At 40.4% G+C, this 72,089-nt stretch overlaps 2 protein-coding genes and 1 pseudogene across 5 annotated transcripts; all 3 read left to right on the top strand.

Annotated features, from left to right (window-relative positions):
* Nucleotides 1–31,038: 31,038 nt before the first annotated feature.
* Nucleotides 31,039–38,977, top strand: LOC311054380 (annotated as a pseudogene). Its single transcript has 12 exons — nt 31,039–31,164; nt 31,345–31,692; nt 33,607–33,807; nt 34,062–34,221; nt 34,324–34,558; nt 35,083–35,223; nt 35,378–35,488; nt 35,783–35,942; nt 36,045–36,279; nt 37,905–38,045; nt 38,193–38,303; nt 38,858–38,977. The product of its transcript is annotated as an uncharacterized misc_RNA (transcript).
* A 6,708-nt stretch (nt 38,978–45,685) lies between these two features.
* LOC311054373 (G2/mitotic-specific cyclin-B2-like) lies at nt 45,686–49,330 on the top strand (the record flags this gene model as incomplete). Its single annotated transcript, XM_084070281.1, has 9 exons — nt 45,686–45,739; nt 46,108–46,218; nt 46,396–46,737; nt 46,853–47,053; nt 47,314–47,472; nt 47,575–47,820; nt 48,345–48,485; nt 48,640–48,750; nt 49,235–49,330. 9 exons carry the CDS (start codon nt 45,686–45,688, stop codon nt 49,328–49,330), a joined length of 1,461 nt encoding a protein of 486 aa, XP_083926407.1.
* Nucleotides 49,331–52,402: 3,072 nt separating this feature from the next.
* On the top strand, nt 52,403–70,001 carry sqor (sulfide quinone oxidoreductase). Of its 3 annotated transcripts, none has more exons than XM_084081985.1 (11): nt 52,403–52,610; nt 54,462–54,654; nt 57,244–57,414; nt 58,310–58,363; nt 59,808–60,002; nt 61,185–61,394; nt 61,923–62,106; nt 63,817–63,884; nt 65,003–65,181; nt 66,695–66,752; nt 68,618–70,001. In XM_084081985.1, the coding sequence occupies exons 2-10, from the start codon at nt 54,463–54,465 to the stop codon at nt 66,750–66,752; spliced, it is 1,311 nt and encodes a 436-aa protein (XP_083938111.1). In that variant the 5' UTR covers nt 52,403–52,610; nt 54,462; the 3' UTR covers nt 68,618–70,001. The 3 variants fall into 3 exon arrangements, with proteins under 3 accessions (XP_083938111.1, XP_083938110.1, XP_083938109.1); XM_084081984.1 differs by lacking the exon at nt 68,618–70,001 and adding an exon at nt 67,577–68,573; XM_084081983.1 differs by lacking the exon at nt 68,618–70,001 and having other exon boundaries at nt 66,695–67,047.
* The last annotated feature ends 2,088 nt before the right edge of the window (nt 70,002–72,089 follow it).

The following is a 72,089-nucleotide window of genomic DNA, read 5'->3' as shown; positions in this document are numbered from 1 at the left end:
TGCTGTCTCTGGGGCCTTCATCACTGTAGGAGGAAGAGGAAGGGGTGGAGTTGTAGGGTTAATTAAAACGGTCCAAATAACAACAACTGGAACCCAAAAACATGAGGCTTTACACTAAAACGATGGCTAACTGACACTGTATTGCGTGTTTACAAAACTAACTAAATACATATATATCCTTAGTTAGTTTTAGTCCAATATTCTTCTTCTTAAAACATTGCGAAAATAGGCAATCCACAAGCTCACAATGTGGCACAATGCGACGCCTTGTGAGCTTGTAGATCTGCTATTTTCACTATTTTTCGAAGCTTTTTGAATCTGACTGACTAGTACCCCATATATTGTAGACAAAACCTAAACTAACACTCAAACTAATAAAAATGCAACTAAAACTAAGCCTTTTGAAAAACTAAAAACTAAACTATCAAATCAGCTTTAAAAAAGAAAAAACATGAAGTCAAAATGAAATAAAAATAAAAACGAATGAATATTTTAAAACTTACGTTGTGGCAAAGCTGTTTGTGGAACAGATGTTGGTCCTGTCAGGTGAGGACGTAGGCTAGATGGTACAGAAGCTCCACTTCCATCAGCATGGCCTTGTATCCCAGGATGAACTTCCCATTGTTCCCCACCGGACTCACTGGAAAACAACACATTACATTACTGTTACTACCTGCTCTCAGGTGCTTGATGGGTAATGTAGTTTAGTCTACTTTAGTCTAACTCACCACAAACACCACCTTGTTTATCAACTGGACACAACACATTACCTCAGGAGTTCTCAAACTGCATTACGTTACACATTAGTTTGCTCCCAGGTGCTTGATGGGTAATGTAGTTTAGTATAGGGGTGGAACGTCTTCACTTTCTACGCAGGATGAGAAGAGCCCAACTCCCCCTCCCATCCTCACTACATCCTACAGGGGCACTATAGAGAACATCCTCAATAATATATATATATAATAATAACAGAAGTAACAGCACTACTACTAGTATAGTTACCTTGTCCAGAGTTGTATGGGTAGAAGAAGGCGATGATAAGGTTGGTGAACACAGCCAGGTTGAAGATGGAAACCCACGGGGCAATTAGAGGGACGGAGAACCAATACAATACTGCCGTACCTGGATCTCACACACACACACACACACACACACACACACACACACACACACACACACACACAATGGTGAATGTTAGTAACTGCAATATTTACGGCCCACTTTTGAGTACGGTTACATACGTACAATTTTATACATTCAACAATATTAGATTTAAGATTTAAGTTTGACAAATTTGGAAATGTGACCATTTTACTTAGTTTAAATATATATTTCAAGCCAAAACTTTTGAATGCAAGCCTTTTACTTGTAACAGAGTCATTTTATATATTGTGGTATTACTACTTTTACTTAACTGCTACTACCTTACAGGTGTTGTTGTGGCTGGTGTCTCCTTGGACGTCCTCTGGGGTGCTTTGGTTTCTTGTGATGATTTCTGTAACATGTTTGTTTTAAGGGACGAGGTTGTTAACCTCATTCCCAACCCCCAATATGGAGGACTAGGGATTGTCCTTAGTCTGACCCCTACCCTTTGAGCTGTCTGGCACGGTTGGACATGCCAGGAGAGCTCTCTGGGTCACTGGGATAACACAAGCTCCTCCACCAACGTCAAGGTGACAATCCATGGGAGGAGACCCAATTTAGTCATTGCCAATTCCCAAACTGTCCCCAAGTGTCCTGCAGTTCCTGTTGCTGCTATAAACTGCTGATGTGCATCAAGGTTATTAAAGTTAACTAAAGATAAATAAAAACTAGGGTAAAAAATACAACTAATTGAAACTGTATATCCTTACAAGACTAATTAAAACTAACAAGAAAATATCCTTACTTTTAGTCTTTGTAAATATTTCATACATAGACTAGTAATGTACCAGTTTTAACTGTGAATACATCTTTTAAAATGGTATGTTTTTATTACACAATACCTATGACCTTTCTGATTCTCACCCCCTAAAATAAAGAACTAAACCTAACACAATTAATAAAAACTAAACTACGCATTTTCAAAAACTAAACTTAACAAGCAACGCCACTTTAAAAACAAACTAAAACTGAAAACATGAAGTCAAAACTAAATACAGAACCAAAACAACCTTGATGAGCATCAGCAGATTCTGCAGTGCAGCAAAAAGAATATGATCACTTGATCCATCGCTAGATTCCCACCTGCAAACACTGTAGCCAATAGTGTTTGTTGGAGCGGCCAGCCACGCTGGATGCACTGCTGCTGCTGGGTGTTGAACCCAGCTACCTGCGTGGTGTGAGAGTGTTTTACCTCTACCACACCCAGACGCTCCATAATAGATAGATAAGATAAATTAGACAGACAAATTAGACAGACAGACAAACAATGTGTGTGTGTGTGTGTGTGTGTGTGTGTGTGTGTGTGTGTGTGTGTGTGTGTGTGTGTGTGTGTGTGTGTGTGTGTGTGTGTGTGTGTGTGTGTGTGTGTGTGTGTGTGTGTGTGTGTGTGTGTGTGTGTCAATAGATAGACAACAATTTAGGCATTTAGCAGACACTCTTAACCCAGAGCAATTTACAGTAAGCAAGGACAACACAGTAATACATCAATTGCAGATACATAGATAGATAGATAGATAGATAGATAGATATAGAACAATTTAGGCATTTGGTTATAAGGTAATACATCAAATGCAGATAGATGACAGACAGACAGACACACAGATACAGTATATATATTATTTTTTTGTTTAGTTTTTAGTTTTTTTTGTTGTTGTTATTTTTGGATTTTATCATAAGAAATGTATTAAATATACAAACCTTGGACCTACCTTTACTTTTTGGATACGATGTTGTGGAAAAGGTGATCTTCACTGCATTTGGACAGACTCTCACCTCTCTTGCCGGTTGGGTCTCATGCAGCTGGTCAGCCATTTCCACAGCACGTTTCCAGAGCGTTTGGGACCTGGAGGGTTGGACTGCAGCGAGCTGAGCGAGGCCTGAGGCTGCTGTGTCGTTCTCTCCTGGATAATAGAATTATATAAACTTTATTTATATAGCCCTTTTCAAAAACAGGTTTACATAGTGCTTAACAATACAAATACAATACATACATACACAGGAAATATAAAGGCAATTCAATGCTGGAAAATGTAAAAACAAAAACTCACCTGGATCACCTCCCTGATGTTCTTAATCCACTCCTGTTTGGCCTTCATACTGGATGCCTTAAGAACAGTCTTCTTGTGAGAGGTGGGGGTCCTTCCTGCCCACAGAGCAAACGTACAGGGGTCCCCTTCAGTAAGCTCTGTCACCCCCATAAGCTCTGTCACTTTATTCACATACCGGTACTTGGTTCTGCCAGCTGAGTCTCTGATCTCCTTGCTGAAGACCAGTGAGTTCTCAAACAGGAACAGGTGGTGGTTGCGACCCTTCCGGATGAGAGTCTTGGGGTTCCACACTTGGAAACTGTCATGAAGGATCAGGTCCCCCTGGACATCCAGATTCTCATCAAAACCCTCCAACATGGCGACGTTCATGGCATCATTGGCTTTCTTGGGCACACTGAGCATCACCTCCAAACCAGCCTTAATGTCTCCTCCCTCTCCCTCCTGACAGCAAGACAGTAAGTCCTTGAGCAGTAGCTGGTACTTGGTGATTCTCTGCACAGGCTTGATGAGGTAGAACTCGATGGAATTAGCCGGGCCCAGGCCATGTTTCTGCCGGATGTCATCAAAGAAGGTTTGATGTTCCAATATGAGGTGACTGGAGTCAGCTTTGTTCTTACAGTAGTCCACATACATGTGGAACTCCTCGGCCCACATGGCGAAGCAGTGTCCCACATCCTCTGGCAGCTCGCAGTCGATCAACTCATTCAGGAAAATATTGCTGTGAAAGTCATATATCTCCTGGATGTTACCAAAGACGACGTGCTGTTTGTTGAGGATGCCTGCAGGTATCTCCTCATCAACTCCACTGGCCATCTCCCACTGGTAGGCCTCCAGACATTCGTGTAGATCTCTAACGTAGGCTTTCTCTGTCTCTAACAGCTCACCCATGATGAACTTCATCTTCCGGGCCGCCTTCCTCTTCTTCTCGTTGACCTCCTTGTCGTCGCGCAGCTTGATTTTCTGGTCATCGGTCAGAAGAGGTTGGCAGGGAAGCAGTTCTCTGGGGAGCAGCGACAGTCTCTTGGGAAGGACATGTTTCAGCTCTTCGATGTAGGTGGAGACCGCGTCCTCTGACTGGGTGTGATCGGCGTCCACCTTGCAGAACTTCTCCATCATGGAATCCCTGTGTCGGTCGGAAGGCTTCTGGTAACGGACAACGTCCTCAGATATCAGCCGGGCACAAGTGTTGTAGTTGTTAACCATCATGATCACAATAATCAACAACTGATCAACTGTGGCTGTGAGCGGCGATTTATACCTGAGAGACTTTACGTTTAAAATCCAAATATCGAATTAAAACATCAGACGTAGTCTGTTGACCAATGGCTGCGCGAGTTGAGTAAACAACTTCTGAAGGACACGCCCACACCTCGTCCAACGTGCTGAACCCCGAGCGAGGAGCGACGTTGCCATGTCCGCTTATTATAAGCAACTTTGGGCTTGTTCTGTGAAGTTGCTTGTAAATATTGGCGTGTTGCGGTTTTTTGGGCTTGTTTCTAAAGTGTAGTTGCTTATTTGGGCTTGTTTATTAAATGTTGTTGCTGTAAACCAGCGGTTCTCAAAATATTTTCATGTCAAGGACCCCCAGATTAATATGTAATATGTATCATATCTACGGAGTGGACCCCCCATCTAAAATATGTTTTGCCAGGGACGCTACCAGATTTGTGTTAAAATATTTTTTAAAATATAATCAAAATGTTTTGCTTTTTTATTTTTTAGATTCGTTTGAAAATATTAGATCTAACAAGCTCATGTGGGTCTACAGTAGTTGCTTTTTTTGGGCTTATTTTCATAGAACTGGTTGCTTATTTCTCACGCAAAATCTGGCAACGCTGACCCTGGCCTGAGCCACGTTCAAACAACAACAACACGCATCATCATCGTCGTATCAAATAAGGTACAGTCAGGTATAAATAATGCTATTACTGTATTCTGATGGACCTCTGTGTAACATGTCCTCTCTAGGATATAGTGATCAGCCTAAATCAACCTTTATTCATGCAGGCCAACACGTTAGCTTTAGCTAAGCTAAGTTAACATGAAACCAAGCAGGCAACTACTTTGTCCCAGTGGTGTAAAGTAACTAAGTACATTTACTCAAGTTCTGTACTTATTATTAAACATACATTAACAACTTAAGCTCTGTATATATTTTTTTGCCGATCTACAAGCTCGCAAGGCTTTGTGAGCTTGTAGATCTGCTATTTTCAAAAGATTTTTAAACATTTTATACATTTGAAAACGTGTGAAATGGGACATTCTGCACAATGAGTACTTTCTGCTTTTGCTACTTTAAGTACATTTTGATACCAATACCTTTGTACTTTCACTGAAGTAAAAATGGTGCATGTCTTCGTTCACGAATGTGCTTGTGCGTGCACCATCATGGCATCATGAACATGCCTGTTCATCTAAGGGTTTGAAAATATGTCAGTTGGAGGTCATGTCAGATTTGTTAGATTTGACACCGTTTTCTATATAAAGATGTTTGTCAAATGTGTGTAAGGTCAAAGCTATAGGCCACTAAATATAGTATATAATAATACAAGAACAGCCAGTGAGTACAAAATACACAACATTGCATCATGTGTGCACATTTGTAACATATTTGTCATCATAATGTATTTGTAATCCCTTATTAATCCCTGTGTCAATTATGTTTTTATCACCAGTCTATCAAAAGGTCAAATTTCAAATGTAACTGTCACAGACAGACAGACAGACAGACAGACAGAGAGACAGAGAGACAGAGAGACAGAGACAGAGACATGAGAGAGAGAGAGAGCATCGCTGTCCATGGTGCTTATAACTGGGTGTATGCAGCAAAATATGAAGTTTTTTTCTTTTGCCTGGCATCCCAAGGTTCTTCAATTTATTTCAAAATGTGGTCAAATTTCAAAAATGTTCTTGTAGATCTGAAATATAATTACTAGCTTGACGGTGTCATATTACCTATGACACCATAGGTAATAAAAGCTTACTATAGTGACTCTGATTGTATGTGACTTGATTAGATACTGGAGGTGAGAATAGACACAACTGTGATTTGCACAAGAGTTTTGCAAGAGGTGTCTCCCTAGGTTAACACGTTTAGCAAGTTTAAGTCAGTTATTGGTTCTAAATGTCAGTTTTGATATATTTTTTGTAAATTGCCCAGCCCTGGTGTACAAACATAATGTTTACATGATTTAATGATGTAAGGAACAGGTTTTATGCCCAGTATTGTAGCAGTGTACAGTATGCAAGTTAACATTATTTCATGATGTATGGAACAGGTTTTACGCGTATTATAGTGGTGTACAGTAGTATGTTAAACAGTGTGTGTGTGTGTGTGTGTGTGTGTGTGTGTGTGTGTGTGTGTGTGTGTGTGTGTGTGTGTGTGTGTGTTTGCGCACGCACGCACGCACGCACGCACGCACGCACGCTTTTTCCTCAGTCCAACCTGATGTCAGTGGTAAAGAGAGCAGTGCAGGATACACGGGGAGAGTGAGTGTCTGTCTGTCTGTCTGTCTGTCTGTCTGCTAGTCTGCTAGCAGCTCTCCCGATGTTGTTCTCACCCAAAGGTGTGTGTGTGTGTTTGTGTGTGTGTGTGTGTGTGTGTGTGTGTGTGTGTGTGTGTGTGTGTGTGTGTGTGTGTGTGTGTGTGTGTGTGTGTGTCTCTCTGAAACAGAGTCTGTCCCTCTTGGAACTGGAACAACAGCTGAGCTGGATCAGAGCGCTGGTAGAGGGAGGCCAAGGACCCCCTGGAGGGACCGGGTAGGGACTCCTGGTACATGATTGCTGACGAAGAGACAACACTGTCTGATCAGGTCACAAGAATTATTCATATATGCTGTACTTGGTTGTATAAAGCAGAAAGTGACAGAAAAACTACTTATTAAAGGTAATTTCAGAAGAGGAGCGATACTCCGCCTACGTACTTGTGTTGTAGATCTGTAGACGGGTTGTGGAGCTTTTAGTTAGGCAGTTTTTTCTACTTTGTAAAGATTTTGAAAGTGGTTAAGTGTGTGTGTGTGTGTGTGTGTGTGTGTGTGTGTGTGTGTGTGTGTGTGTGTGTGTGTGTGTGTGTGACAGAACAGGACGTTATGACCATCAAACTGCTCAGTGAGACCAGAGACATGCTGGACAGGCAAACACCACACCAAAGACACAGTGTATGTGTCTCCAGTCCAGACTTCAGCACTGTTCTCAACACCTGTCTGAACCGAAGATTCTCTCGTCTTCTTGACAACCTGGCCGAATTCTTCCGCCCGCCTCCCGATGACTTTGCCCTCAGCTCTGCTTCTGATAGGTCAGCTCCCCAATTGGCATGTCTGTGGACCAACCATGAGTCTTTTCACAACAGATATTCTGTCCAAGTAGTACTAGTAGCCATCAATGGCTCTACTGTAATATTTAGTTGCTATATTTGTATAATGTGATACAGTACACTGTACACATATATTTGTAAATAAATTAAGAAAAATTGTCTTTCATCATTCTGAATGTGCGGACTGAATACAGTTTTCATCATAAATACTTTGTGGCTAAATCTTAGAACAAACCAAGCCGACTGTAAACAGCGGGGGTTCCAAGCATTGGGGTGGTCTGCTTGGTGTGTGCGTATTTCTGGATGTAGTCTTTTGTGCCTTAAGGGTCGTTCACCATTGTCTTTGTTGTAGTTGTGGTGTGGACTGGGACTCTGTCTTCCACTTGAGTTAGAACGATTTAAAAAAACAATGGGCCTCATTCAGCAACGGCACTTAAGAGGAAATTTCTTCTTAAACCCACTTAAGAAGTTTTTAAGAAGGTTTTGGTATACTCCAATGTTTTCTTAGCTGTGCTCTGTTCTTAGGTAAGAACAGAATCTACGCACACTTTCTTAAGAGGATTTTTTTTCTTAGTCCCATTTAAGAGGTTTTTAAGAAGATTTTGGTATACTCCAATGTTTTCTTAGCTATGATCTGTTCTCAGGTAAGAACAGAATCTACACACACTGATGAGCACTCTTAGGCTGGCCTTTGAGTTCTTAAGTGTGACATATTTGTGCAAAAATAATTAATTCTCGAAGTTTCTTCAATTCTACAGTTGTATAATATAGGATTTAAATTACAATAATATTTTTTATCATATCTTTAGAGCGGTGGTTCTCAAAGTGTGGTCTGGGGACCCCCAGGGGTCCTTCAGGGAGTTTCAGGGGGTCCACAGCAAACGAAGAACAGTTTAATCACTTTAACCCTATTTTATACTTTGTTTAAAAATAGCCGATCTACAAGCTCACAACACGTCCCATTACTGGCCATTTTGAGCTTGTAGATGGGCTATTTTCGAGACATTTTGATAAATATTGAAACATTTTCCCTAGCAGAAAATATTTTCAGGTGGGGGTCTGCAGCCAAATGCATGTCTATTTGGGGGTCCTTGAGACGGGTCTGAAATTACAATCTAACCCAAACGGACCCGGTTGAGTTGAAGCCCAAGCCCCATACCTACCCCATAACCCCCCACCCAACCCACCCTCATTGCCCCCCCCATACCCCCACCCCCATATCCCCGACATTCGCCACACCCCCATTTTACAGTCCCCTTCCTACCTGAAAGCCCCCCTATACCCACCCGTCATACCCATCCCCATCCCCCCCACATAGCCCCCTACACCCCTCCTTGCACCACCATATCACCCACCACACCCCTATTTCCACCCCATTACATACCAAGCAGCCACTACCTTAAAGACCCTCCATATCCACCCACCAGCTTTCAGTAATAAAATGTTTTATATCCACTACTAACGCTACTCCTGAACATGAAATATGGATAACATGGTAATTTATCCATAATAAAATACATTCATATAATTTAATTAAATTAAATAATTTGCTGTTCACTTCAGAAGTACCTCCACAGAACTATTTATTTATTTATTTTTATGTTTGGAGTCTGGTGTTCAACCATCTTTAGACTTTAGTTTAGGTATTCTTTACTTCATTCTCTCAACTTTATTTCTGTGTGATTTCCTGTGATGTCTGTGAGCAGCAATCACACACAGGTGTGACTGCAGGCAGGGCCTTGCAGTCATGCCTTATATGGGGATTGGTGGGGCGGCTACCTATGGTAATTTGGATTAACTGGCACACCCCTTCAAGTTACGAGGACTGGGATTCCTCATCATAAGAACATAAGTTACGAACAATTCTGCCATTTAAGAACGCTTCATGAATTTGACTCGACTTCTCTTAGGAATTCACTTAGGAAGAAATGTAAGAGGAAACATTAGGAACTTTCTGTCGAGGGCGGAATAGTTTGTGAAGGTTGTTGAAGTTGTAATATGGATGTATTCTATTAGGCCTATAATAACATGGTTATTATTATATCTGCTATGGGGTGATTGTTCATTGTTATTGTACTTCTACTGGTTTCCAATTCCTTCCACTGGTCATTACAATAGTGTCTTGTAGTAACTGGACAAAGTGGATTTGTTTTACTTTTAGAATTGTTAAAGCAGCAATACGTAACTTCCCTCTTCTACCCCAGATAGATTTGAACCCGGTTTCCTGTGCAGGTGCTGACATTTTTTACCATTGAGCTAATAAAGCTCAATGGTGAAGCTCAGGTCCCCTGAGATGCTTGCTCAGGGGATAAATTGAATCTTGACCATCAGGTCAAAATTCAGATCCCGTGTCTAGGTGAGACATGACCTTTGACACAATCTAAATATCTCAATAGAAGAACAGGGAGACAAAATACAACCACCCTGATTGTCATATTGTATTAACATACTCTACCATAGAGATTGGACAAAACAATATATTTCATTCATAGATAAAAATAGTTACAAATGAGGGTTTCAAGGATGTTATGATAATAATGTATTACATTTGTATAGCGCTTTTCTAAGTACCCAAAGACGCTTTACAAGGAGAAAACTACAACAAATTCATATGTATTTGTAAAAAACACTAAAAAGGCTAAGACTATGCAGTAAAATCTCATATCAGTCTGCCTTCACAGACCTGAGGGAGGGGGAGGGGACATGACGTTGGAGGAGGTAGGGAGGAGGAGCCAGATTGTTCAGGGCCTTATAACACTGTTTCCCAAACAGTGGGTTGGGACCCATGTTTAGGTCACAGGCCAATTGTTATGGTCACAAGTGAATATCCCCCCACTTTTTTAGTTTCATAAACGAATTAAAGAAACATTCTAAAGATTTGAAAAAGTTTCAACAAAAAAAAAAATCATCAATTAAAAACAATTCTAACATGTTTCAAAGTATTTAATAAATACAAAAATCAAATAATTTCCATAAAAAAAAGAAAGAAAAACAAATCGTTTAAGAACTAGTGAAAATAGCAGATGTGCAAGCTCACAATGTGGCGCGAAGCGGGCAAATGTCTTCTCTTTTGGGTCTTGAGCTAAACAGTTTGAGAAGCACTGTCTTATAGGTTGTGAGAAGTACAGTACTTTGAAGTGGATTCTTTGTTTGACAGGACTGGTGTAATAATATGGTCTCTGGAACGGGTACTGGTGAGCAGGCAGGCAGCTGAGTTCTGGACATATTGGACTTTATTGAGGACCAGGACAATGCTTAGCAGAACACTTTTCACACTCGCAATGTAGACCATACTGTAATGATATGGAGCTATTTATGGAATTTTGTGTGGCCCACCTATTTATATTCAGGCAGTGGTGGAAAAAGTACTCACATGTCTCAACGTGTCGCGATGCGCTTGTGAGCTTGTAGATCGGCTATTTTCAAATAGCCTAGGTATAAAATAGGGCTAAAGTGGTTAATGTATGTTTTATAATGTAATAATTTATATCTGCAAAGTAATTAGTAACTAAAGTTTTCAAATAATTGTAGTGGAGTAAAAGTACTATATTTGCCTCTGAGATGTAATGCAGTAGAAGTAAAAGTATAGGCAATTGGAAATACTCCAGTAAAGTGAAAGTACCTCAAAATTGTACTTTCACTTACTTAGTTACTTAGTTATTCAGGCCCACCCAGAATTGTATCTCTGTCTAGGCCACTGCTGCAGAGCTCCAGACCCAGATGCTGGACAGCAGGGTGTGGAGCGCAGCCATTGAGGAGTCCTGAGTTGGTGTTGGCTAGACCACACTCTGGCATCACATCACAGTCTAAAGTACATGATTTGTCTTTGAAACGTAGTGGAGTATTGAAGTATTCAGCAATACAAATACTCAAGTAAAGTACGGTACTCGAGTAAATATACTTCATTACTGTCCACGACTGCCAGGCAGTATCACATGACATCACATGTTGTGAAGTGTATTAAACACATACAGATGATGTGTATGTTTATACAGATGAGAGTGAATCACCAACAAACATACAGGTCACATGTTACATATCGTTGTTGTCGGGCAGAAACCTCATATCTCCATGTTTACACTTTTTAGTTTTCTTAAATGAATGCCCTACTTAGTCATACTACAGTGTGAAACAAAAATAGCAGAGCTACTGTACAAGCTCACAACGCGTCACAACGTGATGTGTTGTGAGCTTGTAGATCTGCTATTCTTGCCATTTGTGAAAAAAGTGAAATCAAAGTGTTTAAGTGTGTCTGTGGGTTTTATAAATATTGAACCAATGAAAAGTATAACAAGAGCTTGTGACAAAATAACTACATGGATCCATTAGAACACAGAATATTTTTGTGGAATTCTACTCAAAGACAAACATTGGTTCAAATGTTATACTTTTTAAAAATCCTGGGTCCTGGGTAATTGCAAAGTTTTACAGTCCAATTAGACATCATGTTCCAGTTAATTACTGACTCAAATGTTTGTGTCTCATCTGTAACTATACATTTACACCCCTCCCCCCCCACAATATTTATATAATTCACATTTCTCTATTCCATCCCAATACATTTACATACATTTTTGTTTTGATAGTGTAAATTAGATCAGAATCTTCCCCTTACTACTCTGTACCTCATAGTGTTTGGCCAAATTATGGACACTACCTCATAATACTGTACCTTGTGATATTTATGGATACACACAGATGACATCTGTATTTTCTCCTGTCAATTGTATTGTATGAAAGTTGCTGTTTTTGTACCTTCGGTGATAGTTGGTGGTGTTTTTTTCCCTCATTTAAGACTTGATCAGTGAAATTCATATCACTGAAACATATTTTCATCCCCAGTAGATATTAATAATTTAACCTGTAACACCATGTATGTGTGATGAGGCCTTTTTTGATCCCTTGAGTATAGATACGGCTTTAAGAAATACTGCTGTGGTTGTTTGTTAATTTGAAATGCAGTGGAACTGCTGAATTAAAAAGATACAATGAGTTTTGTCCGTTTCCTGTTTTTTTTATAGACCAGATCCAAAACATGTTTGTGTATAGTGTTAAAATCACAGTTAACATGTTAATAATAAACTATATTTACACAGTTAACATGTTCATAACAATCAATATTTATTATTTACAGAATTACATAAAAGAGTATATTTACAATAAATTATAATTGGATTGAAAAATACATATGTTAATAAATTCCCTTTGAACCACATCATTTACAAAACACCGTCAAAACATAAAAAGCATGGGTAAATAAAACAGGTATCTGAGCAAAAAAACATCAAGGGTCATCACATCCAAGAAGAGAGCAGATGAGCTCCAGGTACTGCACCCTGGCACTCAGCTGCTTCTTCTCTGCCTCCAGCTGCTCAACACGATCCTTGAGTGAAGCCATAAAGTCCTTCTTTTGCCTTGATATTTTGGCATGTTCCTTGTTCTTTTGTAACCGCAGTTCCCTCTTGCATGAGGCGTCCATGGCAGGCTGTCGGGACCTGCGCGTGGTGGACTTTTGAGAGCTTGCGCTGGGGTTGCACTGTCCATAGGCAGACATGTCTGCTGTGGCAAAAGGTTCGGCTGGCAGGGTTATCTGGTTGTTGGGTGGCATCACATGCAGTAGCTGCATGCCACCAACAGTGTTGACATCAAGAGTGATGTAAGTGGGTGGAAGCCTAGGTTGGATGGTCTGGTAAACAGGAACAGATGTTGGTCCTGATGATGGAAGGACGTTCCATGACTGCTGAGACTGTGCTGTCTCTGGGGCCTTCATCACTGTAGGAGGAAGAGGAAGGGGTGGAGTTGTAGGGTTAATTAAAACGGTCCAAATAACAACAACTGGAACCCAAAAACATGAGGCTTTACACTAAAACGATGGCTAACTGACACTGTATTGCGTGTTTACAAAACTAACTAAATACATATATATCCTTAGTTAGTTTTAGTCCAATATTCTTCTTCTTAAAACATTGCGAAAATAGGCAATCCACAAGCTCACAATGTGGCACAATGCGACGCCTTGTGAGCTTGTAGATCTGCTATTTTCACTATTTTTCGAAGCTTTTTGAATCTGACTGACTAGTACCCCATATATTGTAGACAAAACCTAAACTAACACTCAAACTAATAAAAATGCAACTAAAACTAAGCCTTTTGAAAAACTAAAAACTAAACTATCAAATCAGATTTAAAAAAGAAAAAACATGAAGTCAAAATGAAATAAAAATAAAAACGAATGAATATTTTAAAACTTACGTTGTGGCAAAGCTGTTTGTGGAACAGATGTTGGTCCTGTCAGGTGAGGACGTAGGCTAGATGGTACAGAAGCTCCACTTCCATCAGCATGGCCTTGTATCCCAGGATGAACTTCCCATTGTTCCCCACCGGACTCACTGGAAAACAACACATTACATTACTGTTACTACCTGCTCTCAGGTGCTTGATGGGTAATGTAGTTTAGTCTACAAACTCACCACAAACACCACCTTGTTTATCAACTGGACACAACACATTACCTCAGGAGTTCTCAAACTGCATTACGTTACACATTAGTTTGCTCCCAGGTGCTTGATGGGTAATGTAGTTTAGTATAGGGGTGAAACGTCTTCACTTTCTACGCAGGATGAGAAGAGCCCAACTCCCCCTCCCATCCTCACTACATCCTACAGGGGCACTATAGAGAACATCCTCAATAATATATATATATAATAATAACAGAAGTAACAGCACTACTACTAGTATAGTTACCTTGTCCAGAGTTGTATGGGTAGAAGAAGGCGATGATAAGGTTGGTGAACACAGCCAGGTTGAAGATGGAAACCCACGGGGCAATTAGAGGGACGGAGAACCAATACAATACTGCCGTACCTGGATCTCACACACACACACACACACACACACACACACACACACACACACACACACACAATGGTGAATGTTAGTAACTGCAATATTTACGGCCCACTTTTGAGTACGGTTACATACGTACAATTTTATACATTCAACAATATTAGATTTAAGATTTAAGTTTGACAAATTTGGAAATGTGACCATTTTACTTAGTTTAAATATATATTTCAAGCCAAAACTTTTGAATGCAAGCCTTTTACTTGTAACAGAGTCATTTTATATATTGTGGTATTACTACTTTTACTTAACTGCTACTACCTTACAGGTGTTGTTGTGGCTGGTGTCTCCTTGGACGTCCTCTGGGGTGCTTTGGTTTCTTGTGATGATTTCTGTAACATGTTTGTTTTAAGGGACGAGGTTGTTAACCTCATTCCCAACCCCCAATATGGAGGACTAGGGATTGTCCTTAGTCTGACCCCTACCCTTTGAGCTGTCTGGCACGGTTGGACATGCCAGGAGAGCTCTCTGGGTCACTGGGATAACACAAGCTCCTCCACCAACGTCAAGGTGACAATCCATGGGAGGAGACCCAATTTAGTCATTGCCAATTCCCAAACTGTCCCCAAGTGCCCTGCAGTCCCTGTTGCTGCTATAAACTGCTGATGTGCATCAAGGTTATTAAAGTTAACTAAAGATAAATAAAAACTAGGGTAAAAAATACAACTAATTGAAACTGTATATCCTTACAAGACTAATTAAAACTAACAAGAAAATATCCTTACTTTTAGTCTTTGTAAATATTTCATACATAGACTAGTAATGTACCAGTTTTAACTGTGAATACATCTTTTAAAATGGTATGTTTTTATTACACAATACCTATGACCTTTCTGATTCTCACCCCCTAATATAAAGAACTAAACCTAACACAATTAATAAAAACTAAACTACGCATTTTCAAAAACTAAACTTAACAAGCAACGCCACTTTAAAAACAAACTAAAACTGAAAACATGAAGTCAAAACTAAATACAGAACCAAAACAACCTTGATGAGCATCAGCAGATTCTGCAGTGCAGCAAAAAGAATATGATCACTTGATCCATCGCTAGATTCCCACCTGCAAACACTGTAGCCAATAGTGTTTGTTGGAGCGGCCAGCCACGCTGGATGCACTGCTGCTGCTGGGTGTTGAACCCAGCTACCTGCGTGGTGTGAGAGTGTTTTACCTCTACCACACCCAGACGCTCCATAATAGATAGATAAGATAAATTAGACAGACAAATTAGACAGACAGACAAACAATGTGTGTGTGTGTGTGTGTGTGTGTGTGTGTGTGTGTGTGTGTGTGTGTGTGTGTGTGTGTGTGTGTGTGTGTGTGTGTGTGTGTGTGTGTGAGCAATTTACAGTAAGCAAGGACAACACAGTAATACATCAATTGCAGATACATACATACATAGATAGATAGATAGATAGATAGATAGATAGATATAGATCAATTTAGGCATTTGGTTATAAGGTAATACATCAAATGCAGATAGATGACAGACAGACAGACACACAGATACAGTATACATATTATTTTTTTGTTTAGTTTTTAGTTTTTTTTGTTGTTGTTATTTTTGGATTTTATCATAAGAAATGTATTAAATATACAAACCTTGGACCTACCTTTACTTTTTGGATACGATGTTGTGGAAAAGGTGATCTTCACTGCATTTGGACAGACTCTCACCTCTGTTGCCGGTTGGGTCTCATGCAGCTGGTCAGCCATTTCCACAGCACGTTTCCAGAGCGTTTGGGACCTGGAGGGTTGGACTGCAGCGAGCTGAGCGAGGCCTGAGGCTGCTGTGTCGTTCTCTCCTGGATAATAGAATTATATAAACTTTATTTATATAGCCCTTTTCAAAAACAGGTTTACATAGTGCTTAACAATACAAATACAATACATACACAGGAAATATAAAGGCAATTCAATGCTGGAAAATGTAAAAACAAAAACTCACCTGGATCACCTCCCTGATGTTCTTAATCCACTCCTGTTTGGCCTTCATACTGGATGCCTTAAGAACAGTCTTCTTGTGAGAGGTGGGGGTCCTTCCTGCCCACAGAGCAAACGTACAGGGGTCCCCTTCAGTAAGCTCTGTCACCCCCATAAGCTCTGTCACTTTATTCACATACCGGTACTTGGTTCTGCCAGCTGAGTCTCTGATCTCCTTGCTGAAGACCAGTGAGTTCTCAAACAGGAACAGGTGGTGGTTGCGACCCTTCCGGATGAGAGTCTTGGGGTTCCACACTTGGAAACTGTCATGAAGGATCAGGTCCCCCTGGACATCCAGATTCTCCTCAAAACCCTCCAACATGGCGACGTTCATGGCATCATTGGCTTTCTTGGGCACACTGAGCATCACCTCCAAACCAGCCTTAATGTCTCCTCCCTCTCCCTCCTGACAGCAAGACAGTAAGTCCTTGAGCAGTAGCTGGTACTTGGTGATTCTCTGCACAGGCTTGATGAGGTAGAACTCGATGGAATTAGCCGGGCCCAGGCCATGTTTCTGCCGGATGTCATCAAAGAAGGTTTGATGTTCCAATATGAGGTGACTGGAGTCAGCTTTGTTCTTACAGTAGTCCACATACATGTGGAACTCCTCGGCCCACATGGCGAAGCAGTGTCCCACATCCTCTGGCAGCTCGCAGTCGATCAACTCATTCAGGAAAATATTGCTGTGAAAGTCATATATCTCCTGGATGTTACCAAAGACGACGTGCTGTTTGTTGAGGATGCCTGCAGGTATCTCCTCATCAACTCCACTGGCCATCTCCCACTGGTAGGTCTCCAGACACTCGTGTAGATCTCTAACGTAGGCTTTCTCTGTCTCTAACAGCTCACCCATGATGAACTTCATCTTCCGGGCCGCCTTCCTCTTCTTCTCGTTGACCTCCTTGTCGTCGCGCAGCTTGATTTTCTGGTCATCGGTCAGAAGAGGTTGGCAGGGAAGCAGTTCTCTGGGGAGCAGTGACAGTCTCTTGTGAAGGACATGTTTCAGCTCTTCGATGTAGGTGGAGACCGCGTCCTCTGACTGGGTGTGATCGGCGTCCACCTTGCAGAACTTCTCCATCATGGAATCCCTGTGTCGGTCGGAAGGCTTCTGGTAACGGACAACGTCCTCAGATATCAGCCGGGCACAATTAAGTGTTGTAGTTGTTAACCATCATGATCACAATAATCAACAACTGATCAACTGTGGCTGTGAGCGGCGATTTATACCTGAGAGACTTTACGTTTAAAATCCAAATATCGAATTAAAACATCAGACGTAGTCTGTTGACCAATGGCTGCGCGAGTTGAGTAAACAACTTCTGAAGGACACGCCCACACCTCGTCCAACGTGCTGAACCCCGAGCGAGGAGCGACGTTGCCATGTCCGCTTATTATAAGCAACTTTGGGCTTGTTCTGTGAAGTTGCTTGTAAATATTGGCGTGTTGCGGTTTTTTGGGCTTGTTTCTAAAGTGTAGTTGCTTATTTGGGCTTGTTTATTAAATGTTGTTGCTGTAGTTAAAAACATCCAATACTATTAGCATTAGCATGTTAGCTAGTCATGGATCACACGACGCTCGTCCCTCACGGTGGTCATGGCTGAACTTCAACCTGGTGTTTGCACGTTCTCCATTTACCTCCCATACATCTACATAAACGTTCAGATTTCAAATATGAAGTGCTTACCTCATGGGCACGTATGTTACAATTGTACTCGGGCCCTCAAGAGTACTCGCATCTTCCGTATTGTTCAATAAAAAGCATTTGAATCCAATCGGTGGCCATTCTTTTCATATGCTTTCAACTGCGCGACCCTATCGGTTGAAAGGTGTATTGCACTCTGATACATTATAACTCTATGAGAAAATGGCCACCGATCGGATTAACATGTTTCTTATTGAACAATACGGAAGATACGGGTACTTATACCCACCCGAAGTGAATTTAAACATTCATGGCCATGGGGTAAGCACTTTATATTTGAAATCTGAACGTTTATGTAGATGTACGGGCCGTAAACGGAGAAAGAGCAAAAAACAGGTTGAAGTTTCGTCATGACTGTCATGTTTCAGGGCTACATGTTAGCATGTCTTACCTGAGAAGCTGTTGATCCAGAAGTAACATGCTCTCTGTCTGGAAAAACTAACGGTACGGCTGTACTTTTCAACAGTCGTCTGTCTCTTTGGAAGATACTTGTAGTCTGTCTTCAGAAAATGACCACTTTGCACACATAAGTTTGGTACGCTTGTTGAGGCCGCAGCTATCATTATATGATTTATGTTTTTAATTCTAACTTTTTTAATCATAAAGTTGTCAAAAACTCGTTTATACGCAAATACAATAGCCTAATATAGGTATATTTAATACAACATACATTCTTGTTTGTATTTTATTTTTGAAGTTTAAACCTACTGTATTGTGCGTATAACATTGTTAAATAAAGTTATAACCTCTAACATGCCACGGTTTCGTTGTGTGCGGGAAAGTTGCTGATCTACAAGCTCACGACATGACTCTGACATAGTGCTTTGTGAGCTTGTAGATCGGCTATTTTCCCACACGCAAACGCACGCACCTTCAAATGACGCAACGTGCATCCCTTCAACCAATGAGCGGCGTGCATTCGGCGGGCAGCCGGCCAATCAGAGGAGTCACGTGCGGTCTGTGGGCGTTGAGGTAGGTAGCCGCTGAGAGAGAGATTCAGTCAGTGTTTGAAGCTTCAACGGACGACATCTGGCTCACTACTGCATGCGGTAGATTACTGAAGACTACAGACATCAGATTTATTGACAGTTTCTTAAAGAATTGAACGGTTTTATCGTATCGTCTGTGGAGTTTTGCATTATGGTGAGTACAGTAATTATGAAAAATAACTAGAGTTAAGCTTGTTATTCTCCCGTTACTAGGCTAAACGTTAACGTTTGGTGTTGTTGTCGCTCGCCGAACTGATCTTCCAAGCTTATAACCGACGCTTTGTCAGTTTGAAGATCTGTTCTCTGCTGGTCGACAATCGACGTGCATTGAGTTTCAGTCTTTTGTTTTGTGGTGTTTCTGGCTTATTTAACGTTATTTGGTTGTGTCTGTGCTGTTTTGGTTGCTGTTTGGTTATGTTTGCTGGTTCAACGGCTTTAAAACGTTGGTTGTTGAGAGAATTTTGAATGTTGTGAACGTTGGTGAAGTGTGTTTTGATTCTTTTGAACCATCTAAACGTAAAGTATAGTTTGATCGTTGCTTTTTAACTAAATTCAGAATTGAACGGTTTGATCGTATCTTCGGTGGAGTTCAGCGTTATGGTGAGTAAAATAATTGTGAAAAATAACTAGAGTTAAGCTTGTTATTCTCCCGTTAGGCTAAACGTTGACGTTATGGTGTTGGTGTCGCTCGCCGAACTGATCTTCCAAGCTTATAACGGACGCTTTGTCAGCTTGAATGTCTGTTTTGGTTGCTGTTTGGTGATGTTTGCTGGTTCAACGGCTTTTACACAGTTGGTTGTTGAGTGAATTTTGAATGTTGTGAACGTTGGTGAATTGTGTTATGAACCTTCTAAACGTAATACAGTTTGAACGTTGCTTTTTAACTAAACACGTTGTTTTTAGTGTCTGTTCTGGTCGGCAAGCGACATGAATTGAGATTGAGTCTTTTGGGTGTTAATATGTGGCTTAATTTATGTTTTATTTGATCCAGTTTTGGTTGTGCATTGGTCTTTGGTGAATCTTTTAAACCTCAAGTGTATTTTTAACATTGTTCTTTTTGTAACGGTTTTTGTTTCTGTTTTTGAATGTTACAGTTTCAACAGTGGATGAACGTGCAGAACCCTGCATACATGGGGAAGACCAACGGTGCTCCAAAGAGAGCTGCTCTTGGAGACCTTTCCAACTTTGCCAACAAGGCTACCAAGGTAATATTTAAACCCCTGATTCTCAACCTTTACAATTTCACAGTCCCCAATTTGATACTTTTTTTCAGATCCCTACACTGAAATCCTTTTGTTAATTTAAACTGACTGTTAATTTAAACAATTACGTTGTTTACATTTATATACCTCTAATGTAAGGTTCCCTTTGTACACTCTCAGTTCAAGACAGTACAACAGGACAAGGCCCTGCATGGTGTCTACACAAGAATCCTACAGAGGATCGCTGATGTACCATGGGTGAACGTGGACCACATCAGAAATGTGGACCTCTGCAGAGGCCTCCCGAGAGTAGCAGACAAGTTCAGGGAGAGAACGGTGGCTGGGCATTGTGGCAGGCACGTGAAGCTGATGGCCAACAAACTGACACAAGGCACAGCTAGGAGGGGAGAGAGGCGCACCACCTATGTAGACACACTGCAGCGTAACAGCAGAGCTAGCAGCACTGCAGAGCTCCTGATGGGGGACAGGAAGGTGTGGAGAGCGTCCATCCTGGAATCCCGAGTAAGTTTTTGCTAGTCTGCACTGTAGCATATGTACAAGAAACAAATTACCTACAGTTTAACTTCAAAGAAGAATGTGTTTTGAATGTATTTTTTTATTCTTTTATCCTTCTCAGAGGACTGGAGTTGCCAGAGTTCAGGTACCTCCTCAAGTGTCTCCCTCCACTGGCCCAGAACAAGCTGCAGATGTTTCCATGAAGGAGGCCTTCCCTGACCCGCTCCTCACAGTAGAGGACATTGACGCAGGAGACTCACAGATGTCCCTCCTATGTTCTGAATATGTCAAAGACATATATGCACATCTAATGGATCTAGAGGTATGTGATGCCAGAGGCGTGTTTTCTTTACTACATGATGTGACTAGGGTTGTCATACAATCATCACTTTTTACTTGACGATGATGCATTGTGAGCTTGTAGACCTATAGTATTTACACTTTTTTTTTTAACATGAAAGATATTATGGTGATAATGTAAAATAATTGCAATCATGCGATTATGTAATAATTGTGACAGGCCTAGATGTGACCTGGTGTCTTGCAGCAATGTAATGAAGTCTTTTGTTTTGTACAGGTAAAGCAGGCTGTGCGACCCGGGTTCTTGAAGGGCTACGACGTAACGGCACAGAATCGAGCTAAGCTAATCGACTGGCTGATCCAGGTTCATTTAAGTTTCCACCTGCGGCAGGAGACACTCTATCTCACAGTTGCCATCTTGGATCGTTTTCTGCAAGTAAGGGCAACTTACAAATTATTTTACCATTTGATCTGCTCTTGTCTTTCTTTCTTTTCTTTTCCTTTTCCTTTTTTAATGAGCTGTTGTGATGTATTACAGGTTCGGTCAGTTTCACCAAAGAAGCTCCAGCTTGTTGGTGTCACTGCCATGCTGGTGGCCTCAAAGTACGAGGAGATGAGACAAATCGGTGCCCCAGGGATCCAGGACTTTGCCGACATCACAGACAACGCCTTCACAATCACTCAGATTAAACAGATGGAGCGTGTAATGCTGAGGTACCTCAACTATGAGCTGGGGTTCCCGCTGCCCTTGCACTTCCTCAGGAGAGCATCCAAGGCTGCAAACGTGAGTCACTGTTCATATGGTTCACTAACATACAAGGTGTAGTGATCAGACTTGACCCTCTGCACCAAGGCTTTGTCCAGACTGCAGGCAAAATCTGATCTTTAGGACTGACTGTCATCACTGTTATTTGCAAGTGGTTAGTTTGGATTTGTGTAGAAAATAGCAGATCTACATGTCACAGTTTGACATGTAAGCTTGTGGATCGTCTATTTCCCACGAGCTCCAAGGTCGTTTGCAGTGTCAGTGTTCAGACCGAAACAAACATTTAGAAAACATATTTGAATGATATTTCAATCCACCTAGGAATGTGGTTCAAATCTGATTAGATTTCCATGAGGTTTTATGCTGTTCAGACTTGATAAAACAACTCTGATTTCCAATCAGGTTAGGACAATTATCAGAGTTGGGCTGACGGTGTGAACGTAGTCTAAATGAACATAGGTGATGACTGGTCAAATGTGTAGCAGAGTATTTTGAATTGTATATGCAAGCATGATTTTTAATAGTGTTGTTTGTTTGTTTGTTCTAGTGTACTGTGGAGAGACACATGCTGGCCATGTATCTCATGGAGTTGACACTCCTTGACTACGACATGGTTCACTACCGGCCCTCTGAGATTGCTGCTGCTTCACTGTGCCTCTCTCAGCTGCTGCAGGGTGGCCTGCCATGGGTGAGTTCTATAGAATCAATGTATATGTTGGCTTATTATTAGTACAGATGACTAGCTTGACATTTTGTCTTTGATTCTAGTTTTTTTTCTTCCTACAGAGCAGTGTTGCACCACATATGATGATCCTAACGATTGTTTTTCATGTGTTGCAGACTCCTACAGAGCAGCACTACACCAGGTATGACGAGGCTCACCTGAAGCCCATAATGCAGCACATGGCAAAGAATGTCGTTGCTGTCAATGAGGGGAAAACAAAGTTCCAGGTGAGTTGGCAAACAAAGGCATTTGGAAGTTGATGGAGTAAGATGTGGATGTTTGAATAGATGAATACTAATGCTAAGATTCCCTCTCCACTAGGGTTGGCGTTAGGATAAATGTAGGTTAGCATGTTATTTAGACAGATGCTAGGTTCATGTGTTTATCTGGCGTCCTATAGTTTCAATGTACAGATTATTTACGTTTTTAGACTGATGCTAGGTTCTTAGTTTTCCTATGCTCCTAAATTGCTAAGACACTACACTGTCTCTCTGCATGTGATGTGTTGTACAGTGTGTTTACCTGGCTTAATTGTAAGTTGTAGTATAGTATAATGGAGTATACTATAATAAAGGAATAATAGGGATGTTTGCATAGATGAATAGTGAAGTACTAATATAAATGTTCCCTCTCCATTAGGGTTAGTATAATGTAGTATAATATAATGAAGTGAGATGGGGATGTTTAAATAGATTAATACTAATGCTAGTTTTCCCTCTCCACTAGGCTGTCAAGACAAAGTTTTCCGAGATCACGCTGAATGTCGCTCAACTCTCTGAGCAGCAGTCCTCCATAGTAAAGAGCCTGGCTGCTCCCCTGGCTGCTCCCCCCTGAATTCTAACCTGGCGTAGCTAGACTATATCACTGCGTGGATATGAGTCTGGTGCTTCCATGAGGACGGTTTGTTTCCCAAGGGGCGGGATCAAAACAATGTCCCTCGACGCAATTGGTTAGACCTACAACCAACTACCAATTACAGTCGCCCATATTCGAATACTGGGCCCTGATTGGTGCCCCACGTCTTCTGGAACAGGAAATGGATTCTCTATGGAGCGGTGCCATTTTTTTTGCACTCGCAGATTCGTCTGGTCCCAGGCTACCTGAATTCAGCTAACAGTCTTTGACACTAACATACTATTCAGTAATTCTGTTGACTGTTGTGTATGTATGTACAGTATGTTTAGGAGCCAGGGAATAGTGTGTGTGTGTGTGTGTGTGTGTGTGTGTGTGTGTGTGTGTGTGTGTGTGTGTGTGTGTGTGTGTGTGTGTGTGTGTGTGAAAACCAAGAAAGTGTGTAAATATGTTTGTATATATCCATGTAAATAACTATGAATTATGTAAATATCATTAATATAATAAAAATGATCAGTTTGAACCATGAGAATTGTTGGTCTGACTCTTGAATTGGAGTTCTAATCTCCTTTCAGTAGTATGGTAATGTTTATTATGTTGAATTAAAAGAAAGTTATGGCACTAGGTGTAATTCTCACGCCCATGAAACCTCCACCTGGTTTACTATGTACTTTTTCATTTGTCTAAGAAAATAATTGAATAGACAAGTGGTTCCTATTGGTGTGCCTTGGGATTGTGTGACAGACACGCATTATTTCAAATATACAGTATAATATACAACTATACCATTTCTTTTGGGTATATAGTATTTTGTGCACACCATTTACCAAATACAGAGGCAAATGATATGATATACTCACTAAGAATATTTTCACCACTTTAAACCTGGTGTCCTTATTAAGGCATTTCTTTATATGCTCTAAGCTATATATTTTTTCCCAGACAAAAAACAAGCTCATATTGTGCCATACTGAGCTTGTAGATCGGCTATTTTCGCTATGAATACAGGTGTGCCTTGACTTTGACCTGTCTGTTGGTGTTGGGCACAAAAGGTGTGAAAAGCTGTGGAATAGACAGCAGTGGGGAACCAAATATGTGGTATACTGTCTATATACCACCGTACTGTATAGTAGTAGGCTACACTGGTTCTCAACGTTGGGTTCTGAGCCCACCAGGGGTCCAATAAATGAACCCTTACCAAATGCATAAATGGAAAGTATAGACTGGGGTCCCAGAGATGACAAATTGTATCAATGGGGGTCTGTGGCCTAATGCATATCAAACTGGAGATCCTTGAAATGGAAAAAGGTTTAAGAATCAGTGGTATAGAATATCTGCCATAATCTGCAAGAAACCCCATTGGTTTTAGTGCAAAGTTTGAAGGCAAGACACCAGACTGCTCCTCAGGGGAATTTAGGTGTTCACTGTCTTAATGACCACATTTCACAAGTTTTCAAATGTATAAAATGTATACAAATCTTTTGAAAATAGCAGATCTACAAGCTCACAATGCTTGTAGATCAGCTATTTTTTTTGTTTTGTTTTTACATTTTCTCCTCTAAACGTATATGTCACATAATGACCAGAAAGAGTCTTTTCTCTTCTTATTCGACATAAAAAAAAAAAACAATTGTGATTCAAAAATAAACACACGTTAACCGATTTGTTACGTTACGCGATGACGTCACCACCACTACGCTAGCGTTGACCAATCAGCGAGCAGCGAGAGCTCGTGTGGAACGCCCATAGGTGGAACGTACAACGTTCTTTGTCAGATGTGTCTGAGACTTTAAGAGAACCAGTCGCATCTACCCAGAGCTTAACAGCTACCTTACCTGTTATATTATAACACCCACCAACCAACCGACGGAACCACCAACCAGAAGCACCTCTACAGATAGTTTTTTCTACTTTTTTCAACCAGCTTTTTCCTCTACAACTGGTGAGTTTGATTTATTTTCATAATGCTCTGGCCGGGGGTTAGAGGGGAACTGTCATTTTAATGCTATTTCATTGATTATGTTTGATTGTAGCGTGTTCTGCCGTTGAAATGGCAGATCTCAGCCTGTCGCGATGCGACGGGTTGTTAGCTTGTATGCTATCTCATTCTCAACGGCTGCTGCTGTCATTTTAACTAACGCAACGCCAGATACATCGCCACGCGTTGTGAGCTTGTAGATCTGCTATTTTAACGGCCGTTGCTGTCATGTTAACGAACTAAACTAAATAACCGTGGTAACCGAAGTTTACCGTTAACACTCGTGCTGTCGTCATTGCACGATAGTTGTCTTGTCAAGATAACAGCTAGCTTGTTTCTAGCTGTGTAACGTCTCCTCTCTTATGTATGTTGTGTTGTTGCTCTTGGGATTAAGGTGGAAATGTCATTTGAATTGGTTTTGAAATCAAACGAGGGATTGGCGCTGTCGTTCAAAAGACATCAATCACTGAATGGATTTGTGGGGCCGTTGTAGCTCTGGTCGTTAGAACAGTGGGTTTTCAACTTTTTTCATGTCAAGGACCCCCAAATGACACTTAATAGCCCGCGGACGCCGCTCAAAAACACGGGCGAAAGGGATTTGGGGCGAAAGGTCTGGTTACCTACTCAAGTAGTGTACTTAAGTACAGTTTTGAGGTGTTTTTTTTACTTTACTGGAGTATTTCCAACGTTCTGTACTTTTATTTCTTCTCCACTACACCTCAGAGGCAAATATTGTAATTTTTACTCCACTACAGTTATTTGAAAACTGTAGTTACTTTGTAGATTTATATTATTACAAAACGTACAGTAACCACTTCAGCCCTATTGAAAATAGCCGATCTACAAGCTCACAATGCGAGTACTTTTACTTTTGCTACTTTAAGGACAATTTGATGCCAATACTTTTGTACTTTTACTCAAGTATATTTTGAATAACGGACTTTTACTTGTAACAGAGTATTTCTACATTGCAGTATTGATACTTTTACTTAAGTAAAAATGTGAGTACTTTTCCCACCACTGCCTGTGTATTCAATTCACAGGAGGAGAGCAGTTATAGGCTCCCTCCACACAATGATATTTAATTCAGTGGTGGAAGAAGCAAGCCTACTCGGATGATTTTATTTAGTCAAGTAAAAGTAGTAATCTCACAATGCAGAAATAAAATCACTTGAAGTAGCATACCAAAGTAACAGTACTCATTATGAATGGCATTTCACAATTGTTGGGGATTTGGTCCCAATATGTCAAAAATAGCAGATCTACAAGCTCACAATGTGTCGCATTGCAAGCTTGTAGATTTGTATTTTTGAATAGATGCAGTAACAAATAGGGCTTAATTGGTTAATGTATGTTTTGCAATGATCTAAATCGACACTGTAACTTGTAACTCATGTTTTTAATGAGATGTACAACAATTCCAAAAAATGGAAATAGTATTTAAAATTTTACTTCCATATTACTATAGTAGCCAGCCTCAAATGTGTACTTAATTAGGCTAAAGTCAGTTAGTATCTATGTAAAAGTTTAGTTACTTTCCACCACTAACATAATAAACTGACATCTCTTTTTTCTTTTGTTTCTCTCTCCCTTTCACAGCTGTCTCAGCTCTCAACTCTCTCTCTCTCTCCCCCTCTCAGCTTTCTCTCTCTCGCTCGCTCCCTCTCTCTATTTCTCTCCCCCCCCTCTCTCTCTCCACAGAGCAAGATGGAGCTGTACGTCATCAAGATGATCAACAAGTCGCCTTCCTCTGGACGTGCAAGTAAGTCATTTTTTTAATGCAATTTGATTTGGAATTTAAGGAACATTTCCGTTAAGAAGAACGATAATAGTAAACTAATGTTGTGTTTTCCATTGCAGAGCGTGGCAGAAGGGCGAACGGGTTGATCAACGTTCGCGTTGACAACCTTAGGGACCGCCCCCTGTCCGATGACGACATGGAGGTCATCGCAGAGTGCATCCCAGAGCTGTACACCCGCATCGACCAGACGAGGGACCTTTCCTCACTCACACTGGTCGACAAGGAGCTGCTCAGACCTCCAAAGGACTTCGGGAGGTACTTCACAGCGGTGCCTCGTGACATCTACACATTCAGTGGCTTCAGCAAAGCCTGGGGATGGCCCGCTCCATCCCCACCCCCCGTGAAGACACCGACGGTGATGTCCACTGAGGATACTGTTCTCTACCAGGTGTTCTCCGGGTCCCTGGTGACTCCGCCCCACCCCACCACAATAACATCACCCTTCAATGGGTGGAGGCACGCCCGCAACCAGTACGACCTCGTGGAGGTCTCTGGTCAGCAGCTGCCCAGAGTCATCTCCTGTGTGGAGACGACATGGGAGAAGGGGGGACGGGTGCTCCATCGCCAGTTCAGGGTGTCCGTCTACAGGACAGACGGACAGATGATGCTGTCCGTGTTCTGCAGCTTCCCCGGAGATGAGGCACGGAGGCGTATCGTCTTCAGCGAAGACGGGGCGCCTTCTCCTTGCACCCGGCGGAAGAGGGAGGCTGATGTCGATGAGGCCATCGTCAGAAGCCCCCCTCGAAGCAAGCCACGTCTAAGACTGTAACGCAGACAGACGTGGGATTGTTTAAACACCCATTCAAAGCCGGAGGGAAAACCACTTAGTGGAGGCGCATGGGGCACCTGGAACCCCTGAAAGGGGCTGCTGGCACCACCTGAAGGAGAGGAGGGGCAGGAGGAGCCGGGACTGGAGGATTAGATGCTGGTAGAGAACAGTAGCCTCAGTGGACATCACCGCGCCGGGACTGGAGTAGATGCTGGTGGAAACGGTATGTGTAGATGTGACTGGGACACCACTCGAAGGAAAGGCGCAGTTTGTGTGAGTAGGTGAGTATACAATTATTACATAATCGCAATTATTTGAGATAATCGCAGTTGTTTTTTGCATAATCGTAATGATCATTTCCATGTTAAAAATGTTCATATGTTTTCAAAAAATGACAAAAATAGTGGAAATAGCAGATCTACAAGCTCAAAACGCATCGCCTCCCGACGAGTTTTGAGCTTGTACATCAGCTATTTCCACTATTAATGTTTTATTTTATGTGTTATGTTGTCATATCTGCCCTGTTCAACTTTTGTTTACGGAGGCTAAAAGCCAACCAGAAATTACATTTGTATTCATAATTTTCCAACAATGTTCAACGACAGAAACACAATTATCGTTAATCGCAATTATTTGATTGACAATTAATCGTCAAGTAAAATGTCATAATCGTGACAGCTCTGTTTGTGAGTTGATTTGGTGTCGATATTATTCTTCACAAGGTGAGTGATCTGTGAAATCTGCAGGGTTAGAGGATGTCAGTGTGTTGTGATAGGATCAGGTTGGTTGATGCCAGGGTGTGTCCTTGCCTTTGGGGCACACTGTTGCTCCAATTGTATGTTGTTTCTTATAATGTTGTGATATTGATGGGTCGTTTGTTAAGTTGAGGTTAAATTAAGCACTGGTTGTTGACTTTTTAGTTTTTATTCTGTTGGCTGATGACTTGATAGGGTTTTGACTTTTAATATCGGGTAGTAATAGTCGTATTAGAAATGCTGTTGGCTGATGACTTGATAGGGTTCTGACTTTTAACATCAAGTAGTAATAGTCGTATTAGAAATAAGTGTTGCACCCCCCATCCCCTCCAAAAAACAGAAAACAAAAAAAAACATTTGTCTGTCTGTCAGGCTTTAGGTAGCGTCTTGCACCTGCAGCTTTTCTGTTGACTAACAACTTTCTAGGGTTTTGACTTTTAACATCAAGTTAAGTAGTAATAGTCGTATTAGAAATGCGTGTTGTTGTTCAGGAAATGCCCCCCCACCCCTCCCCAAAAAATAAAATGTTTGTCTATCTTTGTGATGGTCTCTAGCCTTGGCGTCTTGTGGGGTCAGGCTTTAGGTAGCGTCTTGCACCTGAGCCTTTAGCGTCTGTCTGTCTGTCTGTCTGTCTGTCTATGGGGCGCCTGGGTGTGGTAGAGGTAAACACACTCTCCCACCACCGCAGCAGAAAGCTGGGTTCAACACCCAGCAGTAACGGCGGTGCCTCCAACTTGGCCGGGCGCTCCATCAAACACAATTGGCCGTGTTTACGGGTGGGAATTTAATCTGACGCTGGATCAAGTGACCGTCCTTTTTTCTGCACTGCAGAAGCTACTGGCAAGTGTGTATGGGAGGATGCACACAGTAGTTTATACCCCTCTCCAGCTGTGGTGGTGGTGCCAGCAACAGGGACTTAAGGACACTTGGGGATAATTGGGAATTGGCGATGACTAAATTGGGATCTCCTCCTAGGATTGTCACCTTGTCGTTGGTGGAGGAGCTTGCGTTATCCCAGTGACCCAGAGAGCTAAGCTCCTGGCAGGTGCCACCATGCCAGGCAGCTCAAAGGGTAAGGGGTCAGACTAAGGACAATCCATAGTTAAAACAAACATGTTACAGAAACCAAAGCATTCCAGGCAGGAGGTACCAGCCACGAAAACACCTGTGCAAGGTAGACGCCCCTCCTGGGAAGGTTTGGGCATGAAATGGAATCTCCTGGACCCAAAAGAAATCATCAGAGATGGAGCCTGATATGTAAGAACTATTATGTAAACTGTTGTATGACTCATTATGCCAATATTCCTTTAGTATTGTTTATGATGTGTTCAGAACAGAGCTCTGCTGTGAAGGAAACTGGGTAACACTTTACTTAAAGGCTGGGTCTATAATGCATTCATAATGCACTTATAAGGCTTCATAACACACATTTATAAATATTTATAATTATGCATAACAACTTATAACAAGGTGTATGAAGTATTATGAGTGCTGGTCATGATTCATTATAAGCTTAGAGGAACAGCACATTATATTTTATTTCAAGGACCTCCAAATTGATATATTTGCTATCTGAAAAGATATTGTGCCAAGGACCCCCAAACAAAATTTGTTTAAAAAATCAGATCAGGCAGATATATAAGCTCATGTGTCGCATTGCGATGCCTTGTGAGCTTGTAGATCGGTTATTTTCAAATAGCCAATGTATGTGATATTAACTCATTTAGCTGGGGACCCCCCTGGAACTCCTTCGAGGATCCCTGGGGGTCCCCGGACCACAATTGGAGAACCACTGGCTTAGGGAACCCCTAAGGCAGAGTCTTTGCTTGAATTGTCATGGTTTAGTTTCTGCACCACCTTGCAGATAAAATAATTAAACCAGAGGGGTGGTGGGCAGTGGTGTAAAGTACTGTAACTTAAGTACATTTACTGTACTTAAGTTACTGAAGTACATTTACTGTACTTAAGTTACTGGAGTATTTCCAATTTTCAGTACTTTTGCTTCTATTCCACTACATCTCAGAGGCAAATATTGTACTTTTTACTCTACACTACAGTTATTTGAAAACTTTAGTTACTAGTTACTTTGTAGATTTTGATTATTATTACAAAACCCACTTCATTTTTACAAATTACCCACTTCAGCCCTATATACATTTCGGCCATTTGAAAATAGCCAATCTACAAGCTCACAATGCATTTTGAGCTTGTAGATCTTGTATTTTCAAAAGATTTTTATACATTTGAAAACTTAGTGAAATGGGACATTCTGCATAATGAGAGATAACTGAAGAATGTTACAGTTTCAACAGTGGATGAACGTGCAGAACCCTGCATACATGGGCAGGACCAACAGTGCTCCAAAGAGAGCTGCTCTTGGATACCTTTCCAACTTTGCCAACAAGGCTTCTAACACCAACGTAATATTTAAACCCCTGATTCTCAACCTTTACAATTTCAGTCCCCAATTTGATACTTTTTTTCAGATCCCATCACTGAAATCCTTTTGTTAATTTAAACTGACTGTTAATTTAAACAATTACGTTGTTTACATTTAATTTGTATACCTCTAATATAAGGTTCCCTTTGTACACTCTCAGTTCAAGACAGTACAACAGGACAAGGCCCTGCATGGTGTCTACACAAGAATCCTACAGAGGATCCCTGATGTACCATGGCCATGGGTGAACGTGGACCACATCAGAAATGTGGACCTCTGCAGAGGCCTCCCGAGAGTAGCAGACAAGTTCAGGGAGAGAACGGTGGCTGGGCATTGTGGCAGGCACGTGAAACTGATGGCCAACAAACTGACACAAGGCACAGCTAGGAGGGGAGAGAGGCGCACCACCTATGTAGACACACTGCAGCGTAACAGCAGAGCTAGCAGCACTGCAGAGCTCCTGATGGGGGACAGGAAGGTGTGGAGAGCGTCCATCCTGGAATCCCGAGTAAGTTTTTGCTAGTCTGCACTGTAGCATATGTACAAGAAACAAATTACCTACAGTTTAACTTCAAAGAAGAATGTGTTGTTGTTTTTTTGTAACTTATTTTTTATTGTTTTCCAAGTATAAGATTGACACATAGACAGAGAAATAAAATGAAATGACAATAAATAAAGTAAAAACAAACAAAAAAGCATACAAAAATTGTGTTGAGGTGGGCGTTATAATACAAAGATTAACATATTTATGGATTACAGTATGTATGTATGTATGTATATATATATATATATATATATATATATATATATATATATATATATATATATATATATATATATATATATATATATATATATATATATATATATATATATATATATATATATATATAAAAAAAAAATTTTAACAACAATCAGTCAATGAATTACATTTCTCATCAAAAAGTAAGAAGTCCATTTCTTCCATTTTTTTGGCATATTGTTCCGCTCTCAGCCTAAGAGAGAAGGTCAGACTCTCCATAGAGTCTATCTCATTGACAACTGTAATCCAGTCTTCCTTGGTCGGTGGTGCGGCCTGTAGCCATTTCCGGGTGATGGCTTTCTTACAGGCAATCAAAATGATGTTATACAGATATAAGTCCTGGCTCATGAGTTCAGCAGGGATTTTCCCCAGATAAGCTGTAACAAAAGAACAATCCATTTCTATTCCAAAAATGTCTCTAATTTCTTTGATGACCTCTTGCCAAAAGGGTTGAATTAAAGGACAGTCCCAAAAAAATTGGAAATTATCTGCCATCACTTTACCACAATGCCTCCAACATTGACCCTGTCCTTGACAACCCCGAAAATGGCTTTTCAATTTTGGGGTGATAAAGTAACGTATAGTATTCTTCCAGGCGAATTCCCGCCAAGCCCTTGAGTTAGTTGTCCTTGTTTGACCTTCCCAAATATCATTCCAATCCTCCTCAGATATCTCCAGGCCCGATTCTTTCTCCCATTTCTGTCTGACTTTAGTAGTCGAGTGGACTTTAGAGGTTTGTGATATGAGGTGTTTACTATCCTTATTTTTGTACGCATTCATAAATAAATGAACCAGATTGGGTTCTGTACCCTCTACCTGTTTAATTTCCTTATTGACATAATCCCTGACCTGGAGATATCTGTAAAAGTCATTTTTCCCAAGGTTATAGGTGTCTGACATTTGACTGAAGGATGCCTTTGCTGAATAATGTACAATAGGCTGTTATGCCATTTTCCGCCCATTGCCTATATCGCTTATCCAGATTGGATGGTTTAAACTCTGAGTCAAATGTCACCCATTTCAATATTCGTATATGATTATCAAGACGCAGTTTTTTGCAGATCCTGAACCATGTCCCCAGTGCCACCTTAATCCACCTATTTACTTTGTTCTGGTGAAGGGCCCATTGACGTTTGTCACCTAGTATAGACTGAGCAGGTATATCAAATTGACTTAGTTCCAGTTTCTTCCATTTCGCCGAATATTCTGGGTTGCACCAGCACATCAGTGGTCTTAATTGGGCCGCAGTAAAATAATCCTCCATACATGGAAGAGAGAATCCACCTTTATCTTTGGGTAATTGTAGGGTTTTATATTTGACCTGGGGTCTCTTACTGTTCCAAATGAATCTTGAGATCATCTTATTCCATTCATTGAAGTCTTTAGAGGGGATTGGGACAGGTAGTGATTGGAACAGATACAAGTAGCGGGGTAGAACGTTCATTTTGATGATTTCAATTCTATTCGACATATCTAGTGGCAACAGGGACCATCTGTCAAGATCTGCTTTAATTGACCTAACACCAGGACCATAGTTCTTGTCATATATTTTAGATATATCTTTTGGAATCCAAGAAGAATGTGTTTTGAATGTATTTTTTATTCTTTTATCCTTCTCAGAGGACTGGAGTTGCCAGAGTTCAGGTACCTCCTCAAGTGTCTCCCTCCACTGGCCCAGAACAAGCTGCAGATGTTTCCATGAAGGAGGCCTTCCCTGACCCGCTCCTCACAGTAGAGGACATTGATGCAGGAGACTCACAGATGTCCCTCCTATGTTCTGAATATGTCAAAGACATATATGCACATCTAATGAATCTAGAGGTATGTGATGCCAGAGGCATGTTTTCTTTACTACATGATGTGACTAGGGTTGTCATACAATCATCACTTTTTACTTGACGATGATGCATTGTGAGCTTGTAGACCTATAGTATTTACACTTTTTTTTTAACATGAAAGATATTATGGTGATAATGTAAAATAATTGCAATCATGCGATTATGTAATAATTGTGACAGGCCTAGATGTGACCTGGTGTCTTGCAGCAATGTAATGAAGTCTTTTGTTTTGTACAGGTAAAGCAGGCTGTGCGACCCGGGTTCTTGAAGGGCTACGACGTAACGGCACAGAATCGAGCTAAGCTAATCGACTGGCTGATCCAGGTTAATTTAAGTTTCCAGCTGCGGCAGGAGACACTCTATCTCACAAGTTGCCATCTTGGATCGTTTTCTGCAAGTAAGGGCAACTTACAAATTAGTTTGCCATTTGATCTGCTCTTGTCTTTCTTTCTTTTCTTTTCCTTTTCCTTTTTTAATGAGCTGTTGTGATGTATTACAGGTTCGGTCAGTTTCACCAAAGAAGCTCCAGCTTGTTGGTGTCACTGCCATGCTGGTGGCCTCAAAGTACGAGGAGATGAGACAAATCGGTGCCCCAGGGATCCAGGACTTTGCCGACATCACAGACAATGCCTTCACAACCACTCAGATTAAACAGATGGAGCGTGTAATGCTGAGCTACCTCAACTATGAGCTGGGGTTCCCGCTGCCCTTACACTTCATCCAAGGCTGCAAACGTGAGTCACTGTTCACATGGTTCACTAACATACAAGGTGTAGTGATCAGACTTGACCCTGTGCACCAAGGCTTTGTCCAGACTGCAGGCAAAATCTGATCTTTAGGACTGACTGTCAACACTGTTATTTGCAAGTGGTTAGTTTGGATTTGTGTAGAAAATAGCAGATCTACATGTCACAGTTTGACATGTAAGCTTGTGGATCGTCTATTTCCCACGAGCTCCAAGGTCGTTTGCAGTGTCAGTGTTCAGACTGAAACAAACATTTAGAAAACATATATTATGATATTTCAATCCACCTAGGAATGTGGTTCAAATCTGATTAGATTTCCATGAGGTTTTATGCTGTTCAGACTTGATAAAACAACTCTGATTTCCAATCTGGTTAGGACAATTATCAGATTTGGGCTGATGGTGTGAACATAGTCTAAATGAACATAGGTGATGACTGGTCAAATGTGTAGCAGAGTATTTTGAATTGTATATGCAAGCAGACGTTTTAATAGTGTTGTTTGTTTATTCTAGTGTACTGTGGAGAGACACATGCTGGCCATGTATCTCATGGAGTTGACACTCCTTGACTACGACATGGTTCACTACCGGCCCTCTGAGATTGCTGCTGCTTCACTGTGCCTCTCTCAGCTGCTGCAGGGTGGCCTGCCATGGGTGAGTTCAATAGAATCAATGTATATGTTGGCTTATTATTAGTATAGATGACTAGCTTGACATTTTGTCTTTGATTCTAGTTTTTTTTTTCTTCCTACAGAGCAGTATTGCACCACATATGATGATCCTAACGATTGTTTTTCATGTGTTGCAGACTCCTACAGAGCAGCACTACACCAGGTATGACGAGGCTCACCTGAAGCCCATAATGCAGCACATGGCAAAGAATGTCGTTGCTGTCAATGAGGGGAAAACAAAGTTCCAGGTGAGTTGGCAAACAAAGGCATTTGGAAGTTGATGGAGTAAGATGTGGATGTTTGAATAGATGAATACTAATGCTAAGATTCCCTCTCCACTAGGCGTTAGGATAAATGTAGGTTAGCATGTTATTTAGACAGATGCTAGGTTCATGTGTTTATCTGGCGTCCTATAGTTTCAATGTACAGATTATTTACGTTTTTAGACTGATGCTAGGTTCTTAGTTTTCCTATGCTCCTAAATTGCTAAGATGTGACCTGGTGTCTTGCAGCAATGTAATGAAGTCTTTTGTTTTGTACAGGTAAAGCAGGCTGTGCGACCCGGGTTCTTGAAGGGCTACGACGTAACGGCACAGAATCGAGCTAAGCTAATCGACTGGCTGATCCAGGTTAATTTAAGTTTCCAGCTGCGGCAGGAGACACTCTATCTCACAAGTTGCCATCTTGGATCGTTTTCTGCAAGTAAGGGCAACTTACAAATTAGTTTGCCATTTGATCTGCTCTTGTCTTTCTTTCTTTTCTTTTCCTTTTCCTTTTTTAATGAGCTGTTGTGATGTATTACAGGTTCGGTCAGTTTCACCAAAGAAGCTCCAGCTTGTTGGTGTCACTGCCATGCTGGTGGCCTCAAAGTACGAGGAGATGAGACAAATCGGTGCCCCAGGGATCCAGGACTTTGCCGACATCACAGACAATGCCTTCACAACCACTCAGATTAAACAGATGGAGCGTGTAATGCTGAGCTACCTCAACTATGAGCTGGGGTTCCCGCTGCCCTTACACTTCATCCAAGGCTGCAAACGTGAGTCACTGTTCACATGGTTCACTAACATACAAGGTGTAGTGATCAGACTTGACCCTGTGCACCAAGGCTTTGTCCAGACTGCAGGCAAAATCTGATCTTTAGGACTGACTGTCAACACTGTTATTTGCAAGTGGTTAGTTTGGATTTGTGTAGAAAATAGCAGATCTACATGTCACAATTTGACATGTACTGTAAGCTTGTGGATCGTCTATTTCCCGCAAGCACCATGGTCGTTCGCAGTTTCAGTGTTCAGACTGAAACACACATTTAGAAAATTAGATTTCCATGAGGTTTTTTATTTTCCAATCTGGTTAGGACAATTATGAGATTTGGGCTGACAGTGGCCACAGTTACATGGACACTCATGTATTCATTCAGAATGAATTCATTCCGAATGAACTCATTCTGAATAGAGGAATCTGATCCACTCACCTGTTTACATGGGACCTGAATAAAAGTATTCCTCGTTTACACGACCAAAGCATTCATTCAGAATATAACTTTTGACATGCGCAAAGTGGTTCCCGCCTACGCCCGGGCATGGACCAGGGGCCACTACCCGGAGCAGAGCTTCCCCTGGTGGGCATGGGAGGAGGCAATAGCCCCCTTGTGCCTCCGCGGAGGTCTATCGGTCGTAGGCAGGCCGGTAAGCAACGCACCGACTCCTGGCCAGGCAGCGTTGTATGCGGTGCAAGCCTGTGTTCCTTTGTCATCGCCGTTTTAATGCAAAAGTAGCAGATCTACAAGTTCAGACCAGTTTCTTTTTTTGTATTGGTACCAGACACGGTAAAAAAACGTTGGCTAGCCTATAGTATTTGTCACGTTTCTCATGTAGGTACCGTACGATGATGTCATCGCGCATTCGCACATGGTCATTGTAATAATAAATGGAGAGAGAGAGAGAGAGAGCGCAACACTACAGTCTATGATCAATGCGTTTCTGCGTTTACGTGTGGATAGGGATTTAAAAAAAAAATCTTTGTCATGTGGCCAGGGATTATTTTTAAAAACTGAGGACTAAAATACATGTTTAGAAAAAGATCCCAGCAATCCTCAGAGCGTCCGTTCTCCTGGACAAGTCTGGGCTTAACCATTACAGGCTTATTAAATGACGCTATTAGAATCATTAATTTTATCCCGCAGGAGCGAGCGCTTCTCAGCACCAACCGTGGCTGAATTAGAGATTTGATAGGTCATTTTTGGACAATTCTGACAGCCCTACTAAGCACAGACATGCGCAAAGGAATGCATGTATTCCAAACGGACAGGAGCGTTTGGAATAAAGTGTTTACATGGTCAATTCCGATTGATTTAACCCGATTCAAACGGTCTATACCACCCCTCCTATTCCGAATGAAAATGCATTCGGGTCAGACTGGAATGGAATATTCTATTCCAATTGGGGTGTTTACATGAGCAAATCTATTCGGAATGAATTCATCCATTCCGAATAGAAGTGTATTCATTCCGAATACAACTGTCCATGTAACTGTGGCCATTGTGAACATAGTCTAAATTAACATACGTGGTGACTGGTCAAATGGTGGTTAAAATAAAGCACGTAGAAGGGTATTTTGAATGTATTATGCAAGCATGCTTTTTAATAGTGTTGTTTATTCTAGTGTACTGTGGAGAGACACATGCTGGCCATGTATCTCATGGAGTTGACACTCCTTGACTACGACATGGTTCACTACCGGCCCTCTGAGATTGCTGCTGCTTCACTGTGCCTCTCTCAGCTGCTGCAGGGTGGCTTGCCATGGGTGAGTTCTATAGAATCAATGTATATGTTGGCTTATTAGTACAGATGACTAGCTTGACATTTTGTCTTTGATTCTAGTTTTTGTTTCCTACAGAGCAGTATTGCACCACATATGATGATCCTAACGATTGTTTTTCATGTGTTGCAGACTCCTACAGAGCGGCATTACACCAGGTATGACGAGGCTCAACTGAAGCCCATAATGCAGCACATGGCAAAGAATGTCGTTGTTGTCAATGAGGGGAAAACAAAGTTCCAGGTGAGTTGGCAAACAAAGGCATTTGGTAGTTTGGAGTAAGATGTGGATGTTTTAATAGATGAATACTAATTCTAAGATTCCCCCTCCACTAGGGTTGGCGTTAGGATAAATGTAGGTTAGCATGTTATTTAGACAGATGCTAGGTTCATGTGTTTGCATCCTATAGTTTCAATGTACATATTATTTACGTTTTGATACTATATTATTTAGACTGATGCTAGGTTCTTAGTTTTCCTATGATCCTAGATTACTAAGACACTACACTGTCTCTCTGCATGTGATGTGTTGTACAGTGTGTTTACCTGGCTTAATTGCTAATGCTTACTGTAAGTTACTTTGGATAAAGAGCTTACTTGTAAATTGTAGTATAGTATAATGGAGTATACTATAATAAAGGAATAATAGGGATGTTTGCATAGATGAATAGTGAAGTACTAATATAAATGTTCCCTCTCCACTAGGGTTAGGGTTAGTATAATGTAGTATAATATAATGGAGTGAGATGGGGATGTTTAAATAGATTAATACTAATGCTAGTTTTCCCTCTCCACTAGGCTGTCAAGACAAAGTTTGCTGAGAGCAAGCTGAGGAATGTCACTGAACTCTCCGAGCTGCAGTCCTCCATAGTGAAGAGCCTGGCTGCTCCCCTGCTGTGGTCAGTTTCTTCTGCATGATTGTGTCATTGCTGCCGTGGGTCTTATGGCATTATGTTGTAATGAGTCTATTAAGCTCCAGGTATTCTATTATAGTTTGTTGACACAGAGAGCGTTCTGCTTGGCTTAGTCAACGACTAGTCAGTGGACTTATATCACTCTGAGTTGCCTGTGTTCATAAATGAACAATAACAAAAGGCATGTATATAAATCAATAATCCCTAACAGTTTTATTTTTTTATGTTTTTTTTTGTCTGTGCGTATAGAGCATGTGAGCGGAGCGACGCGATTTTGACGTGAGCGCGGAGCTGGTTTACAAAAAGGTTGGAGCGCTACTCAGAGCGAGGACCGCCTCCCGCTCCAAGCCACCCTCGCGGGGGCCGCGCACCGAATGTTTGAGCATGCCCGGTCGCACGGACTCAGAGACACACAGACATCCAGCAGTGCACAGCGCACCGAGATTTCATTAGAATTTCTACTTTCTTTTTCTATTCTTTTTTTACTGTTGAGCGACCCGGTTTGAGCGGAGCATGGAGCCAGATTTGCGCAAATCAACGTGAGCGAGGAGTAGCCTGGCGTAGCTAGACTATATCACTGCGTGGATATGAGTCTGGTGCTTCCATGAGAACGTCTTGTTTCCCAAGGGGCGTGATCAAAACAATGTCCCTCGACGCAATTGGTTAGACATACAACCAACTACCAATTACAGTCGCCCATATTCGAATACTGGGCCCTGATTGGTGCCCCACGTCTTCTGGAACAGGAAATGGATTCTCTATGGAGCGGTGCCAGACCCAAATCGCAGAGTGCAATTTTTTTTTTTGCACTCGCAGATTCGTCTGGTCCCAGGCTAAGCGAGGAGCGACGGGGAGCGGAGCGCGGGGGGAGTCGACGTGAGCGAATAGCGAGCGTGAAACTAGCCCCCTGGAGCGCCGAGCGGCATTTCCACCCGCTCCGCTCCGCTCACGTGCTCTAGGTATTTACATGTGTGTGTATATGTATATATGCATATTAGTTATTATTATTATTGCTTTCTTCTTTCCTTATTTTTTTTTCATTCTAGAATTCAGCTAACAGTCTTTGACACTAACGTATTATTCAGTAATGCTGTTGACTGTTCTGTATGGATGTACAGTATGTTTAGGAGCCAGGGATTAAGTTTTGTGTGTGTGTGTGTAAAAAAAAAAAAAAAAAAAGTGTAAATATGTTTGTATATATCCATGTACATATCTATGAATTATGTAAATATCATTAATATAATAAAATGATCAGTTTGAACCATGAGAATTGTTGGTCTGACTCTTGAATTGGAGTTCTAATCTCCTTTCAGTAGTATGGTAATGTTTATTATGTTGAATTAAAAGAAAGTTATGGCACTAGGTGTAATTCTCACGCCCATGAAACCTCCACCCGGTTTACTATGTACGGTACTTTTTCATTTGTCTAAGAAATGAATTGAATAGACAAGTGGTTCCTATTGATGTGCCTTGGGATTGTGTGACAGACATGCATTATTTCAAATATGCAGAATATACAACTATACAATTTATTTTGTATACCATAGCATTTTGTGCACACCCATTTCCCAATACAGAGGCAAATGATATACTCACTAAGAATATTTTAACCACTTTCAACCTGGTGTCCTTATTAAGGCATTTCTTTATATGCTCTAAGCTATATATTTTTTCCCAGACAAAAAACAAGCTCATATTGTGCCATACTGAGCTTGTAGATCGGCTATTTTCGCTATGAATACAGGTGTGCCTTGAGATTTTGACTTGTCTGTTGGTGTTGGCCATAAAAAGTGTGAAAAGCTGTGGAATAGACAGCAGTGGGGAACCGAATATGTGGTATACTGTCTATACCACCGTGCTGTATAGTAATAGGCTACACTGGTTCTCAACGTTGGGTTCTGAGCCCACCAGGGGTCCAATAAATGAACCCTTACCAAATGCATAAATGGAAAGTTCAGACTGGGGTCCCAGAGATAACACATTGTATCAATGGGGGTCTGTGGCCTAATGCATATCAAACTGGAGGTCCTTGAAATGGAAAAAGGTTTAAGAATCAGTGGTATAGAATATCTGCCATAATCTGCAAGAAACCCCATTGGTTTTAGTGCAAAGTTTGAAGGCAAGACACCAGACTGCTCCTCAAGGGAATTTAGGTGTTCACTGTCTTAATGACCGCATTCAGTGTCTTGGAATCAATACAGTTCCTTTATATTTGCCTTTGCAACACCAAACCCATTCCTAAATGTAAACATTTTCTTATGTGGGCAAACCTATGTGTAGTGGTAGTACACTGCCACCTAGTGTCCAAAATACACCTCCTTGGTGTTACAAGAACTATTGCTGCACTATTATCGTAACAAACAGTACAGAAATCAGTGCTACTGTAACTGTACATGTTGATGTTAGTTAAAAGCTTAATATTTGTATCTAATTCCTGTTCTTCAAATCTCACTTAATGATCGGAAAGAGTGTTTTCTTTTGAATAATCAGAGGTGACATCATCATCAGTAGATCATGCCTCTATATGTTTTCATATCTCCTAAACATTCCTTCAACAAATCCTGAACAGAAATCATCAATTTTGACACTTGCTTTCACCGCAAATTTTTATCTGTACAATGATGACTCCTCTATTCAGAAGATGCTTCATCTTGCATGGGCCTAGAATCTGTATGCTGTATGCTTTAAGTATGAGGGAAACATTTAGCAGCTGGTGATGACAAGGGGTACTAAACACAACTAGCTGTTCTCTGGTAAAACGTATCACTGGTAAATTCCATCATAAAGTTGTCACTAAATGTTACTGCTGCAATGGCGCCCTGGTACAACTTCCACTGCAAATACAGAGTACCGGTACATAAATTGCCTCAATATTATTTAGATTCATTAAGTGACATGTTAAGTTGAGAAAAAACACAGAATCCAACCGTGTGCACAAACGAGATAAAATGTCTAAAAAAGCATGCTGAAGGTGCTTCTAGGATCAGGAGGAATGCAGGCTTAAAAATAAGAGGAGATCCGAGCACTCAAAAAAGTTGAGGAGACCAGTTATGGTCTTCTTCAGTTCTCGCCCTGTTTAAGACCGTAACTGGTCGAAACATGTTGGCATTTTAACTCCATATCCTCTCCACTTTTTTGAGTGCTCGGATCTCCTCTTTGACATGTTAAGTTATTGTTTGTAAAAGTTCAGACAAACTCACTCAAGCCAAACATGGTTCAGAGTCATATCAGCGATCTGGTTTTGAACAAAGAGCCTCCAAAGCAACACTTGCAAACAAAACATTATTGTCACTGTTAAATCTATCGACTCGTAATAACCTTGCTACCTAATGTATGTGATTACAAAATGTAGATTGTAGGTGTAGGACAACTTGACTCTTGAGTCCTGTTCCAGGTCATGGAAACTTTGTCCATGTTGTTCTGCAAACAGCTTCAATCTCCACTCCACTGGAACCTGAAGGACATCTCTTAGTTGTGACTTGTGATGATTGTAGACTTATGACTGAATTGTAGAAAAGTGTGTCTTGCCTTCCTGTGCGTCTGTCTAGTGTCTCTTTCCCTCCGTCTCAGGCAATTTGCTAAAATGTGTGCATGCGTTTCTATTTAGGTGCCAAATGTGTCAAATATATAAAATAATAAAAATGCCAAACTGAACGCCTGAGCTGCCATTAGAAGTTATGTTCTTAAATATATTCGGTTTAAGAAGTTGTTTTATGGGGTTAAATAGACCATATCTCTCCATTATTTACTGGCACTCCTTAAAATGTTTATTTCCTCCACCATGTCTTACCTTGTTTAGTTTTCATCTGTGTTCCACATAAGAGGTTAAATACACAACCCACACTCTACCCAAGTGTAATTGATCTTTAATCAATGGCCTCAAATGGCCTCAAACTCACTTAAGCCAAACATGGTTAAGGAAAGTAAAGTTCAGAGTCATACCAGTGATCTGGTTTTGAACAAACCGCCTCCAAAGCAGCACTTGTCGACTCAAAATAAATAATTTGTGATGACTGACATCGGTTCTTGTGCTATATACTGTACAGTATCTTCAGACTGTCTTTGCAGTTCATTGAAAGGAGATGGGCACAGACTTTGGGGGGGTAGGATCCTCCCTGGCTGGATGGGTTCTCTGAGACATTTAAAATAAAATGGAGTGCATCTATATTGCCAGCATAGAATTCAAAAATACCTTCGCTTAGTGAGCTTTGCTGACACCGTAGTATGTCCCAGATATGGATTGACATGGACGTGCCATTGATGAAGGAATGTCTTTTTCTGCAGGACTCATAATCGAGGCCAAAGTAGGAACATGTGTTTTCAGAACCAGGGATTTCCTGAAATAAACAGAGGATGGGTTACCTACATTAGGACAAACTGTACTGTATTGCAGTGGGTCTGGGGACCCCCAGGGGTCTTTGAGGGGTGTTCCAGGGGGTGAAATTAGTGAATATATGCAAATCTGTTTAACCACTTTAACTCTATATGGTTGGCTGTTTCAGATGAACAAGCTCACAACACATTGTGAGCTTGTAGATCGGCCTTTTTCAAACATATCTTAAACATTTGACAAATTAAGAATATTTTTTAACACAAATCTTGTATGGGGTCCTTGTCTCCTTGAACCAGCTCAAATGAACAAAGATCATATCTGAGTACAATATAATGACAAATGTCAACTGGAACTACGGTTCATTATTTATTTACTACAAACGATATGCTACTATTAGCATGTTAGCTAGTCATGGATCACACGACGCTCGTCCCTCACGGTGGTCATGGCTGAACTTCAACCTGGTATTTGCACGTTCTCCATTTACCTCCCGTACATCTACATAAACGTTCAGAGTACTCGCATCTTCCGTATTGTTCAATAAAAAGCATTTGAATCCAATCGGTGGCCATTCTTTTCATATGCTTTCAACTGCGCGACCCTATCGGTTGAAAGGTGTATTGCACTCTGATACATTATAACTCTATGAGAAAATGGCCACCGATCGGATTAACATGTTTCTTATTGAACAATACGGAAGATACGGGTACTTATACCCAGCCGAAGTGAATTTAAACATTCATGGCCATGGGGTAAGCACTTTATATTTGAAATCTGAACGTTTATGTAGATGTACGGGCCGTAAACGGAGAAAGAGCAAAAAACAGGTTGAAGTTTCGTCATGTCTGTAGCGATCAACCATAACTTCCACAACTCTTTATTCTCGAAAGGAAAAAGATGTAAAATGTTGTCTCCACAAAAAATCACGAGTCCACAAACTTGCCTAAAGACACTAAAGTTAGTGTAGGTGGCAGCGGTGGCCTAGTGGTTAGAGGGGCGGCCTTGATACCGGAAGGTCCCTAGTTCGATTCCCCAATTCATCACATCAATCATGAATCACCGCTGAATAGCCCTTGAGCAAGGCTTCCATGCAGGGTCCGGCTGGAAACAAGCTTCGTGCTTAGTCGACACCCTGGGTAAACAACAAACTTTGCTTTGCTTTGCTTTGCTTGCTGTGGGTGTGTCTTTGAGTCAGGGAACAGCGTGGTGACTTTGTTTATAAACCAAACCTCGCGAGATGTGAAACGTGTCCCCCGCGAGAGTTGAGGCCGCAGCTATCATTATATGATTTATGTTTTTAATTATAACTTTTTTAATCATAAAGTTGTCAAAAACTCGTTTATACGCAAATACAATAGCCTAATATAGGTATATTTAATACAACATACATTCTTGTTTGTATTTTATTTTTGAAGTTTAAACCTACTGTATTGTGCGTATAACATTGTTAAATAAAGTTATAACCTCTAACATGCCACGGTTTCGTTGTGTGCGGGAAAGTTGCTGATCTACAAGCTCACGACATGACTCTGACATAGTGCTTTGTGAGCTTGTAGATCGGCTATTTTCCCACACGCAAACGCACGCACCTTCAAATGACGCAACGTGCATCCCTTCAACCAATGAGCGGCGTGCATTCGGCGGGCAGCCGGCCAATCAGAGGAGTCACGTGCGGTCTGTGGGCGTTGAGGTAGGTAGCCGCTGAGAGAGAGATTCAGTCTGTGTTTGAAGCTTCAACGGACGACATCTGGCTCACTACTGCATGCGGTAGATTACTGAAGACTACAGACATCAGATTTATTGACAGTTTCTTAAAGAATTGAACGGTTTTATCGTATCGTCGGTGGAGTTTTGCATTATGGTGAGTACAGTAATTATGAAAAATAACTAGAGTTAAGCTTGTTATTCTCCCGTTACTAGGCTAAACGTTAACGTTTGGTGTTGTTGTCGCTCGCCGAACTGATCTTCCAAGCTTATAACCGACGCTTTGTCAGTTTGAAGATCTGTTCTCTGCTGGTCGACAAGCGACGTGCATTGAGTTTCAGTCTTTTGTTTTGTGGTGTTTCTGGCTTATTTAACGTTATTTGGTTGTGTCTGTGCTGTTTTGGTTGCTGTTTGGTTATGTTTGCTGGTTCAACGGCTTTAAAACGTTGGTTGTTGAGAGAATTTTGAATGTTGTGAACGTTGGTGAAGTGTGTTTTGATTCTTTTGAACCATCTAAACGTAAAGTATAGTTTGATCGTTGCTTTTTAACAAAATTCAGAATTGAACGGTTTGATCGTATCTTCGGTGGAGTTCAGCGTTATGGTGAGTAAAATAAATGTGAAAAATAACTAGAGTTAAGCTTGTTATTCTCCTGTTAGGCTAAACGTTGACGTTATGGTGTTGGTGTCGCTCCCCGAACTGATCTTCCAAGCTTATAACGGACGCATTGTCAGCTTGAATATCTGTTTTGGTTGCTGTTTGTTGATGTTTGCTGGTTCAACGGCTTTTACACAGTTGGTTGTTGAGTGAATTTTGAATGTTGTGAACGTTGGTGAATTGTGTTATGAACCTTCTAAACGTAATACAGTTTGAACGTTGCTTTTAAACTAAACACGTTGTTTTTAGTGTCTGTTCTGGTCGGCAAGCGACATGAATTGAGATTGAGTCTTTTGGGTGTTAATATGTGGCTTAATTTATGTTTTATTTGATCCAGTTTTGGTTGTGCATTGGTCTTTGGTGAATCTTTTAAACCTCAAGTGCATTTTTAACATTGTTCTTTTTGTAACGGTTTTTGTTTCTGTTTTTGAATGTTACAGTTTCAACAGTGGATGAACGTGCAGAACCCTGCATACATGGGGAAGACCAACGGTGCTCCAAAGAGAGCTGCTCTTGGAGACCTTTCCAACTTTGCCAACAAGGCTACCAAGGTAATATTTAAAGCCCTGATTCTCAACCTTTACAATTTCACAGTCCCCAATTTGATACTTTTTTTCAGATCCCTACACTGAAATCCTTTTGTTAATTTAAACTGACTGTTAATTTAAACAATTACGTTGTTTACATTTATATACCTCTAATGTAAGGTTCCCTTTGTACACTCTCAGTTCAAGACAGTACAACAGGACAAGGCCCTGCATGGTGTCTACACAAGAATCCTACAGAGGATCGCTGATGTACCATGGGTGAGCGTGGACCACATCAGAAATGTGGACCTCTGCAGAGGCCTCCCGAGAGTAGCAGACAAGTTCAGGGAGAGAACGGTGGCTGGGCATTGTGGCAGGCACGTGAAACTGATGGCCAACAAACTGACACAAGGCACAGCTAGGAGGGGAGAGAGGCGCACCACCTATGTAGACACACTGCAGCGTAACAGCAGAGCTAGCAGCACTGCAGAGCTCCTGATGGGGGACAGGAAGGTGTGGAGAGCGTCCATCCTGGAATCCCGAGTAAGTTTTTGCTAGTCTGCACTGTAGCATATGTACAAGAAACAAATTACCTACAGTTTAACTTCAAAGAAGAATGTGTTTTGATTGTATTTTTTTATTCTTTTATCCTTCTCAGAGGACTGGAGTTGCCAGAGTTCAGGTACCTCCTCAAGTGTCTCCCTCCACTGGCCCAGAACAAGCTGCAGATGTTTCCATGAAGGAGGCCTCCCCTGACCCGCTCCTCACAGTAGAGGACATTGATGCAGGAGACTCACAGATGTCCCTCCTATGTTCTGAATATGTCAAAGACATATATGCACATCTAATGGATCTAGAGGTATGTGATGCCAGAGGCATGTTTTCTTTACTACATGATGTGACTAGGGTTGTCATACAATCATCACTTTTTACTTGACGATGATGCATTGTGAGCTTGTAGACCTATAGTATTTACACTTTTTTTGAACATTTTTGAACATAGATATTATGGTGATAATGTAAAATAATTGCAATCATGCGATTATGTAATAATTGTGACAGGCCTAGATGTGACAAGGTGTCTTGCAGCAATGTAATGAAGTCTTTTGTTTTGTACAGGTAAAGCAGGCTGTGCGACCCGGGTTCTTGAAGGGCTACGACATAACGGCACAGAATCGAGCTAAGCTAATCGACTGGCTGATCCAGGTTCATTTAAGTTTCCAGCTGCGGCAGGAGACGCTCTATCTCACAGTTGCCATCTTGGATCGTTTTCTGCAAGTAAGGGCAACTTACAAATTATTTTACCATTTGATCTGCTCTTGTCTTTCTTTCTTTTCTTTTCCTTTTCCTTTTTTAATGAGCTGTTGTGATGTATTACAGGTTCGGTCAGTTTCACCAAAGAAGCTCCAGCTTGTTGGTGTCACTGCCATGCTGGTGGCCTCAAAGTACGAGGAGATGAGACAAATCGGTGCCCCAGGGATCCAGGACTTTGCCGACATCACAGACAACGCCTTCACAACCACTCAGATTAAACAGATGGAGCGTGTAATGCTGAGGTACCTCAACTATGAGTTGGGGTTCCCGCTGCCCTTGCACTTCCTCAGGAGAGCATCCAAGGCTGCAAACGTGAGTCACTGTTCACATGGTTCACTAACAAACAAGGTGTAGTGATCAGACTTGACCCTCTGCACCAAGGCTTTGTCCAGACTGCAGGCAAAATCTGATCTTTAGGACTGACTGTCAACACTGTTATTTGCAAGTGGTTAGTTTGGATTTGTGTAGAAAATAGCAGATCTACATGTCACAGTTTGACATGTAAGCTTGTGGATCGTCTATTTCCCACGAGCTCCAAGGTCGTTTGCAGTGTCAGTGTTCAGACTGAAACAAACATTTAGAAAACATATATTATGATATTTCAATCCACCTAGGAATGTGGTTCAAATCTGATTAGATTTCCATGAGGTTTTATGCTGTTCAGACTTGATAAAACAACTCTGATTTCCAATCTGGTTAGGACAATTATCAGATTTGGGCTGATGGTGTGAACATAGTCTAAATGAACATAGGTGATGACTGGTCAAATGTGTAGCAGAGTATTTTGAATTGTATATGCAAGCAGACGTTTTAATAGTGTTGTTTGTTTATTCTAGTGTACTGTGGAGAGACACATGCTGGCCATGTATCTCATGGAGTTGACACTCCTTGACTACGACATGGTTCACTACCGGCCCTCTGAGATTGCTGCTGCTTCACTGTGCCTCTCTCAGCTGCTGCAGGGTGGCCTGCCATGGGTGAGTTCAATAGAATCAATGTATATGTTGGCTTATTATTAGTATAGATGACTAGCTTGACATTTTGTCTTTGATTCTAGTTTTTTTTTTCTTCCTACAGAGCAGTATTGCACCACATATGATGATCCTAACGATTGTTTTTCATGTGTTGCAGACTCCTACAGAGCAGCACTACACCAGGTATGACGAGGCTCACCTGAAGCCCATAATGCAGCACATGGCAAAGAATGTCGTTGCTGTCAATGAGGGGAAAACAAAGTTCCAGGTGAGTTGGCAAACAAAGGCATTTGGAAGTTGATGGAGTAAGATGTGGATGTTTGAATAGATGAATACTAATGCTAAGATTCCCTCTCCACTAGGCGTTAGGATAAATGTAGGTTAGCATGTTATTTAGACAGATGCTAGGTTCATGTGTTTATCTGGCGTCCTATAGTTTCAATGTACAGATTATTTACGTTTTTAGACTGATGCTAGGTTCTTAGTTTTCCTATGCTCCTAAATTGCTAAGACACTACACTGTCTCTCTGCATGTGATGTGTTGTACAGTGTGTTTACCTGGCTTAATTGTAAGTTGTAGTATAGTATAATGGAGTATACTATAATAAAGGAATAATAGGGATGTTTGCATAGATGAATAGTGAAGTACTAATATAAATGTTCCCTCTCCATTAGGGTTAGTATAATATAATGAAGTGAGATGGGGATGTTTAAATAGATTAATACTAATGCTAGTTTTCCCTCTCCACTAGGCTGTCAAGACGAAGTTTTCCGAGATCAAGCTGAATGTCACTCAACTCTCTGAGCAGCAGTCCTCCATAGTAAAGAGCCTGGCTGCTCCCCCCTGAATTCTAGCCTGGCGTAGCTAGACTATATCACTGCGTGGATATGAGTCTGGTGCTTCCATGAGGACGGATCAAAACAATGTCCCTCGACGCAATTGGTTAGACCTACAACCAACTACCAATTACAGTCGCCCATATTCGAATACTGGGCCCTGATTGGTGCCCCACGTCTTCTGGAACAGGAAATGGATTCTCTATGGAGCGGTGCCAAACCCAAATCGCAGAGTGCAATTTTTTTTTTCACTCGCAGATTCGTCTGGTCCCAGGCTACCTGAATTCAGCTAACAGTCTTTGACACTAACATACTATTCAGTAATTCTGTTGACTGTTGTGTATGTATGTACAGTATGTTTAGGAGCCAGGGAATTGTGTGTGTGTGTGTGTGTGTGTGTGTGTGTGTGTGTGTGTGAAAACCAAGAAAGTGTGTAAATATGTTTGTATATCATGTAAATATCTATGAATTATGTAAATATCATTAATATAATAAAAATGATCAGTTTGAACCATGAGAATTGTTGGTCTGACTCTTGAATTGGAGTTATAATCTCCTTTCAGTAGTATGGTAATGTTTATTATGTTGAATTAAAAGAAAGTTATGGCGCTAGGTGTAATTCTCACGCCCATGAAACCTCCACCTGGTTTACTATGTACTTTTTCATTTGTCTAAGAAATTAATTGAATAGACAAGTGGTTCCTATTGGTGTGCCTTGGGATTGTGTGACAGACACGCATTATTTCAAATATACAGTATAATATACAACTATACCATTTCTTTTGGGTATATAGTATTTTGTGCACACCATTTACCAAATACAGAGGCAAATGATATGATATACTCACTAAGAATATTTTCACCACTTTAAACCTGGTGTCCTTATTAAGGCATTTCTTTATATGCTCTAAGCTATATATTTTTTCCCAGACAAAAAACAAGCTCATATTGTGCCATACCGAGCTTGTAGATCGGCCATTTTCGCTATGAATACAGGTGTGCCTTGACTTTGACCTGTCTGTTGGTGTTGGGCACAAAAAGTGTGAAAAGCTGTGGAATAGACAGCAGTGGGGAACCAAATATGTGGTATACTGTCTATATACCACCGTACTGTATAGTAGTAGGCTACACTGGTTCTCAACGTTGGGTTCTGAGCCTACCAGGGGTCCAATAAATGAACCCTTACCAAATGCATAAATGGAAAGTATAGACTGGGGTCCCAGAGATGACAAATTGTATCAATGGGGGTCTGTGGCCTAATGCATATCAAACTGGAGGTCCTTGAAATGGAAAAAGGTTTAAGAATCAGTGGTATAGAATATCTGCCATAATCTGCAAGAAACCCCATTGGTTTTAGTGCAAAGTTTGAAGGCAAGACACCAGACTGCTCCACAGGGGGATTTAGGTGTTCACTGTCTTAATGACCGCATTCAGTGTCTTGGAATCAATACAGTTCCTTTATCTTTGCCTTTGCAACACCAAACCCTTTCCTAAATGTAAACATTTTCTTATGTGGGTACCCCATGTGTAGTGGTAGTACACTGCCACCTGGTCTCCAAAATATACTATTGCTGCACTATTATTGTAACAAACAGTACAGAAATCAGTGCAACTGTACTTGTTGTTAGTTAAAAGTTTAATAGTTGTATCTAATTCCTGTTTTTCAAATCTCACTTAATGATCGGAAAGTTTTCTTTTGGAAAAAAATAACAACTAAACTAACTGTGCATCTGTATTCAAACTGTTCAACACACTAGGTTAGGTTTCCTAGAGTAGGAAGGACTTTTTTATGCATTGTTTTGTTTATAAAAGTTATTTATTTCATTCAGTTAGTGAGTATTTGTTTTTTATATTTTTTCTTTGATGGATATACTGTCCCTTAAGATGATGACAATAAATATTGAACCAATAAAGTTTTCACAAGAGCTTGTGACTATAATAATAACTACATTGGATCCTTTGGAAACAAAACTTTTTCTATTTCCTGAAAAGTAACAATGATGGACATAGGCCTACAAGGTTTCCACCTGACAGAGCCAAAGAACAATATTTTGGGGTTAGGGTTCTTTATCTCTTGGCAATCAATGCTATTGAACACCCTTTACGTCTCTGTGTGGGGTTTATATTGGGAAATATTGAGCCAATAAAGTATTCAAAAGTGCTTCAGAGTCTGACTAAACCTAACTCCATTGGATCCTCAAACTGTCGTTCAAACCACTTAACTCCTACTCAGGTTTTATTTCCGTGTGACTTCATCACTATAATCAATAATGGACAAAAAATTAACAAAACTATCTCCACATCAAAAACCTCTCCTAACTCCACTTGAGCTGAAAAGAAAGAAAGAAGAGAGAGAAGGGAGGAAAGCAACACAAATCTTCTCTATGAGGGTCTCTGGCACAAACTCTTTTCAGGTGGTGGATTCAGATCCTACCTATCAATCTGGGGTTCATTAAATGGAAATGTTTTAGAACCACAACTTTAAATGTAACAGGTTCAAATGGTTCAAATATACACTATGTATATGAAAGGCAGCAGGGCTGTTCAATAGGCTCTATGCACAGCAGCCATATTGGAAGGGAATTTGGCCTCTTCCTTACTTCCTTCACAGGTGTTACCAATGATACTAATGAAGGCTCTGTTCCATTTAGTGTAACACAGTGGTTCCCAAACCTTTTAATTTCAAGGACCCCCATAACTCTGAGAGTGTACAAATGGAACCAAATGGACCTGGTTCCATTTGTACACTCTCAGAGTTACACACCTGTTAAGGTGCCATTTGGAACCCCCTCAGAACCATGAGGGTCCCTGGACCACACTTTGAGACCCACTGGTGCTTCCAGTGAGCCAACATGCAACAATATCAGCACCCTGACTCTGTTTGACCAGAATGGGACAGAGCCTTCATTAGTATTCACTGGTAACACCTGTGAATGAAGGAAGGAAGGGGCCCAATTCATTCCCAATATAGAGCCTATTTGTACTGCGCCACATTCCACTGATAAAATTGGTCAACTGCTGACATCTTGTGGACACGTTGGGTATTACATCTGGGTTTAATATGACGTCGATGTGCAGCAAGAAGGAAGTTCAGTCACAGTACAGTTAGAGTTAGCACCGTACAGTTACAGTTACTTTATGAAAGTTTGACTTCACGTCTATCTACACTTCATGTCTGTGCCGTGCATGTGGTCGTGCACGTGCATACATATCTACTGTAGCTAGCTACACACGGTTCATTTCGGGTCGTGTTTCACCACCAGTGACGCAACAGATTGAAGGAAGGTTAAAGTAAGTTGTTTACATTGTTTGTGTCAAAATGTATTAATAACTGTGTGATCTATATTTAATATCTATTAATACCTGTACGGTCTATATTTAATAAGCTTTTCTATTAATACCTGTATATTTAATATGCTTTCCCCCTATAGTTGGTTTAATGTGGATCACTGAAGTCTCAGGTTTTGTTTTGGGAGCAGTTCCTTTTATTTTAACCCATTATGAACAGTTACAGTTAGTCTAGTACTGAAGAATAGTGTTTAAATGTCACATCTGATCTTATAGCAGCTGTTGTATATCTTGTACTGTACAGATGAAAGTATTGACTTTAGGGGGAAAATATAACATTTGCTTACAAGTTTTGCACTTATCAGATCAGAGCGACTTACCATTGGGAGTAGCTTATGTAAATATAACCTTTGAGTTTGAGGAATTAGAGGAAATAGTCTGCCTCAGTCTCCCACGTTGAAAAAAAATCACTCAATGAAAGCTAACAGTGCAGACCTTTAAAATAACATTAATTAATATAATATATTAAATTAATTTGTGTTTTATAGGAAGTACTGTAGACTAATAGCCTAAATATTCAATGCTTTATTTTAAAATATGCTTTTTTTCAACTTTGAAATTGCACTAGGCCTATTTGTAAAAAAAAAAAAAAAAAAAAAAACTTCCCATAAAATGGGATCCTGTATAAAAACCTTAGTGGATCCCTGCTGTAGGCTAGCATCAAAAAGTGAACCTACTGGTTTGTTTTCAGTAAATATGGTCTGACATGTGGTACCTCACATAATAATAATAATAATAATAATAATAATTACAACAACAACAACAACAACAACAGCCATGGGTTCTCAAAGTGTGGTCAGGGGACCCCCAGTGGTCCTTGGGGGGGTTCCAGGGGGTCCTCAGCAAAAGTAGTTAATATGGAATCACAATCATTTTAACCACTTTATCCATTTATATGTTGGCCACTCAAAAATAGCAGATAGACAAGCTTTGTGCCACACTGCGAGCTTGTACATCTGATATTTTTGAAGATATTTGAAAAATAATCGAAAACATTTTGAGATGGGGGTCCACGGCCAAATACATGTACATTTTGGGGGTCTTTGACATGAAAACGTTTGAGAACCACTGACCTATACCAATACTACTACCAGTACTAATATAATACTAATACTACTGAGACTTTCAGTTTTGTGGGTAAATCTGTCTTTGTCTGTCTGTCTGTCTGTCTGTCTGTCTGTCTGTCTGTCTGTCTGTCTGACTGTTACAACATTCTTCTTGCAGTCCTTATATTGGTGACCTCATGGTGAACTAATGTAAGGAATGCGCTAAGAATGCAATATGGCATGAACTGGCCTGGTGAACTGTATGTACCTTAACACTGAACACTACACTGTGATACTTGTCTTTTTAGCGGTGCCAACCGCTCTACATTTGACCGTGTCTGCGTGTCTGTGTGTCCGTCCGTATGTTATGTCAATCCGCCCGTATGAGCACGGGATGAGCACGGCAAAGAAGCAACACATACAAACACATGCGCACACACACACACACACACACACACACACACACACACACACACACACACACACACACACACACACACACACACACACACACACACACACACACACACACACACACACACACACACACACACACACACACGTTGTTCAACTTACTACTTGTGTTTATTATTTTAGGTGAGAACCTTGTATAAGCCCTATATGGGGTTCCTTTGTCACCTGCACTTATTTTGTGTCTTTTAATAATTGTTACCTAATGTACTGTTTTCATTGTGCGGAGGAAAAAAAAGATTAACACTACATTATTATTCTTCATGTCTCAACACAGAATGGCTGCATTGAACCGTTTGAGACACCTGAGGAACAGAGGGGTCTGTCAGCTTCATACCAGCAGCAGGTGTTCAGCTGCAGAACATTACAGGTGTCTGGTTCTGGGAGGAGGAAGTGCTGGGATCACCATGAGCTCCAGAATGAAGAGGAAGTTAGGAGCAGAACATGTGGCTGTGGTGGAACCCAGTGAAGTAAGTCTAATCCACTGTGAAGGCACCACATAAACTTGCCCTGGTCCAGAGCATTAGTGAGTTCTCTCTAACGCCCTGCCAGGCGCTCTGCTCTGCTTATAGACAAAGAATTCCACTGCGCTGCGAGGGCTCCAACTGTAGTAAAAAATAAAGAAAACTACTTTGCTACTCACCGAAACAAACGATGTTTTGTATTGTTGAAAGTCTATTCTCCAGGGTGGGAAGCCTCTCAGCCCCTTTTCTGCCACCTTCTCTGTACAATACACGTTTTGGGCAGAAAATAAAATATGTCCGCGAGACGGAAATTGTTTTTATTTACTACACTGCGCCCTCTACAGATCATATTGAACCTTTGTTTCGGTGAGTAGCAAAGTACCGGTAGTTTTGTTTATTTTTACTACAGTTGGAGCCCTCTTCGTCTATAAGCAGAGCCGAGCGCCTGGCAGGGCGTTAGAGATAACTCACTAACGCTCTGGACCAGGGCTACACATTAACTAACCCTGACCCAGTGAAGTAAGACTCTAATCCACTGGTGTCACGGTGCCAAGGCATCACATTTAGGACCCAAGTGCAGACAGAAAGGCACAGGCAGAGCAGTTCAATGCAAGAGGTTTTATTACAAAAACCTACACGAGGAACATAACAGGGAACCGAAGTCCTGATGTCACTCGCTCATCAGCTGGGTCACAGAAGTAATTTCTCTGTGGAATATAACATTGGGTCATCTTAGAATCGTCTCATATGAGAATTGTGGTCCAAAAATGTACAAACTGTCCCGGCGAGCCACCTCCTGGTCGGGGAGTTGGTTCTGTATCGTTTACGATAGTCAGTCACGGACTATTTGATACAGTCAGTTTCTGGTGAAAATTGTATTAATTCGGCGGCAGTAACATTGCCATTTTCTCGCCGTCAGTTGATGCTTCATATCCATATGGGTCAACCTGCCCGGCTCATTTGTTTATTTTTGGAACACAGTTCTTATATGCCGCAATAATAAATACGTCTATGGGAATTCAGAATGGACTGGTCAGACTTCAGTGCTCTATACCAGTGGTTCTCAAAGTGGGGTCCAGGGACCATCTGGGTTCCTTGAGGGGATTCCAAATGAACCCCTACAGGTCTGTAACTCGGAGAGTGTACAAATGTTCCATTTGAACACTCTAAGAGTTATTGTGATCCTTGAAATTAAAAAGTTTGAGAACCACAGCTCTATACGCACTAGGAGTTTACAACAGAACACTTGTGACATAATATGACTCACTAGTAAAGGAGCTGAGAAAACGGGTGAGTATGTAGACACAGGGAACAAAAGGACACAGTTGAAACTAACTGACAATCAACACTAGGCTAGGCAGGCGTGCGGGAAGTCCTTAATACCTAGGGGGGCTGTGCGTGGGGGGGGGACTCGAAGCGCGGCCGCGCGATTTTTTGAAGTTCATCCATGACCGTAACAGACCGCTATGATCCATGGCTGGCGTTTGTTTTCATTCTTATGAGACCAGAGACCGCATGGCTCATTTGCATATCCTCGTGAATATATTACGCTTATGCAAATTAGCCATGCGGCCTTCCGAAAATATTTATATATTATAAAAATAAAAATAAAAATAAAAAGATTTCTTTTTTTCCCCATCACCAGGGGGCCCACATAGCCCCCCCCCTTCCCGCGCCACTGAGGCTAGGCTACAACTAAAAGGACAAAGGTGCATTACATACAGTAGGCTAATCACACGATGGTGAGACAAGACAGGAAACAGCAGCAGAGGAAACCAGGAGACACTAGAACATTAGTACAAAATAAAAGTGCACAAGTGTAAAGCAAAACCTCACGAAGAAACAAAGAACAAAACATGACTTAAAAATGAAAGGAACGGCCTGGGCCGCAGCGTGGCGGTCCAGGCACCCTAGGCTGCAATGCCAGCCTGACAGCGTGTCGCGGGTTCGACTCCCGTTCCCGACGACCTTTGCTGCGTGTCACCCCCCCATCTATCTCCCCATTTCCTGTCAGCCTACTTTCCCTATCCCTCTCTAATAAAGGCATAAAAAAAGCCACAAAAAAAAATAAAAATAATGAAAGGAACACAACTGAAAAGTAAAACACTAACTGAAACTAGTAAACACGGAACACAATGAAAGATAACAGGGATACAGAACTGACACGGATCATGACAACTGGTTCTCAAAGTGTGGTCCGGGGACCCCCAGTAAACCTTCCAGTAAACCTTCAGTTTACATGTTGGCTATTCAAAAATAGCACATCTACAAGCTTGTACATCTGCTATTTTTTGAAAAATATCGAAACTTTTTAATACTTTTTTTTTTTTTTTTTTTACATGAATCTTCTCTTCTGGGGGTCCTTGCCACAAAACCTTTCCAGGTGGGAGTCTACAGCCAAATAATACATATCAATTTGGGGGTCCTTGACACAAAAAAATCTGAACCCTGTCACTTCTGTCTTCACTGTGACTTTCTGACAGTAGACAAACTACTGTGCATGCATGTATGCACACGCGCATGTGTGTGTGTAAAATAATGCTAAGATTGCATAGTAATGGCACTAACAATAGACTACCGCCCCCCCTCCCCCAGATGCACTACTATCAGCCGATATGGACACTAGTTGGCGCTGGTGCTAAAAGTGTGAGTTCGTCCGGTCGCTCCACTGCCAGTGTCATCCCTTCTGGAGTGAAGTGGCTCAAATCCAGAGTTGAAGAAATAAACCCAGAAACAAACACAGTCCGAACAAACGACGGAATGGAAGTAAGCTTACTGTCATCATCTGTCATCAAAACCATTAGGTTTTGATTTGCATCTGGTCTTATCATCTGTTATCAAGTCATTATGGTGATCAAACTCGTGCATTCCTTACTATTTAAAGGTGCTGTAAGTGAGTTTTTGGTTTGATTGTTAAAAAACTATTCTGATAGTAATCATTGCTATATAATTAGTCCATGCAAACTAGCGTACAAGTAATAGCAACAGAATTCTTTTCACCATACATTATTTCTATGAGGTGTCCATAACGCCATACTAAAAGTCCTAAGAAATCCTAGTTGCGGAAATATGTTTAATTGGCATCACTCCAAGATGTCCACCAATTATTGTCAAAAAGCCATATATAGATATGCACATGCCCAAATGAATTCCTCAAGTCAAAATGTAGTTTGACAATTGGACTTTATATGGCTTTTTGACAATAATTGGCGGACATCTTGGATTGATGCCAATTAAACATATATCCCTAACTAGGATTTCTTAGGACTATTAGAATGGTGTTCAAGACACCTCATATAAATGGTCTGTGAAGAAAACAATTATGTTACAATTCATTTTACTTTTAGGTCCAAAATTAGCTACTTTGCCTGGGCTATATAGAGTGTTTGTTCAGTAACAGGGGTCTCCCTGTCTCTCCAGCTCTATAATAAACAGACAACTTGTGTTTCAGTTCCAGATTTGTTTCATATCTTCAAATGTCACTTGTTTATCCTGTTTGAATTTACTCTCCTGATGCTCACGTGTCACGAGGCGTGGTGAGCTTGTAGACAGGCTGTTTTTTCCTAATGATAACCTATTGTATCTGAATGTTCGCCTATTAGGGACACATGTGGGTACATCTTGCATCTGTCAAGCTACTAATATGAAACTCTTTCAACAGATATCATATGAGTATCTGATAGTGGCTCTGGGTCTACAGCTGCATTATGAGAAGGTAAGGTTACATTACACTGGAAACAGTGTCTTTTGTCTCTTTATCATCACAATCAGCTTTATTGTCACGTCACAGTTTTACAGGTGTAAACAATTGGCTCCATTCATTTGTAGTTTTCAGGAAAGGGAAGAAGAGTAGAGATAGCAGCATACCTGTGCTGTATGTAGGACTAGGTACAGTATGGACTGTATACTAGGTATATAATGTATGTAGTACTAGGTATGTACTGTATACTATTTACTGTATTCAGTACTAGGTATGTACTGTATACTAGGTATTTACTGTATGTAGTACTAGGTATGTATTGACTGTATACTAGGTATTTACTGTATGTGATGATGATGTAGACGATAAAAAGCAGCATATAAATAACAGGTTACAATGTAGCACCAAGAGCACATCAGCTGTAGAAACATAATAGTAGAAACATGAACAGATACAGAACATAATAGTAGAAACATGAACAGATACAGAACATCTACTAGAAACATGAACAGATACAGAATACATAGTAGAAACATTAACAGATATAGAACATAATACATATAGTAGAAACATGAACAGATACAGAACATATACTGTAGTAGAAACATGAACAGATACTGAACTAGGTCTTTGTACAAATAGTCTTTATGATTTATTTTGTAAATTAATGTATTTTCTTTGAAAAATATTGAAAGAGAAAGTGTTGTGGGGTTTTATAAATATCGAACCAATGAAAAGTCTTAAAGCAGTACTATGTAACTTTCCTCTTTTATCCGGATTTGAACCCGGTTTTCTGCTCAAGTGCTGACATTTTTACCATTGAGCTAATAGAGCCTGCCTGCTTGCTCAGGGGATAAATTGAATCTTGACCATCAGGTCAAAATTCATGTCAGATCCTGTCATGACCTTTGACATGATCTTAATGTCTCAATAGAAGAGCAGGGCATACAGATTGTGTAAGTTATATTGTATTAACATACTCTATCATATAGATACGTTATATTTACTGTACAGGTACATTGGTCAAAATTTCATTCATTTTATTAATTTAAAAACAAGCTACATAGTGCGGCTTTAACAAGAGCTTGTGACTAAATAATAACTACATAGTTTGTATGGTTTCAAATGTACATATCATTTATTTTTTGATATTATAATGTTTAGACTGATGCTAGGTTCTTGGTTTACCTATGACGCTAGATTACTGAGGCACTACATGCATTTTGTGTTTACCTTGCTTACTGTTCAGTAAGTCACTCTGGATTAAGAGCGTCTGCTACATGCCTTCATTGTAAAATTGCACGTCGGAGCCATTGGAACACATGTTCTTTTTTCCATTCCCTGAAAAGTAACAGTTGTGGACATACTGTAGGAGGTAGCGCTATGCAGTGTGTTGTAATCACTGTATTTCCTACTAGCTGTTACAACATGTCATTCTTTCCTTGATTTCACCATGTAGATCAAGGGTCTGCCAGAGGCGTTTGAACATCCAAAGATCGGCTCAAACTACTCTGTCCAGACGGTGGAGAAGACATGGAAAGCTCTGCAGAGCTTCAGGGAGGGCAACGCCGTCTTCTCCTTCCCCAACACCCCCGTCAAATGTGCTGGAGCACCGCAGAAGATCGCTTACCTCACTGACGCTTTCCTCAGAAAGGTCTTTCTGCTCACCACTATTGAACAAATAAGAAAGAAATAAGAAAGGCTTTCTGCTCATGACTATTATACAAATAACAAACAACCACTAATATGTAATTAAAGGTGATTTTTCATTTTGAGGACCACCAGTTTGGTACTTAGGCCTTGGAGCCCCCATTAACTCTTCAGAGTGTACAAATAAAACCATTTGTACACTCTCAGACCTGTAAAGGTCCATTTGGTTCCATTTGTACACTCTCAGAGTTACAGATCTGTAAAAGTCCATTTGGTTCCATTTGTACACTCTCAGAGTTACAGACCTATAAGGGTCCATTTGTTTCTTATCTATCAATCATTTAGCTGGGGACCCCCTGGAATCCCCTCATGGACCCCTGGGGGTCCCCAGACCCCACTTTGAGAACCACTGGTGTAAGTGATGTGTTAAATAGCTCTGTTTTCACCATAGTAATCATTTGAGTGTTTCTTCAGTAACAGAGGGGTTTGTTCCAGCTCTTTAGTGAACAGAAAATACATGTTCAGGTCGGGATAACAATTTCATCCAATCAGGAGAGAGAACTCATACCGGTTACAGGATAAACAAGTGACATTGGAAGTGACAAAACAATTAAACAGCAGACAAAATTGGAACTGGAACACCATCAAATTGGTGTCCCCTCCTGAAAATGTATTTTCTTGTTTGCTAAATAGCTGGAGAGACAGGGAGACCCCTGTTACTGAACAAACACTCTATAGCGATGATAACTATCACTATAGACCAATTATTTGTTTACCAACATTGAGACTGGTGACTGTTGGCTGGTGAGGCGCGTCCTAACGAGACCTGATAGAATGGGTTCATTGCATGCATACTGGTTGGACGCATACTGGTTCTTATCAGTGACGTCGTCTGTTAAGGGGTCTATATAGAGCAATTTAACACTGTTACTGAACAAACACTCTATAGCGATGAGAACTATCACAATATAGAGCTATTTAACACTGTTACTGAACAAACACTCTGTAGCAATGATTGGTATCACAATATAGAGCTATTTAACACTGTTACTGAACAAACACTCTATAGCAATGATTAATGTGAAAAATAAAACCTTTTTGTTTTAACCAAAAACATATCACTTCCAGCACATTTAAACCTTTAAATCCACCCTGAATGTATTGTCTTTGGTTGTTTCCTCATCAGACAGGCCGAAGGTCAAAGGCCAACATCATCTACAACACATCTCTACCGGTGCTGTTTGGGGTCAAACATTACGCTGATGCATTGTGGGAGGTTGTGAAGAGTCGTGACATCCAGGTGAACCTTCGTCACAACCTGGTGGAAGTTCGTGCGGACAAACAGGAAGCGGTGTTTGAAAACCTGGACAACCCTGACGATACCAAAGTGATTGAGGTATTTCTCTCAGAAGCACATTATATCTCCTTAACATAATGTTTTTATGGTGTATTATGCAATCTATAACGGATTCAGATTACAGTGTATGGATGCAACACTTAATCAAACTAATTGATTTAATAGATTATTATCAAAAGTAGCCGATCTACAAGCTCAAAACATGCGTTGTTAGCTTGTACATTGGCTACTTTTGCTATTTTTGTGCAGCAATGTTGTACAACAAAGTATAAAATAGGGCTTAAGTGGTTAAGTAGACTAATAGATTTAGTCCATTATAGAAAAGGTTTTTTTTCCACTGATTTGTTGATTTATACATTTTGTATGATCCCAAAAAAGTGCTTCTTGATTATTAAATTAATCAATAAAGTAATGGCTAGAATAATCGCTAAGAGGATCATCGATAGCTGCAGCCCTATTACACTAATGCATGTAATGTATCTTTTCATGTTTACAATGATCCTTATTAAAAAAATAATTGAAATTCTAATGAATGAATGATTATCAATTCTATAAATTCTTCATTAGTATGAGATGCTTCATGTCACCCCACCAATGGGACCCAGTGCGGTGCTAAAAGGAAGCTCATTGGCTGACGAGGCTGGCTGGTTGGATGTCAACAGAGAGACTCTCCAACATAAACGCTTCCCAAACGTCTTTGGAATCGGAGATTGTACCAATGTGCCCACCGCCAAGACAGCTGCTGCTGTGGGTACGTATAGATTGTACCAATGTGCCCACCGCCAAGACAGCTGCTGCTGTGGGTACGTATAGATTGTACCATTGTGCCCACGGCCAAGATTGCTGCTGCTGTGGGTCTGTGAACATCACCATCTTTATCATCTTATTTATCATCTTATTATTATTAGGCCTGTCGCAATTATTACATAACCGCCATATGCAATTATTTTGCATAATGGTCATAATCGTTTCCATTTTGCAAAATGTTCAAACATTTTCCCCCAAATAGCAGAAATAGCTGATCTACAAGTTTACAATGCACATTGTAACCTTGTAGATCAGCTATTTCCGCTATTTTAAAAACATTTTGAAAGTATAACATTATTTAAATGTGTCAGTAATTTCTTTGTATATTTCAGTTATTTGTCATACAGTATCTGCCCCATGTGCGACTTTTGTTTACGAAGCCTAAAAGCAAAACAGAAATGCAATTTTTATTCATAATGTTCCAATGTTCAACGACAGAAACTACTCAATTATTTGAGGGACAATTAATCGTCAAGTAAAAATGTGTAATCGTGACAGCCGTATTATTATTATTTTTTGTAACCAAAAAATATCACTTAAACTACCTTTTAATTTCACATTGCAATTCAACCTAGCGTCCCTATTCTGGGCGAACATTAAGTTGTAGAAGAAAGTAGAAGATCTACAAGCGAGCTCGTAAGCTTGTAAGCTTGTACATCTTCAATTTTCAGCACAGAGATTTGGTATAGACTAGAGGGGGAAAAAAGAAGTGGACTGTGTCTGTGGTCAGCTAGGTATTTAGGGTTCAAGTGTTGAACTGACTGAAAGGAAAAACAAATACAGGAAGATAACATTACTAGGGCTGGGACTCGATTAAAAAAAGTAATCTAATTAATTAGAGGCTTTGTAATTGATTAATCGCAATTAATCGCATTTTAATCGCATATCAATATTTGACCTGAGAACAGTGAAAAGCATTTTTTTCAAATGGATTTTGGCATACGTCTTTAAGTACATGTACTCAAGAAGGTATTTGGTATGAGGTATTTGCACTTGACTCTCGAGTATTTCCAATTTCTAATACTTTTACTTCTACTCCAGTAACTCCACTATATCTCAGAGGCAAATATTGTACTTTTTACTCCACTACAATTATTTGAAAACTTTAGTTACTAGTTACTTTGTATATTTCGATTATTATTATAAAACATTACAGTAACCATGTGAAAATAGCAGATCTACAAGCGCATCTAAAAAGGCATTGTGAGCTTGTAGATCTGCTATTTTCCACCACTGGAGGCTGGTAGAGTGTGTTGTTGTTACTGTTGTTTTATAGTAGTTTAATTAATTATTAATAAAAATCGTGCGCATGTGATCCGCACCGCATCGTGGATTCCCCCCCCCCCCAGCGCACCGCCGCCCCCCCCCCCCTAAACGGGACAAACGCGCGCGTAGGGGGGGGCATCCATTACAGATTCTGATTTGCCCAGCCAATATTATCAAGCAGGCATCATGTTTTCATGCACTGTGCTGGCTGGAGTTGACTTTGTTGTTGTCTGTCATGTCTGAGAAGTGAGAACCACCGTCTGTTGGTGCGCTGTAATATCGGTCCGTCTGAAACTCGTCCAGTGAGAAGCGTTCCGCGGTGCAAAAATAGGTGCGATTAAAATGCGTTAATTTTTTTAACGCCCGAAACATTACATTTCCCTTTCAGCTGCACAGTCAGCCATCTTGGACAGAACTATCAGCAGAGTGCTGAACAACAGCGTGCCAGATACCAAGGTGAACAGCTTTATTAGTGTTCTTTCATGTGTTTGCATTTTTAAAAATATCAATCCTGGACCGCTGACGTAGCGGCGCGTCTCAGGAGCGGACACATATGACTGAATAAATAAGAAGCTGGAGCAACGACAATGTTTCGATGTCAGATTACATCTTCGTCAGGTCATGACCTGACGAAGATGTAATCTGACATCAAAACATTTTGCTTTGCACCCTGTGATCAAAATAAAAAAGTCTCAAATCGTTGAGTTGCTCCAGCGCCTTCTTTATTCAGCAAATAAATACTGTTTGTTATCCAAGAAGGTTTGATTGATTGATTGAATACTTTATTAACAGTTTGTTAACAGAAAGTGTGTTTTGAGCTGCCAGTGCTTTTCTGCATTTCTTTGGTAAACATGCGTTCCTCTTCCCAGAGCGTCATGTATAGATAGATTTTAGACCTTTATTGATCCAAACATCATGTTTAGATAGATTATAGACCTTTATTGATCCAATCTTCATGTTTAGAAGACCTTTATTGATCCTGTGGGGGAAATTCAGTGGCCAGAGGCAGCACAGCAGTTAAAGTTACAGTGAAAGTACTGTAGGATACAGAAATTGTACCGACAGAAGAACAACATCACAAAAACACCATCATCACAGTGTCATTACAGTATCCCACATGGCATGACAAAACACACACAATAACATTGTGATTGTGAACTACAGTGTCTTAAAACACTCTAGGAGTTCAGCGCTCTCAGAGTCAGACAGCATCCATTGTTTTTTGGCGCCTCAAGTACAAAATAGTTCAACTTTTGGAGAGGAGCACCGTTGGACATGATATCCAAAGTGCTTTGTTTCTGTGAACACGGCCCCCTTATTGTCCATGTTGGATTTTCAGTCTTGGATAATACTTTTCAGATATGACTGCATAGTGATTACTATGTGCTCTGTTTGCAGTATGACTTGGATAATACTGTTAACATATGACTGTATATATTGTAATATGTCATAGCTATATGCACTGTTTGCAGTATGACGGCTGCACATCGTGTCCTCTGCTTACTATATATATATATATATATATACACACACACACACACACACATAGTGATTTAATATCTGTACGTTTTCAGTATGACGGCTACACATCCTGTCCTCTGGTGACCAGCTACAACACTGTGATCCTGGCTGAGTTTGACTTCAACCTGCAGCCTCTGGAGACTTTCCCCTTCGACCAGAGCAAAGAGAGACGAACCATGTTCCACATGAAGGCTGACATGATGCCCCAGCTCTACTGGCACGGCATGCTCAAGTATGTATAGTACACTAAACTACACTATATACTACACTTTGTACCACACTATGTACCACATTATGTACACTACAGCAGTGGTTCTCAAACTTTTTAACGTTTTAATTAACAAAAAATAATTGATTAATCCGCCACTGCCAGCGTTTTTTTACCTCATTTTGGCGATCCACAGAGACCCACAGAAGCCACGATGTGGACAAGGATGTAAACAAAAGCTGTCTGGGGGGAGGGGGAGGGTCTCTTCTATCCACCGGAACAAAAACATTTTAACTGCGATTGTCCACTCTGTTGTTATAGGCAGTTGAACATGGCTCGTTTTCACCAAAAAAAAAAAGAAATCCGAGCTAGATGTGTTTTTCTAAATCTCATAACATAGGAGTGGACGGAGTGACTTTTTTTGGGATGACGTCAATTCTGGTTCTAGCATTCTCTCGCAGTCAAGGGATCATTCATAGGTTGGCGAATAGCTCCCTCTAGCGTAATCACTAAAAACAGCATCTTTTTTTTTATTGACTGAGATCTCCGTCAATGGCAGGGAATAAAAAAAAAAAACTTATCACTGTAGCAAGAGTTTCAGTCTATCATGTAGTCTAAAACACCAGTGTAGTCACACTGGAGAGAAACCTTTCCACTGCAAATAGTGTGACAAAAGTTTCGGTCCGTTAGTTATGAAGGAACAAAAGCATCCACACCGAGATGTTCTCAACCAGTCAAGCCCTGTACGTACTTCTTCATATCGTTGCTGTCGTTGTCGGGCAGAAACCTCTCCTCTCCATATTTTAACTTTTTGTGTTTTTTCATAAATTAACGTTCTTCTTGATCATACTACTACTACAGTCACACTAAAGTATGAAAAGTAGCAGATCTACAAGCTAAAATCTTTCTAAATTTGAATCCTGAAAAATAACAGCTTTGGACAGTGGAGGTTTCCACCCAACATAGACGATATGACAGCGAAAATAGCAGATCTACTAGGTTTTACACTGGATATTTTCTAATTTTTTTTTTAAGAAAAAAGAGAGATTTTGACAAATGTGGACAAAAAATAGCCAGCGGTAATGTGATTAACATTTTATTTTATTTTATTAAGTTAAATTGTGATATCATCAAACATATCAGACAAAAGGAAATGCATTCAGTCTGACCAGAAGCAGGGATAAGAAAATTAAAACTCATGTGCCTGTCACTCATAAAACTGAACGCCCCCCCCCCCCCCCCATCCAACCCAATAGAGAACTATAGAAATAGAAAATCCTTTATGAATATCATTCATGTAACTGTTCATATTAATGAATCCTTTATGAATATCAATCATGTAACTGTTCATATTAATGAATCCTTTATGAATATCATTCATGTAACTGTACATATTAATGAATCCTTTATGAATATCATTCATGTAACTGTTCATATTAATGAATCCTTTATGAATATCATTCATGTAACTCTTCATATTAATGAATCATTTATCAATGTTAATTTGTTTAACTGTTCTTCAAATGTTTATCCTCAGGGGCCTTTGGGGCGGACCTGCACCATACAGGAAACTCCTTCATCTTGGATTCAAATAAGTTAGTTTCTTCCCAATTTATTCATCGTCATCCACTGTATGCTTAATAAGCATACAGTGAGATTAATGAGACAATGTTTTTTGTACTAATCTAAGAAATGTACCAAGATATTTGTGAAATGTGTAATTATTCTACAGTAATCTCTCTCTCTCTCTCTCTCTCACACACACACACACACACACACACACACACACACACACACACACACACACACACACACACACACACACACACACACACACACACACACACACACACACACACACACACACACACACACACACACACACACACACACCCCAGCACAACAGTGATCAATAAAGTGTCTGATCTATTCCAATCTATAGCATTATATATCTATAATGTAATCCAACCTGTATCATTATAGATCTATAATCTAAGCTAATGTATAACACTATATATCTATAATCTAATCCAATCTATAACACTATAGATCTATAATCTACTCCAATCTCTATCATTATAGCTCTATAATCTAATCCAATCTATATCATTATAGATATATAATCTAATCCAATCTATATCATTATAGATCTATAATCTAATCCAATCTATAACACTATAGATCTATAATCTAATCTAATCTATAGCATTATAGATCTATAATCTAATCAATATCATACATAATTATAGTAAACATGTGACCTACATTGGACAGTGATCCAGAAACATCAACAATAAAGTGATTGTTTACATAACGTTTACAGTTTGACTTGTTGTAAACATTTACATCACATTTACAGTTTGACTTGTTGTAAACATTTACATAACATTTACAGTTTGACTTGTAAACATTCTTTCAGCGGCTCTCAGAGTGACACAAGGATCAATAAATAAAGATTTCTCATCCTAACACCATATTTAATAACTACATGTTGACATCTGACATCTCCATTGTATGTATTTCTCTAAAAGCAAACCCTTAATGACATAATTCAACAATGATGTCCACATTTTGTCATCATGTACCGAGAACAAACGTATTGATAACATACATTTAAGTCAATGTTTCAGGTGATGAGCAAACATCATGTGTTGAAGGGATAATCAGTAGTTTTCTCCTAATGTAATTACTGTAAAAACTCATAAAGACTGACCAAGCCATCTCTATTTGGACTGACCAGGTTAGCTTCATGTATAAATTATTAATAAGCATAATATAGCGTATATATCACCAGTAATAGGGACATACGTCTATCATATCGTCAATGCATGGATATGTCGTCTCTGTCGGGTGGAGAACTCCAAAACTGTTACTTTTCAGGATTGAAATTCAAAAATGTCAAAAGATGCTTTTGTGTGATCCTGTAGTATGATCGAGTAAGGCATTCATTTACGAAAAAACACAAAAACTTAAGCGCAAAAAAAATCGTTTTTTATCGGGTTTTGGTACTTTTTTCCGGTTTTAATTCGTTTTTTTCTTTAATTATACATTCTTATTTTGCCTGATTTTACCATCTCTATTTGACCAATATAAATTTACTTTTTTTCTGTTTTTAATTAGTTTTTTTCTTTAATTATATATATATTTTTAATGTTATTTAATTCTTATTTTTGCCTGATTTTACCATCTCTATTTGAACAATATAAATCTACAGTACAAGCACATAAATAGATCTTTACAAGCACTTAAACAGATCTTTATACACATACAGTCACTTATAAATATATGATGAAAAGATATTCAAATGCACTGGAATAAAAACAATAAGCATATTGCACGTCTATATGTTGCATCTGTCTATTGTGTGTGTGATCAGTGTCACGGCCCCTTGGCCTGGCTTGCAGGGCCTGTGTGGTTGTATGGTGTACTCCCTTCCCCTATGTGTCTCTATCTCTCACAGATATCCTATAGGCGTCGGCCAACTTGGGGTTCCTCATTAGGTGCTTTGGGAGCACCTGATCAATGTTCCCTGGAGCCCTATATAAGAGTGGGTGGCAGCCATTCTAGAAATCCCTCACCAGATGACAGCACCCTTTTGTTTGTTTACCTTATGACTTGAGTTCACACACTTTACAACACCCCACACTACATTGAACACACATCCATACATTGCTGACGCTACTGATTACTGAATTACACACCTCATTCCTTTTGTACAGCATTATTTTAGTTCTTTTGTTAATAAATCACTGTTACTTTTAAACACCGCCATCGTGTCCTCCTCCATTTGTCATGGCCCACGGGCCGGGTTGTGACAAATTGGGGGCTCGTGCCGCTTTCAGTAAAAATACTCGTCCTCCATCCTCTTTAATGTTTCCTTCTCGTATTATTTCTTCTATGATATGCTCTATTAGGGGCTGTGCCCACAGAAAGCGTTTTTCTGCCATGCATTTCTATGGCAAAGACACGCAAGGAGCACCCCTCTTCCCTGTGCTGAGCATCTTGTTTCATTTGACTCATTTTCCACTTTTTTTGGCGGGGAGTATAGTATAGACAACTCTGGGACGCCGATCAACTATAGGATCAAGGCATGGTAAGTTTATTTATATAGCACATATACATACACAAAGGCGTAGTCATAGCGCTTTAGATAATAAAAAACATGTGTGTGTGTGTGAATATACAACTCATCGAACCTCGCAAAGGATGAGGGGACAAATTGTGGCTGTATCTGCCCGGTAGTTGTGTACCTAAATGGTCAACAAAGCGTATGTAAATTAAACATTAACTGAAAGAACAAAAACACTTTCTTTTCTAATGTTTTTGCTTCTCCACAGTATTGTTTTGGCAAGACTTGCCTTAAACCTCCAATCTGTCATGAAATTTAAAATAGATTTCCAAAAACCCATGCATTTTGGTCACAGTCAAAATGTGAGAGTGATATCTTGCTTACACTGATCACGTGGTCAATAAATAGTAAACCTTGGGATCAAAGTCATACTGGGTAACTTTTTCAATTAAACAAAAATGTTATATAATCTTTCACAGGTATATATTTATTTTTATAACTTCTAAACACCATTTTTAACAGCTACCAGAAATGTACCGAAAATGTGTTTATTTATTCTAAAGTTAATATAGAGGTGTTCTAAAACCAAGGCCACCACATGCTGTGATGAAGGTGGTCAGTAACTACAACTAGAACATTGTGGTGGACCTGTGGGCATGTCATAATACAGTATACTGTATTGTAATCTAAGACCATGTACATTACTCATCTCTCAGTTTCAACTGGCAGGACAGAACACTACTACTATACTACGATAATACACTTTTTGGGCAGAAAATACAATCATTTTGTATTGGTATTATTATTATTGTATTTACTCCACTGTGTCCTCTACAGATCTGGTCTATATAAATTACCATTGACCAGATCTGTAGAGGGCACAGTGGAGTAAACAAAATCATTTCCGTCTGGTGGACATATTTTATTTTCTGCCCAAAAAGTGTATACAGAGAAGATGGGGTCCTGAGAAGCTCTCCACCCCGGAGAATAGACTTTCAACAACACAAAACTGCCTTTGTTTCGGTGAGTAGCGGAATAGATTTGTTTATTGTCTCCACCAGGCCGAAAGCCATGGCTGAGGCTATGTTTTGCACCCTGTTCGTGTGTGTGTGTGTGTGTGTGTGTGTGTGTGTGTGTGTGTGTGTGTGTGTGTGTGTGTGTGTGTGTGTGTGTGTGTGTGTGTGTGTGTGTGTGTGTGTGTGTGTGTGTGTGTGTGTGTGTGTGTGTGTAAAACATACAACATACAATAAACACATCAGTGCTTTTGAATATGAGTTTATTCACCGAATGACTATGAGCATTATATAATACACTCTATAAAGTAATGGTACCAGTAACAGTGTTACATAGAATACACTCTATAAAGTAATGGTAGCAGTAGCAGTGTTACTTAGAATACACTCTATAAAGTAATGGTACAGTACCAGTAAGAGCAGTGATGTTGCTAGGTTTTCAATGTAATGGGTCCTGGGATGCAAGGGTGGTCTTTTAGATGGGTCCCAGGGACATTTTATGGGTCCCCAATTACACGTCCCCCCCCCCCCCCCCCCCTATCGTTTTCTTTGATCTCCAATCTCCATATCTTCTATGCGTGTGTGACTGTGTACATTATATCCTGATGCAGTGGATCTCAACCTTTTCAGGCAGCGACCCCCCAAAATAATCATATTTTAACTGGGGACCCCCCACCCTGAGGAATTAGGAGTTGAGGCACTTCATTTAGTTTGATTCAGTTCCACAGATACATATTGTGAAAATAGCAGATCTAGATCAGTGCGACCCGTTCCTGCTTTTCAAGACCGATACATATATTAAAAAATCATAAATATATTTTTTCAAATGTATATGATTCTGTAGTATTAGCACACCTTATGGTAAGAAATACTAGTAGTGGGCAACAGGTGGATTTAACATACCTTTGACCAATAGAATACATTTAATCATAGAACCTTTTAATCATTATTATTATTTTATTTTGTATTATTTATGAATGTAGAATTTATTTTTACTATTTATTGTGTAGACTGAAAACACTGGCTTACAGTGGAAGTATTGGCAAATAAAGAAATAGGAATTCAAGAAATAATGAAGACAAATACTGACAATGCCTATGAACATTGGCTTGCAGTTATTGCACATAGTCAACATGCAATAATACTATTAGGCTTGTCATTGAGAAAGGAACATAAAGTTGTCTTTTTGAGGAGAAGTGGAACCTTATAAGTCACTTTAAGTTTAGCATGAGGGAGAGGGTCTACCCTCTTCAGGGAATTAATTGTTATGATATCTCTAAGCTACAGAAAACATCCAGTTGCCTATTAAACATACACAAGACACAGACGATAGACAACCGGACCGGTTACTTACAGCTGCCATTAATTAGTGCTTTTGTTTGCCTTTGTGGTCAAATCAGGGTCAAATGCATAGGATCAACGAGCCATCGTTAACCTGCTAATGTTACACAGCTGATTGGCAACATTAATCCACCACATCACTCTGATCTCCAAGCAAGTGGGAGAACACTCTAAAATCGGGGATTTTACTTTGGCTGGTCAATTTAAGATGACAACAGCAACAAAGATTAGTAGTAGACCTGTATGTATGATGATCAGTTATTATTCCAGACAGTGGTCTATTCTAGACGTTTTAACACGTTTAAGAGCAGGTCCTCATGCCGTCTCTCTCTCTCTCTCTCTCTCTCTCTCTCTCTCTGTGTGTGTAGCGTGGCTGTGCTGCTGCTTCTGCCACACAACGCCGTTTAACCGAGTTATACTTCTCCAGTACAACGGTGTCTAACCGGAGAGTTATACTTCTCCACCAACGGTGTCTAACCGAGAGAGTCCATGTAGATCACAGCTGACAA

Source organism: Gymnoscopelus microlampas (genome assembly GCF_963454915.1).
Source record: "Gymnoscopelus microlampas genome assembly, chromosome: 2".
Taxonomy (NCBI): domain Eukaryota; kingdom Metazoa; phylum Chordata; class Actinopteri; order Myctophiformes; family Myctophidae; genus Gymnoscopelus; species Gymnoscopelus microlampas.
The sequence above is the reverse complement of the archived record's forward strand: the minus strand, read 5'-3'. Positions and strand labels throughout refer to the sequence as shown.

Excerpts from the sequence above, each read along its gene's own strand:
- sqor (XM_084081985.1), top strand. The coding sequence starts at position 54,463 with ATGGCTGCATTGAACCGTTTGAGACACCTGAGGAACAGAGGGGTCTGT. Across the intron at positions 54,655-57,243 it reads CTGTGGTGGAACCCAGTGAA|ATGCACTACTATCAGCCGAT; the intron begins GTAAGTCTAATC and ends CCCCTCCCCCAG. Across the intron at positions 65,182-66,694 it reads TACTGGCACGGCATGCTCAA|GGGCCTTTGGGGCGGACCTG; the intron begins GTATGTATAGTA and ends GTTTATCCTCAG.